Source organism: Podarcis cretensis (genome assembly GCF_951804945.1).
Source record: "Podarcis cretensis genome assembly, chromosome: 10".
NCBI lineage: Eukaryota > Metazoa > Chordata > Lepidosauria > Squamata > Lacertidae > Podarcis > Podarcis cretensis.
In genome coordinates this window covers 41,261,639-41,323,324 of record NC_137179.1, presented here as the reverse complement: position 1 = coordinate 41,323,324, position 61,686 = coordinate 41,261,639, and the positions used below count along the sequence as shown (strand labels likewise).

The following is a 61,686-nucleotide window of genomic DNA, read 5'->3' as shown; positions in this document are numbered from 1 at the left end:
GAGCTAAACAAACTATGGCATACTGAGAATGAAGAAGTTTGCTGGTGCATGCTGCCAACATTGCACACATCCTCTTTTTTTTGCTATGCTAGGAAGAAACAAACCAGGATATTGACTTAGTATAATGTGCTAACAAGGACTTATGGTTTGCTTCTCACCAAACAAACAATGACAACCAGCCAAGAACAAACCATTATGGGTTCCCACCCCTCTCGGCTTATTCTAATTATTTGTTTGAGGTTAATGAGAGGAGGGATGGGAGGGTGCAATCTGCACAGTATGCATCAGCTTACTTGCTCATTCCTGGCAAGCCATCATTTGTTAAACTACAATTTACCATTACAGGCCATAGTGCTGATACAATGGAACCTCAGTTTTAAAACGTAATCCATTCTGGAAGACCGTTCGACTTCTGAAACATTCAAAAACCGAAGGATGCATTTCCGGAAGCATTTACTTATGGAAAACTCAATACAGAAGTGGCATGCTCGACTTCTGAAAATTGTTCAGAAACTGAAACATTCGACTTCCAAGATGTTCGAAAACCGAGGTTCTACTGTAGCCCTTTGCATGTTCTACACACAAAAAGCACACCAAAAAAGTAATTCCATGTTCAATTATTTTTAAAAAAACATTCGGCAATTTGTAAAGTATCTGTGGGTAGCCTTGGGAGTAGAGTACAATTTTGCATTTAAGCAAAATGTATATGAGCATTTCACTTAAATGCACATCCTGGCCCGACATATTTGCTCTGAAATACCTGCCTACAATGCTGGTACAGAATTCTGTCAATGAAAAGTCAGGTTTAGCCAACCCCTGCTTCTCTGCTGAAAAGTCATATCAGGGAGGTGCAATCAGCAGTGGACAAATGATTGGCAGGAGGGTGTTTAACTCCCCCTCCCCTCCTTTCAGCCTGCATGGTTTGGGCTATATGTTTCCAAGTCCTGGGATAGACTGCTGTGTAGTAGTGCCCAATAAAATTCCCTTTGGGAGGACTTGATGGATATAAACATGTCAGAAAATGCCAGAAGCCAGATCCAGAAATGGTATAAATATGTATAGCCAATGAACACAAGGGCTGCCGCTTTCCCATTGTGAAGTTACTCTTTTTTTAAAAAAAAAAAGGCTATTTAAAAGCACACAGTGATTACGATTTTAAAATGTTTGTGTTAGTCAGATATTCCTCTTGTGCCCATTGCTCTCCGTCAATTGCTCCATAGACTAGATGAAACTGCAATTTTGTAATGGGTGAATTGATTTCTGGGTTAATAAAGCATTCTGGAATCAATTGGTCTGGAATGTCTTACATAAATATGAGAGAAAATCTGATTACACTGAAATAGTTGGCAAATGTCCTGTGATAATTTTAAGGTGAATACAGTATTTGGTTCTTTTTGACAGTTTAGTAAACAACAGCCTAGGTACTCAGTTATGTTAAAGCCTTTAAAAATAACAAGCTCATTATCCCTAGATATTATAGGAGATCACAAGCAAGCTGCACAGGAACAGTAAAAACCCTTCAATTCAGGAGAGAGACCTATGTGTCTAGTGATTGCTGGATCAGGATTTTGAAGCACAGATCAAAGTGCACTTCAGAATGTGCATCCAAGTGAATTGCTTTCAATGGGATACAAAAATTATTTTCAGCAATGTGATTTTGTGCTATATAGCAATGCTTCTTCTTCTTGGGGACTATCTAAAAATCCTGGGTTTTATGGACAGCTTGAGTGACACAAGGAACTGGAGAAATATGATGACCACTAGGTGGAGTTCTGCATGAGCTGGCTGTTACACAAGAGCTACTCACCATGTGGATGCTTCCAGAGTAGGCTATCACTGCACAATAATCACCAATAAAAGTATCTCCCCACCAAACTCAATGGGACAGTGTTCTGCTTCTTGAGCATGCAGTGAGACAACTATTATTTTCTGCATCATTATTTTCTGAAGTCATTCATGTCAAGACTGAGTTATAGACAGCAGTGGAGAAAGCCATGGAACAGAATTGTGCCAGGGAATCAGTGCTTAGGAACCAAGCAAGGAATTGGAGCTGAAGAATGTCAGAGCCAGAGCCATTGTTGGTCAGGCAAAGTCCCAGCCCAAACAGGAAGCTTTTACACTCCCTCCTATTTAGGAGGGTGCAATAGCCAATCTGGGTGGGTGGGATCAATCCAGAGACTCAGAATACTTTACTACCAAAGAAGATGCTCTAATATGTAGCTAGAGTTGGAAGGTCCCTCAAGGGCTACCGAGTCCACTGTCTTGCTGATGCAGAATATTTGCTGCTACAGTATCCCTGATGGGTGGCAAGTCAACCTTTGATTAAAAACTTCTAATGAAGAGCTTCTACCATCTGTGGCAGTCTGGTCCACTGCTGAACAGCCTGTGCCATCATGAAATTCTCCCTTATGTTTAATTAAAATTCCTTTTCTTGCAATTTGAATCTTGATTCAGGTCCTACCATATTGATTCAGGTCCTACCATCTAGGCACATTCCAGTTTTTATTGATAGCCTTCTTAAACTATAATGCCCAGAATTAGTGGTTCAGCATCTACTCCAGATAGGTTCTGGCAGTTCACACCACACTGGGCAGTTGAATACAGACAATGGTTCCCAGTTTAAGCCTTGCGGCTTCTGACAATTTAATTACACCCAGCCATTGGTCATATTAGCTGGAGTTGATGGGAGTTGTAATGCAAAACATTTGGAGGGAAGCAGGATGGTCACCTCTGGGCTAGGGAATTGTGTATACACACCCTCCATTCAGCTATGCTTCATTCTTTTTTTTAAAATATATTTTATTAAGGGTTTTCTTGTTTTACAGTGTAAGTGTAATGCCTCGTATTTTTTTTTTCCCGTGTAACATTTTTACAAATCCATTTCATTTGTTGAGGCATTAGGGGGAGAAGAAAAAAGAAAAGAAAAGAAAAAAGAAGAAAGGAGGGTGGAAGGAGGGGAGATGGATGGGGGTGGGGTGGGGTAGCGGTGTTTCTATTATGCTTAATGTATGTAGTTTGGTGTCAGCGTGCTTGTGTTGTTCACTTGTGTTCCTTTGGTGGTGAGAGAGGTTGGGGTTGGCCTAGGATGTGATTGTTTGTTTGTGATTGGCTGTGGTGATCTTTGTTTTCGTGTGTGAGTGAGGTGGGTGGGTGTTTTGGATCAAGTTAGCCATATTGATTTGTATGCTGTTGGTGGATTATTGTCATTGTCCTGTTGGGCTGTGTATGTGATAAAGGGGAGCCATACCGGGGTGAAGGTGTCTTCTTCTGTTTGTCCCCGTGTCAGTTTCAGTTTGTTAGTTAATTTTTCTAGTAGGGCTGTTTCCCATACTATTTGGTACCATTGGTCCATGCTTACTCCTGACAGGTCTCTCCAGTGTCTGGTTATGGTGTTTCTGGCTGCTGAAAGTAGGTGGGTTATGAGTTCTTTGTGGAGTAAATGGGCATTGTTGTCTTGGAAGATGTTTAGTAGGGCCAATTCTGGGGTGAAGTCTAATACTTGCTTTGTTATTTTACATATTTCTTGCATGGCTGTTGTCCAGAATAGTTGGATTTTGGGACACTCCCACCACATGTAGAGGTATGTGCCTGTGGAGGTGCACCCTCTCCAGCATTTTGGTGAGGTTCCTGGGTGTATTAGCGCTAGTTTCCTTGGTGTTAGGTACCACCTGTAGGTGAGTTTCAGTGTGAGTTCTTTTCTTTTCGTTGATATGGATTTAAAGGGGGGTTTAGACCACATTCTGGTCCATTGAGTGGGGTTAATCTCAAAGCCTATGTCATTCTCCCATTGTTTTTTGATTGCGTCTAGGGGATTTGCGGGATTTTGGAGTAGTATTTTGTATATTGCGGATACCGTCCCTTTACCATTTCCCTTTGTTGTTAGGAGGAGGTTTTCAAAGGTTGTCAGGGGCCTAGTTGCTGCTGATTTTACTGTTGGGTTGTTTAAGAGGGCATGTAGTTGGTGTTGTGTTAACCAGGGCATTTGGGTGTCTTCTAGTTTGTCTTGTATTTCTTGTGTTGACAAGGGTTTGTTATTTTTATAAAAGTCTATTAGGCGATATAAGCCTTTGGTTCGCCAGGCTTTTATCTGGAGGTTTTGTGCTGCATGGTGGAATAATGGGTGGTACGCCAGGGGGATTAGTGGGGATGGGGTTGGGGATAGTTTGCCTATTTGTGTTTTCCATGCTTTGAGCATGGTCTGTGTGTACCTGTTAAGTGTTGTGGGAATTTTCTTTAGTTTGTTTGGGAGGAGTGGGTATGTTGTGGTGCAGGTATTTTCAATTGTGTCCCTCTCTAGGTGTACCCATTGTTTTGTCTCATCTTCTAGTATGTATGGAATTATATGACGTATTTGGTTGGCAATGTAATATGCTTCTATGTTGGGGATTCCCCATCCTCCTTCTGAGGTGGGGAGGTGCAGGTATTTGGGGCTTATTCTTGGTTTTTTATGTGAGAAGATGAAAGAGTGTAGTTTTCTCTGCCAACTGCGGAGTTGGGTTGAGGGGATCCAGATTGGGAGGGTTTGGAATAGGTAGGTTAGTTTTGGGAGTGTGATCATTTTGATCATGGCTATTTTGTCTGAGAGAGTGAAATTCGTGTTATTCCATCTCTTTAGGTCTTTGTTAATTTGCCGCCACAGGGGCTTGTAGTTGTGGAGGTACAATTTGTTGAGGTTTCTGGTTATTTGTACCCCTAGGTATCTGAACTTGGTGTGGCAGAGTTTTATTTTGGTGACCTTCGTGAGCTCTTTTTGGGTGTGAGGAGGGGTGTTGAAGCACATAGCTTCTGACTTTGTAAAATTTACCTGTAGGCCCGACACCATTGCAAATTTGTTGAGTTCTCTGATTAGGGAGGTTGCTGTGCTTATGGGGTCTGGTGTTGTCACCATTAGGTCATCTGCAAAGAGCCCTAATTTATAGGTTCTGCCTTTTATTTCCACTCCCTTGATGTCTGTGGCTGCTCGGATGCGGATTGCTAAGGGTTCCAGAGCCAGGATAAATAAGAAGGGAGACAGTGGGCATCCTTGTTTCGTGCCTCTTTGGATAGCTATAGTATTAGAATCCATATTGTTAATTCTGCATTTTGCTGAGGCTTGGGAGTATATTTGTTTGAGGATTTGTAGGAAGTTGGGGCCAAATTTCATGTTAGTTAGTACTGCTAATATGTATTTCCACTCTAAGCAATCAAAGGCTTTGAGGATGTCTAGGGACATAATTGTCAATGGGAGTTTCGTTGCCTTGCTGTGTTCGATCAGGTTCAGTAGTTTCCTGATGGGGTCTGTTATATTGCGGCCAGGGACAAAGCCAGTCTGGTCTGGGGCTATTAACTTGTGTAGGAAGATTTTTAGGCGGTTGGCCAAGATTGATGTGAATATCTTGTAGTCTTGGTTTATTAATGAGATTGGGCGGTATGATTCTACTTTGAGGCTGTCTTTTAGTGGTTTTGGGATGGAGACTATTTTGGAGTGGATCCAGGTTTTGGGGATGGGGCCCCCTTTTATGATGTCGTTGAATAGGCGGGTCATGTAGGGCATCAAGGGTTCTTTGAATTTCCTATAGAATTCTGCTGTGAAGCCGTCTGGGCCTGGGGCTTTGTGTGGTTTCAGGTTTTTGAGGACCACATCTATTTCCTCTGGGGTGATAGGGCTGTCCATGAATTCCTGTTCCTCATCAGTTAGGGTAGGCATGGTCAGTCCTGCTAGAAATGTTCTGATTTCCTTCTCTGGTGGGTTATGGGAGGAGTATAGGTTGGAGTAGAATTCTGCAAATTCTGAGGTTATTTCTTCAGGGGAGGATGTTATGTTGCCGTCTTTTTTGGTGATGCAGTGTATTCTTGTTTTGAGTGCTTTTTTCCTACATCTATTTGCTAGTAATCTGGAGTTTTTCCCTCCATATTCATAGAAACGTTGTTTAGAATATAGAATGCTGATCAGTGTTTTGTTAATTTCTAGGGAGTCTAGTTCTCTCCTTTTTTGTTCTATAAGTTTGAGGAGTTTTTTAGATCCTGTTTGTTTGTAGCGTGTTGCGAGGGCTGTGATGTCTTGTTCTATTTTGCTAATTTTTGAGGAGGTTTGTTTTTTAAGGAATGTTTTCTCTTTTATGCAAGCTCCTCTGGTGACCGCTTTCATTGTGTCCCATAGGAGGGGGGTTGTTATATTGTCTACATCGTTTTCCTTGAAGTAGTTTTGGAGGGTTTTTGTGAGACTCTCTCTAATTTGTTTGTTTGTAGTTAGGATGGGACTGAAGGACCATGATGGGGTGGTTTGTGTTCCTTCTCCTATTTTAACGATGACTTCTACTGGGGCGTGATCTGTGATTTTAATGTTACCGATGTTTGTTGATTCCACTGAGGGGATCAGACCCTGTGTGAGTAGAATGCTGTCCAGTCTGGACACTGTATCATGACGTCCCGATTGGAATGTATGGCTGATGTCTCCCGGGTTTTGCTCACTCCAAATGTCGTAGAGACCCCTGTTTTTTAGCATTTTTAGTAACTTGTAAGAGTTCCTAGTTGTTGGGGGTTTCCTTCGGAGGAAGGTTGCCCATGGGGTTGTAGGGTGGATATCTTTCAGGGATATACCTTTCATATTTAGATTGAGGTCCCCTCCTAGGATTGCTTCCCCTTCAGAGAAGGAAAGGAATTTGTTTAGTGTCTTCTGGAAGAATTCTAATTGTTTCGCGTTTGGGGAATATATGGAGCCAATTGTCAGTTTGATTTTACCATCTAGTGTCCCTTTAGCGAAAATGAATCTGCCTTTTTTGTCCCTGAGGACTGTTGTGGCAGTGAAGTTCAGGTCTCTACTGAGTATTATGGCTACACTGCGAGCTTTCCCTGAGCCTCGTGCGACCCACTGCTGACTGAAGCGGGGGTCGCTCAGGAGTTTGCTGCCTTTGGGTGGGTTGTGTATTTCTTGTAGGAGGGTGATGTGTGGTTTCATGGTGTTTATGTATGAGGTGATGCGTTTTCTTTTGATGGGGTTTCCCAGCCCCCTCACGTTTAATGCAATTGCTTTTAGGTTAGCCATCTTGCTTATCTATTATGTGGGGCGATTCCCTGCCAACCCGTTCAGGTTGTCTTGTGTCTCTCTCTCTTCATGTTGTTTAAAGAACCAGTGGGGTTGCGCTGACCTAGGGTGTGGTGGGGGGGGCTGATGGGATTAGAGTAAGATTTGGGTTAAAGAGTAGGGGGTAAGTTGTAGAGAGTTTCCTATATGTAGTCATATAGGTGTTTGTTTGGGGTATTTTGGGCCATCTGGCATTTAGCCGGTTGGTCCTAGGTCTCAGCTGGTGTGGAAGGCCGTGTTCAAGGACAGGCCGTCCCCCCTGTTGTTTGCGAGAGGGGGAGATCAGTGAGACAGTGTGAAGTGACTTTGTAACGTCGCTGTCAAGTATAAGGTTCATGAGCAATGTTGCCAATGTTATGAGCAACATTGTTGGTGTGTTGGTGTGTGGGTGTGGGTGCTGGTACGCTCTGGTGCCACCATAGTGCTGGTTGGGTATCAGATTTTAGCCTGATTGTGGGTTGTGTTATTGAGGTTGGAGGAGTTGTTTTTCCTTAGTATGGAGTATGGGAATGTTGAAGGTGTGGGTGGTGGGGAATGTGGTTGAGGTCGTCTGGGCTGGTGTTGGGGTGGGGATTTCTGTGGGGGTGTGGGGCTGGGGGGATGTTGATGGTGTTAAGTAAATCTATGTTTTTGGGGGGGAGAGAGGGGGAACGGGGGGGGGGGAATCACCAGTCCTTCAGTTTGTGGCTTCATTCAGCTGCGGTTGTTGTTGTTGTAGGGTTGTCCATCTGCGATGAATTGGTTTGGTTAATCTTGGTCTGGTTTCTTGTGTCGTATGGCCGGCGGGGTGGTTCTGAGCATGATGCTTGTCTGTATTGGTTTGCGTTGTTGTGCCGCTTCTGTTGTTTCCTTTTCTTCTTCTCTACCGTCGTCCAGTTGTTTGCTATTGTTTCCTCGTGGTTGGGGCTGTCACTTGGTGGGTTTGTCGGTTGCCATTCCGGTGGGAGGTCGAGTTCAAGGTTCTTTAGTAGTTGTAGGGCCTCAGATATGTTGGTGGCCGTGTGTTGTGTTGTATTAGTTGTTACAATGAGGCGGAAGGGGAAGCCCCATCGGTATTTGATCCCGGCTTGTTGGAGACGCTGGGTGAATGGGCGCAGGCTTTTCCTCCGGTTTAGGGTATCCTGGGATAGGTCCTGTAGGGCCAGAATGGGGGTTTCTCCATATCGAAGGTTGGTTGAGTTTCTGAGGTTGTTCCATACCTCTTCCTTCTTTTTGTAGCGCGTGAAGCATATAGTGATGTCTCTTGGGGGGGGCGCTGGGTTTTGGCATGGGTTTTAGGGCTCTGTGAGCCCTCTCCAAGTCATCTGCCTCAAGTTTCAGGCCTGGGATTGTGTTTTTCAGCCAGCGTATAATTAGGTCTGCTGGGCTTTTCTCCTCTGTTTTTTCAGGAAAGTTGCGGAAGCGGATGTTACAGCGTCTATTGCGATCTTCAAGGTCGGCTTGCTTAATTTTCATCTCTCTGTGTTCTGCTTCCATTTGGTTTACCAGTTCGTCCAGTTTCTTGTTCACACGTGCGTTCTCCTCCCGGTATTGCTCTATTATTCTTTCTTGCATTTGGTTCTTGTTCTCTAGAGCTTCCACTTTGGAGGTTAGATTGTTGATTACTGCCTGCATGGGAGCCATTGTGGCCTTCAGTGTTTCTTCTAATCGTGCTTCTAATCTTGCTTCCATTTCCCTCAGATCTCGTTTCGTTACTGGGTGGTCGTCATCTTGAAGGGGAGTTACGGTATTGGCATTGTTTGCCATCTCCCTGGTTGGTGTCATCTCAATCTCCCTAATGGTTTTGGTTTGAGGTTGGCTTGGCATCCTCTTGGAGTAGGGCGTGTGGTGGTTAGGAGTTGTGGCAGTGGTGATTCCTGGGTATTGTTGGGTTGCTGGGCTGATCAGGCGTTGCCGGTGGCTTTTACAGAGCGTTTGGATTAGGTGGTCATTTGTGTCACTTCTAGCCTGTGTTTTAAGAACTTGTCTAGAGTTTCTGTGGTTGCCTCAGCGTTGCCGCCAAAGCGGGGGGGGGGCAGGTAAGTAGAGATGGGTAGACTAACGGACAGACAGTTCATATAAGGGGGAGGGGTTAGCAGGTAGAGATGCAAAAGATTAGAGGGGTGGGGCCAGGGAAAATATGTGTTTAGGAGGGGGTTGTATATACCCAAAAAGGGTATTGGGGTCCGGTTAAGGTGGAGGTTGGGGTTGGGGGTGCGCTCAGAAACAGAGACAGACAAATAGGCTATATGTAAAGGGTGGAGGGAGAAAAAGGAAGAAGAAAGAAAGAAGAAGGGGGGAGACGGGGGGGAGAGGGGAGATTGGAGTAAAAGAGAAGAGAGAGAGAGAGACAAAAAGAGAGTTGAAAGAGAGAGGAGAGATAGTACAGTAATATCGGCGGTATTAGATTGCCGCAGTAGTTTTAGCTATAGTATGAGGGGGGCAAAGTAGGATATGGTGATATGAATGTGTGTATGTGTTTCCTTTAGGGGAAGGGGGGGGATGGAGAGAGGGAGGAGGAAGAGAAAAGGAGAGGAGGAGGGGGAAGGGTGGGAAAAGGAGGGAGAAGAAAAGAGAGGGGGAGAGAAGGCAGGGGGAGGGAGGGTGAGCTGTGGCAATGGTATGGGGGGGAAGTCTTATTTTAAAAGAGGGGGTGGGGGGAAAGGGCTCCCCCCTCAAAAACAAGCTGACGAACAGGCTAAAAAGGGGGTGTTGATTTTAAAAGATAAAGGGGATAGAGAACAAAATTGGGGATGGAGAAAGGTGGGATAAAAGGAAAAAATAAAGGGGGTGAAGGGAGAGAGAGAGGAGAGAAAAAAGGGAGAGAAAAATAAATGGGGGGGGAGTATCAATAGCAATAGCAGTGATATGGAGGAAATTTTTGTTTGAAAAGAGAGTGGTGGTCGTGGATGGGGGTGAAAGATCCCCCCCTCAAGAACAAGCTAACAAATAGAATAGGAATAGAAATAGAAATAGAATAGAGGGGGGGATTGTGTTTTTTTTTAATATATATAAAAAAAGAAACCTATTTCCCCCTAATTATTATTATTATTTTCTGTTTGAAAAAAGTAAGGGTGGCTGCTGCAGCAGTGGCCCCTCTTTTAAAAAGAAAAATGATCAAAGTAGGTATATGGGGGGGGGGGGAATAAAAAAAAGGAGTTTTTTTTAAAACAAAAAAAAGGGAGAGGGGGAGGAAGGGGTTAAAAAAGGATATATTTTTTTATAAAAAAAGGGGGGGAAAGAGGGTAGTTTCTTCCTTTCTGCGATCTCATTTGTCATGCGGTTTTCCTCTGTTTTCCGGGGGGTAGGCTCCCGTCGGCTCAGCCACGTGTTTTTTCGGAGCCTGTTTTTTCGGAGCCGTGCTCACCTACCTCTCGGGGGGCAGCAGCGGTAAAGTTGGGGCTCTTTTTTCTTTCTTTCCTTTTCTCCTTCTTTCCCCCTTTTCTCTTCTTTTTCTCCCTCTCTGCGTTGGCTGCACTGTCCTCCTGGTTTTGGAGTTCCTCTTAGCTGTTGGGGGGGGTGGTCGGGTGCCTTTCCGGGTGCCTTTCCAGCTCAATCTCAGTCCTGGGGGGACTCCTTTGATGGACCCCCGGGCACCCCCAATTCCTCTCTGCTGGCAGTGCTGGCGGCAGCAGTCCTGGGAGTCCGGGAGTCGGCCAGACAGAGCCTTTTACTCTGGCTGGCTTCAGGAGCTCTTTTCTGCTGTTGCAGCCGCCATGCTGCCTCGCCGGAAGTCAGCTATGCTTCATTCTATTCTTCAGCACAGATTCCTCTACATGCTAGCAATAATGGATTTCCATGGTATCCTTCCCTGTTATTAACATGGTGCTCTGTGTGTCTGTCTGAGCAATGAACACCTCAGTGGCTTCCTATCACAAACACAATAGATGCCTTCAGTGTAATACTCCAAATACTTGCTTCCTGTCATTTAAAAATAACAGCTGCCTTTCAAGCTTGCTCCAAGAGCTCTAAAAGGTCACAGGGTGGTATTCTGCAATGTCTGGAATGAAAGCTGCTGGTCTTCTAAATCTGCCATGCTCCTTCAAAACTTTCCTCCCCAACCCCCATCCCACCCTGGCTTCTTTTCTTTTCTTTATGGATTTTTCTTGAGTTTTACTAGTTAAAATACATTTCTTAGCTATGTATATAGCACGACCATTGCACACCTATATTTGATGTAACATCAGTGCAAACAAGAAAAACATCATTAGCAAAAACTGAAGTGAAAAAGACTATTTTTTTTAAAAAAAACACACAATCAAGCAGTCACAGACCCATCCACAAATCTTGTACTGAGAGAGCAAAGTTTAATCTCTATCAAGAGCATTTCATTAAGCATAAAAACACACAATCAAATCTAATTAGAGCATAACCAATTATTCAGTTTTTATCTGGTTGTACTGGGCCTGGTTGCACACTGAACATCTGTAGCATAAAATGGAAAACTGGCACAAGCAATTTCATTGTTTAAAGGCTGACAACTCCATGGAAAATAGAGATGAAAAAAAACTCAAGTTGGGGAAGTGGCCAATATGTGACAAGTTAGCTCTCATTTATTCTGAAATCTTCCAGCATTTTCCGTTCTTGAGGAGAACAGTCAGTTATGAGCAATCTCTGTGGCCTTTCCTCCACCCCCAAGTTTGCAGAACCAGAAAACAATATTTAATATGCTTGCTCTGCCAAGCTTTCCATATGTGTAGCTATTTGATATGCAAATACGATGCCCATTATCAAGGGTCTGTGGAAATATGTTGCTGCCTGTTAAAGAACCACAACAGTACAAAGGAACTCAGTGGTGAGCCAAGAAAAGCTGAGTTGGGCAGAAAACAGCAATCCATGCCAATCACCTCTAATAACAAATCCGTGTCAAAATAACAGCACCTGCTATTATATCTTGCATTTAGGTGGACCTTTCATGATTGAAAAGTTGAATTGTTTGGGTTTTCTTTTCTTTTTCTTTTGCTTGAGCTGAATCAAAAGAACCCATGAACATATTTGGCAGAATCAAAAAGCATCTACTTTTGATATTTTTAAAAGAATTGCTTCAGCGATTTTTTAATCTGTTTAGGAAGCATTAGCCTCACTTGGCATCAACTTCATTCTGCCCCCTCCCTGAGGTGTCATCTAGTCAAAGCTGATTGGTTACCTAGAGTTGTGTTCAGTGGGAGGGACTTGAGTGATCAAGGTAAGGGGAGAGGAAGATTAGCTGCTGGTCCGGAATGGGGAGTGGAGACAGAAGAACTGTTGGAAGGGCAACAGCAGAGATCATTCCATGTGTAATGGAAGGGTTAATTCTGTTGGTATTACAGTCAGCTAGCTAAGAGCAGGGCAGATGGAGGTGTTGTTTAACAACCAGACTGAGTGGCATGAAGGACAGATTGTTAATCAACTCTGGGATCTGAAATCTGGCACCAGAGATAACCACAAAGGAACTTGTCTCTGCTTATTTCATGTATGCACCACACCCAAATGTGCCAGTGTGGTGTAGTGGTTAGAGACCAGGGTTTGAATCCCTACTCAGCCATGAGGCTCATTGGGTGACCTTGGGCCTCAGCCTAACTTACTTCACAGGGTTGCTGTGAGGAAAAAGAGGGGATGGGAGAACCATATACACCACTTTGAGCTCCTTGGAGGAAAAGACGGTAGATTAATGTAATAAATAAAATAGGGCTCATCTTCTTCCATGGACTTTGGACCCAATTGCTGCTTTTTATCCTCTTTAAGCATCCAGGACTTGGGACTGGTCCTGAGCCTTCCCCCCTTGCATTTTCATTTTGGTCTTGGTGAAAATAAAAAAAACCATTCTCTTCTCAAGTGCTGCACACACAGAAATAGTGGCTCAATTAAAATGCAAATGTATGAGAAACATGTGGTGGCTGGAGATTAAATAATAGGACGACTGTTGCCATAATTCCCTTAGCTATTATAAAGATCAATTGATGAAAGGGTTTTCCTTGCACTGGGAATAATGCAACATGCATCTTCAACCATGTTTATTATCAGGCCTCCTCAGGAATTATTAATATAGCTGCTTACTGCTACAGTTTTGGACAATAAATATTCATAAAAAATTAATTAAAGTCTATATCTTTTTCTTCAAGAATCTGTGTTTATGACAGGACACTTGGGAGTTGTTGCCTTGGATTCTGTTGCTCCTGTACTACAAGTGCAACAGGGATACATTTAGCTATTTTACATGTTGATTCTTTGGCAGTTGCTGAGGAAGTTGTTGACAATTGCAGCATAGATTCAAATGACTTTATTTGGTAGCACGTAACAGCAAGGACTGTTGTTATTCATTATGCAGCACAAGATTCCCAAACATTTAACTTTCTTAGAATGGAAAAATATTCCACAAGATCATTTTTTCTTCCCCCTGCTCTCATCTTGCAATTTGTATCTTGCAAATACAAGATGGTTCCATCTTTATTCTCTAATGCATGTAGCAGGGGACCTGCATGGTTAAGCTATGTGGGTTTTCAAAATGACCATTTCCTTGATGTGCTCAGTAGGAAGCAATAACTGCCTTCTTGCATCTCTTAATTCAACCTTAATTCAAAGCAGTCCGTGGCTTTGTTTACCTTTTTAAATGTCATTAATGATTGCCCTTCGGTTAAAGCTAAGACCTTTGTGGTAGCAGCAGTCACAGTAAGAAGGCATGCCTATAGACACTAAGGGAGGCATCCCCAACCTTTTGCCCTCCAGATGTTTTGGCCTACAACTCCCATGATCCCTAGCTAACAGGACCAGTGGTCAGGGATGATGGGAATTGTAGTCCAAAACATCTGGAGGGCAAAAGGTTGGGGATGCCTGCACTAAGGAATAAGTCCCAGGGACCTACTTTCAAGTAAGAGGCATAGGGTGCGTACACTTGATAAGAATTTGAATATACCGGGGTGATTCTGCAGTGACTTATTTCCTTGTATGCTCCAGCATTTCCTTGTATTTCCAGCATTTCCCTGGTGATGCTGAATATGCTAATAAGAACATAGGATAAGCCCTACTGCATCAAACCAAAAGTCCATGTCCTCATTTCTCATAGGGGCAGCCAAGCCTTATGAGGAACGGTTGAGGGAGATGGGTATGTTTAGCTTGGTTAAGAGGAGACAGAGAGGATATATGATATCCATCTTCAAATATCTATGCTTTAGTTTAGATTCCTGTGTTGCAGGATGTCCCTCAGAGTACCTTCCAACTCTATGATTCTAAGTCCTTCTAGGAATCTTACAAACAGTGCATTAAGGCAATAGCCCTCCTCCACTGTCACCTCCAGTAATTAGTTTTCTGTGGCATAAACCCTATGTAGTTTAGGTCCCCATATCTGAAACTACATCACTCCCATAACCAACCTGAGGTTATCTTCAGAGGCTCTCCTCCAGGCTGCCACACCAGGGGCTGGTAAGGGACAAGGACAAAGCCTTCTTAGTCACTGGCACCCAGTTCGCTTAATTCTCACCCAATGAAGGACCTCCTGGTATAGGTATTGTTATCTTTTCTGCAATGAAGCTGCACAATGGATAAATACTGCCTGCATTTTTGGACTTTCCTTTATGGCATGGCTGTGGAAGCTATCATGTTGAGAACCTGTGCATAAACATTCTCTGAAATGCCATCGATTGCTTTAGTTATCCTTTTCTGCACCTTTTCATTTGTACCATATTATTGTCCTCAGTAGTTGCATATTGCCATCAAACCAACCTTGAGAGTGGTATGAGAGAGAGAGATGGCGGAGGAGAGAATATAACACCATAGAAGACACTTGGTGGTATTCATTCAGAAGTTGAAAATGTGAAAAACACTACAGTACAAACTAGATCTCTAGATATTACCAGTACTGAAAGGAACAGTTGAAGTGAGAGTTTCCATTTGCAGGGAATCTTGAACTAGGGTATTTCAGCTGTAAAAAAAAGAAAAGAAAAGAAAATTGCCACAGGGACAATTGCTGCTTAAGCAGATATTTAGGACTGGAAGGCTAATGTTGTGGTTTAGAATAAAATTCGATTAACTACTGGCCTATCAATGCGTAGAATGATATCCAGCTAAAGCATATTCAGAAACGCACCACTAAAACCAATTAATTTAAGTCCATTCATTTCAATGAGTCTACTCTGAGTATGATTGTAATTGAGTATTGCCCATGAGAAATTGACATGTAAAGAAACAGAATCTAATCTAAGTTTCATTCTCAGTTGCAGATAGTATCAAATAAATAGAACACAACAGAAAGTAACAGCTCAGTGGCAAACAAATTCATTATCTTGAAAGAGCAGCCATGTTACAGAAGGATTAAACCATTTAAGTAGCCAAATGAAAAACAAATACAATTATGATTAACTTGGATCATTCCCCAACACTGAGTTCCCCTGAGTGTTTCGTAAATGTTTTTTTGCAATCTGAATATCTTAGCTGCATTAATTTTGTCTTGTCTACCTTTATTATTTCAGTTGCTTGCTGTTCTCAGTTTGATTCTGTTTGCATTGTTTCATCTCTGTCAACAGATTGCTATTTCATTTGGGTAGTTTGCATGTATTGAACGTTTGTCCTTCAGATTAAGCCCCAGCACAACTTGTGCTCTGTAAAGCGTCTCTCAGATGCCTATGGCATGGAAGTGATACTTATCATATAAATGGGTCTCTTTAGTTCTTTAGGATTTCTTTGTTGAAGGGGGAAAGCCAAATCTGGATGAAAGCATGCAGGGTAACCTTTTTCTTAACTTGTTGCAAAGAGCATAGAACCACAGAACTGTTATGGGTCACATGCCCATTTATTTATTTCTACATTTGCACCTAAGGATGCTCTGATAAAAAGGCTCATTGTTGAGAGAAAGCCTCTTCCAACTCTTGCCTTTTCGCTATATTGTAAGACTGTTAATAATCAAATTGCAATCTGCTTCAGGTGTTCCTTATCTGTGTAGCATAAGCACATAAGGGATGAGTGCACCAGTTCCACATCCCCTCATTTTTTGTCTAGTCATTGCCCACAATCATGTTTGTCCCCATGCCCCCCTCATGTGATTATATTGCATAAATAACAAACATTTGAGAAGGAGTTAGGAATGGAATTTCTTTCCTGCAAATTTTTCCACATCTTGTATGAAATGTGCATTTTTAAATGCTGTAGAACAGGGTTTCCAAAACTTGGGTCTCCAGATTTTTTTGGACTACTATCATCCCTAGCTGGCAGGACCAGTGATCAGGGATGATGTAAATTGTAGTTCAAAAAAAGTTGGAGACCCTAATTTGGGAAGCCCTGCTCTAGAACAAGGGAGACGGCCTTTTCAGTAGTTGGGCCTAGGCCAGGCATCCCCAAACTCAGTCCTCCAGGTGTTTTGGGACTACAATTCCCATCATGCCTGACCACTGGCCCTGTTAGCTAGGGATGATGGGAATTGTAGTCCTAAAACAGCTGGAGGGCCGAGTTTGGGGGTGCCTGGCCTAGGTTGTGGAACTCCCTCCCAAAGAAGGCTCATCTCCCCCACTTTTTTTACTGGTTTTCTGCTGAATAGCAAATACTTTTTCTTTTCAGGTGACCTATGTACTCTGACACATAAGCCTATGACAGAGCATTGCCTCTTCTCCTTTTGTAACCCATTGATTAAGGTTGGGAGAAGACAGAAGCTTCCACTTACTCATCCAGACTGTTTTAGCCACCAGCAACAAGTGGAATAGTAAATGCCTGTGTATGTACAGCAGATGCTCACTGTCAATAGTGTGCACAAGTTAGCAATTTCACACCTCAGAGAATCCCTGATGACCGACTACTACCACCCACCATAGCTGCAACCTTCAGAGCAAGGGACTTACTAGTGGAACTGTTTATGACATACAGTATCATTCATATAAATTACTGTGAACAGTATCATCAACAAAACCAATCACGTAAACTTAAGAACTTGGGAGGAGTTTTAACAATGGTTTTAGTACAGTGGTGTCCAAACTTTTTTCAAAGAGGGCCAGATTTGATGAAGTGAAGGGCCGTGAGGGCCGACCAAAGGGCCAACCTTTTCTTTAGGATTGAAGTTGTTGAAATAAACTGCCACAGGGGCCGGATTACACAGACCAGCGGGCCAGATTAGGCCCCCAAAACGTACATTGGACATGCCTGTTTTAGTGGCATGGACTCAGATTAATCAGACTTCTTCTTTACCATAGCTCAAGGAGAGACCACATGATTTGCAAGCAAAAGGTGCCTAAAAATAACCCAATCTGGAAGTTACCAGAGCATGGAGTACAGTGGCAAAGTCATTTATGGCCGGAGCTGGAGACAGGTACTCCTAGCCACTGAGGCCACCTGAGGCTTCAGTGACAGTGTAGAATGTAGGACCATCTTGAAGCTGTGGACCTGCTCTTTCCAGGGGAGTGCAGCACTGTCCAAAAATAGGCCATCTCGCCACCATGGGAACTCAGAACACATAACACCTCTGCCTTTTCAGGATTCAACTTTCTTTTATTGGCTACATCCAACCCATTTCAACCTCCAAGCACTGCCCTAACACCTCAATTGTCTCTGCCAATTCAGACGGAACCAAGAGACAGAGCTGGGTGTTATCTGCTTTTTGATGGCAGTTCTCCTGACAAAAACTCCCAGGGGCTTCATATAGATGTTCTTTATAATTTTTAGCAGTGCAGTTAAGTAACATTGACATTTAGGTATTCATCTGAACATAATCCAATTAATTTCAGTGGGCCTTCCTGCCAGGTAAGTGTTCTCAGGACTGTAGCTTTTATTGCAAATGATCCCGGCTGCTGAATTGTTTGGTGAAATTGATGACAGCAATTAGACCTCCCAATTTGTGCACTCTCACCCCTGTATTCAGTAGATAAGTTTCCAGAAGGAGAAGACAATCAACATTTTCATTAGCTTTATTTAAAACCAAGCCTGATTCCTTTCTTTACTTCTTAACATTATGACAAAGAGTAATAAGAATTTTTGCAGTCTGCAAAGTGTCTGCTTCCTGTAGCTAATTTTATGCTAGATGTCAAAGCCATTTGCAATGCACTTGCTGCTCTAACGGCAAGCTAGTTAGGTTCTTTAACCTTTCTTTAAAAGTAATTTTGCATTTCCCCCTCTAATTACATTTTCAGGCACAACTGTAAATTAAAGTTTGATGGCAAATGTCTTTATATGGGAGTAAATCTTTGGAGTCTTTCAGGAAAGGACACATTTTTAAGCCAATATGGAAGATTAGGATTGCAAAACTATACTCTGTGCAATTGGTAACTTTATTGTCATGATATTCTCAGTTCAGCAGCATTATCAGATCCAGGAATACAAATTTTGGAAAGATGTTGTTATTTCAAGAAAAATATAGGATTTTTTTTTGGGGGGGGGAGACCATAGAAATTCACTTATTTCTATTGTGATTTATTCAGCAATAGATTGTTCAAATCATCTATGGTTTTTCCCTTCACCACAAGCTGTCTTTCTTTGATAAAATAATTGTAAACCAAATGTAAAGCTATACAAGTTCAGTCCAATCCTTTCTCCAGCTTCAGTTGCTGTGGTGGGAACAGAGATTTGAACCACAAAGAACAAACAAGTAACAGGGCGATGGGTGGTAGCAGTCTTTCCCAACCTGTTGTCTTTCACATGTTTTGGACTACAGTTCCCGTCATCCTTGACTATTGGCCATACTGACTGGGACTGATGGGTGTTGTAGTCCAGAACCTCTGGAGAGCACCAGGTTAGGGAGACTCAGCCTGAGTGATCCAGCTTAGTTCTTTTTCCCCAAAAAAATGTTTTGTAAAGGAGCTGCTCATGAAATATTCATATCCATACTTGTTCTAGTTAATATGAGTTAAATAGGCTCCTGCTATTAAGCCTGCAACTCTCTGAAATAACGAAGAAACACGAGAGAAAGCCAGCCTGTCACGTATTTGCTACCCGGCATACATCAAAGCAGTGCCTATTTTCAAATGACTTCTTTCACATATTCCTCCCTCCTACTGAGTTCAAGATACATATCTTTTCCACCTTCTCAATGGAATCTCATATCTTAATTACAACCTGGTGGGAAAGTAAATTTCAAGAACCTACTCCTGATTTGTCGACTTCAGCTACATGACTACTTATATCTGGATTAGCTGAATGTGGCTGCCTTTCATCCACCTGTTTGAGAAAGTAATTTTAAGAATGGGCCCAAATCTGATACTGTGGGCTTTCAAACATAGCCCTTTTACTGCCCAAGGGACTAACAGGCTGCCAGGCTATGGGGTCAGTTGAGAATACAATTGATGACTGAAAGGGGGAGCTGTCCAGGGTCCTGAGAGTCTTGTACATAATCAAGTTCCAAGGAAGTTACTTAAGTCTATGAGTAATTGCTCCTGAAAATGATTTTTGCACTGCAGTAATTAAGTTTTACAGCCTGTCCTATTGTATAAATTTCTGAGTAAGTAATTTAATTTGAATTACAAATTTTGGTCTGCTGCTAAAGTAGAAAAGGGTACTCCAAATCTATAGCAGCCTCAGAATAATTCCAGTTTAACTGTTTTCACATTCTCACAGATGTAGGTAAGTAAGTAATTCAGTGAGTAGTAGATGTAAAAGTTTCTAGGGAGTTTAGCATAAGTGGTATAACACGGGGGGGGGGGGACACTCACATCTCTAATTTGGTATAGCAGTTATAGGTGGAGATACTGACATAAAGGACCAGCAGCCCTCAATAGTCTTGACGTACATAATGCAGCATCTTGTCTGCATTAAGTTAAGGGTTAAATGTTCTTAATAACTGTGGGAATGTTCAGGGAGGCAGGAGAGGATATATTGTTTAATTATATCCTTCCCAACTTGTGTTAATAAGTTCTACAATTTAGCAGAGTAACATTCCCCTTGTAAACTTACACAGCGGATAGGTTTGCCAGGCCTGCTTAAGCCTCTAAAATAAGTTTCCTGGTAATTCCCCTTTTATTCCCTCTTAGAAAAGAATAGACACAGTCTTGTATAAAAGTATAAAATAGTTTACTCACTCATTCTGTTCCCAGATGGATCCCAGAAGGCAGACTTAAGCTACAAAATATATATACCTGGAGTATATCCCAGAGGGCGATAGTTCCTTTGTCCTCTCTTGGAAGCCAAGAGAGCATCTCAGGCTGCTGCTTCTTCGATGGAAGCAAAATGGAGAAGAGAGAGATGTGGTGGCCAGCCCTGTGCTTTTGTTATCTGTACAGGTAAAGTGACGCCCACCTCTGGTCATATGTAGAGGAAGTTTGTCAAAGCCCAGGAGGAAACAGGAAGTTTATCTACTGGCTAGACAAACATCCCTCTTCATGTCTAAACATGTCCACTCTAGGAATGTTGTATTTGACTGCTCTGTGTTTCACACCCCACAGTAACTAATAACCATGGTAAGTAATAGCTAACAACCATTGGTAAGCATTAGAAAGAACTTTTTGGTGGTAAGAGCTGTTCAACATTGGAAGCAACTGCTTTGGATGGTGGTGGACTCTCCTTCACTAGAGGTTTTAAAACAGAGGTTGAATGGCCCTCTGCTAGGGATTCCTTAGCTATAATTCCTAGATTGCAGGGGGTTGGGCTAGACGACCCTTGGGGCAGCTTCCACCTTTACAATTCTATGATTCTGAGGATGTACTATCCTTAAGGATGTTCCTGGGGGGAAGTCAATATTCAGTGCCAGCTTTTGGAGGTCCCTTGCTCAAAATACTGTCAGTGGGTTCCATCCTTGAGTAGCCTGTCTCCTCTTCTGTCCCTGTTGCCCATTCATTTACTCTTTCTCTTTAGGCTCAGTCTGTGCAACCATACACAGGAAGGGTGCATGGGGAACAACGGGTGTTGCTCAATCTGCTCACTGCTTGCAGGTTCAAACGAAACAGGTAGACAGGCAATATTAGCAAAGAGAAGGGACAGCATAGACAGAAGTCTGGGGAGGTTGTCAGTGAGCCCCTCCTCTTCTAGTTTAAAAACTCCGAACTCTATTTCTTCCTCCTCCATAAGTTCCTTATTATTGTATAGTTTCTGCTTTGCATAATTCTGCTGCATATATTATATCCCAAGGGTGGAGAACGTCCCCTATTCACGTCTCATGATGGAGGCAATCTCCTCCCTACTTGAAATGTGTGTGGAATACTATGTGTACCTCAACTTGGCATGCTTAGTGCAGTGTATATGAGGCTCTGTTTTAAAGCAGCTGAAATAGTCATTACTATGGCAGAATGCTGCAAAGCTGGTTCTAGTCTCCTGGTGTGATTTTCTGCTGTGGGCATAATTTTAGCTTCTTTCTTGTCAGCTGTCTCTCCAGAATGCAAGACAGAAATCCAAATTTTGTGCAAATGTATAATTTGACTATATGAGTGAGGACTTACTTGCCATCTTATTGATTATCTAGCGTTGCTCTATTTTGAATGCTTTAATTCTAGCTCTTAAATAGTCCCCTGGTGTATTCATTTCTTCTGTCTGTTCTAGCTTGTGACTTGCTGGCAGATGAATTTAATTGGAGCCTTCTATTTTCTTAAGTGCTCCGAAGACAGGAATTTTGTCAAAATAAAGCTATGGAGGGTCCAAGAGAGCAGGAACAAAGAGTGGGGATAGAACATTAGTTTTCTTGCTAAATAGTCTGGGTAATTTTAGCAATGCTATATCAGGGCTGCAGCAAAAATTGATCAGGAAAGCCCTTTAAAACAGAATTTGACGGGGGCAGCCAATCAGGTTCCCCACCAGATGCTGTTGGACTACAACTCCCACTAGTCTCAGTCAGCATGCCCAATGGCTGGGAATGATGGGAGTTGTAGTCCCGTAACAGATACAGGTCTCTTAATCTAGATGGTGGGAATGAAGCACTTTCTGAACTGTGAACATTCACAGTTTCCTGTAAAATATCATGATATGATAGAGTAAGTTTCAGAATTTTTGAAATTTATGAAGACTAGAGATACCATATTAATAATTAATAAGATTTATTTTAAGAACATTTCTCGGTTACTCCTTCTGTGTTTCTACCACTTGTGTGGTTCACCTTAGCAAGTTATCCCCAGGCCCTTTTTGTTGTGTGATGAGTTTAGACAATAAGACCATATAAACGGAGGTGGCCCACTATTAGTCTTTGCTGTTATATGTCTGAGTTGATTATCTAACTTGGTTATGGACTCCAGCAATTACACAATTCTTGACTTCATTCTTTGTTTCTTTAAAGTGAGGAAAAAAATAGTAACATGCTTCACCTTCCTATGTTGTGAAAATGAATCAGGCTGCATATGCCCTATACATTAAAGCAATATCATCCCACTTCAGGCAGCTATGGCTTCTTGCAAAGAATCCTGGGATTTGCAGTTTGTTAAGGGTACTGGGAGTTGTTATGAGACCCCTATTCCCCTCACAAAACTACAATTCCCAGAGTTCCATATGAAGAGGGATTGCCTATTAGATCACTTTGAGAATGGTAACTCTTGTGGGGAGGGGGACAGGGGTCTCCTAACAACTCTCAGTACTTTTAACAAACTACAGTTCCCATATTCTTTGGGAGAAACCATGGTTGTTTAAAGTGGTGTGAATGTATAAATTTACAGTACAGATGGGGCCTTAGATCAATATAATAATTCACTTTCTATATTAAAATTTCTATATCGCTCATTTATAATGAAAACACAGTCATGCTTTTCATACATATTATGTCCCGATCATTACAATGAGCTCTTTTGTCTCATCCTCACTCCACCCAATCACTGATAAGACTGATTTTTTTTTTCATTGTTCCTTACAGTTCCTTGCCTTCTGAAGAAAGATCTCTCTCATTTCTTCCTTGTTTTGGGGGGGAGGGTAATGTTCCTTGATTCTCTCGCCCTTGGATTCTTTTATGCTACTTTGGGCACAATATTAATCATGCTAGCTACATTTATAAAACAGCCTAGCATTTTGTAGGCTTGCCAGCAATGTCATGGCTACCATGGTATTCTATGAACGCTAGAGCATACAAAGGTAAATGGGAATTGCAATGTGAATCACACTTAGCACTGCAGAATGAAGCTTGACAGGAAAACTACATCTGACCCCACTATATTATTACAGGGTCCTCCCTCTCCCCCTCCTGGTAAGCAAAAGTGACCCACCTGCTAGGAAGCTAGCATAGCAGTTCCACCTCACCCAGCAAGCCACTTCTGAATGCAATAATTTCACATGGCTGCAATAACCAGCAATATACTTGACCGACAGACAAATTTGAGTATGCCTCTATGCTACTTTCAGATCCACAACATTTACAAGGCAGTTTCTCCTTTAAAAAAAAGTATCCTGTCTTCATATATCACTTTCCCCTCCTGAACATGGATATTCATTTTCAGTTGCTTTGTTGATAACCAGTAATTTCCTCAAGATGCTCCCTTTCTCTCATTTGTGGATTTTTAATTGCTGGTGCATCTGCTCCCTTCAAAAGGAGCCCGTCTTGCCTTTGGGCTCCTCCTTTGTCTTTCCTGGGATATTTCATACATTACTTTCAAAAAATTCCAATTAGGGAGATATTTGATGGACAGCGTAAATGTTTTATCTGCGATAAGCCTTGCATGCAGTGGCTTCCAATGGGTCTAATTGCAGTGGCGAAATTGCACTAATGTATCTCACCTTTCAAATGAGACAATCTATGCCTGTTTCCAGAGATTATTTCAGATTTGGAAACACAGAGCATATCAAGCTGTCCTTACCCACACTTTGTGGTGCTGTCAAGGCAGGACTGTGAGGCAGAAGCCCAAGATCCCACTCAGCAAAACTAGCAAGAGAGCTTAAAAATGTGGGCTAGCTTACCACATTTTGAAGCGAATCTAGCGCGCACGACTGTCTAAAGATTCTCCCTCGCACGCACACCCCAATTAAGTATAGAGTCTGAAATTATGTAACTGCTCCACTGCTCCACTGTGCACACACTTACTTGTCACTGATAACTTTGCTACTTTGCACTCACCCTAAAAGCTTGGGGGCTGCCCTAAAATATACATTTCTCAGACTGTAAAGGGCTATTTCAGAAAGTAGCATGCAGATAGTCAACGGGAAAATGTAATTAGCCCAATTTAAAAACTGGAACTGCTAATCACATTAAAACCATCTGGGTAAAAAAATTAAATTAAAAATTAAATCACAGATTATTTTGATTTAACAAGAAAGCAGTGATGAATGGAGGGCGCCAAAGAAAAGAAAATGCCTGTTCCAATTTTAGAATACTGACATCAATGTCTTCCAGAGTCATCCCACACAATCTGTCAGCTGGCAGAGTCATACATTGGAGGATCAGAGTTGCGTAAGGTCACAGTTCTGCCTCCAGCCATTTAGTGTGCACACATCCCTCTGAGACAAACACTGTAAGCAGCTCTTTGCACAAGGGGTAAGGCAGCCGATCAATCATCTGAACCAATTATATCCCAGTCAGCATGTAATGGGGGTTTCCCTCCTCCTCTAGAGAGGTAGAGCCATGTTAGCCTTCTGAAGCCAAAACAACGAAGTCTTGCAGCACCTTAAAAAACTTAACACTTATTACAGCATAAGCTTCAATGGGCTAAAGCAGTAGTGGCTGGTGTGGTGGAACATCACTGCTCACCTGACCTCTAGTTGGATGCACCTCTGCATTATCCTCGACTGGGAAGTTTATAAGCATGTTCATGAAGATGGGGAAAGCCGTGGTGACCAGCAGGAGTGCCAGCTTGGCCCTGCGACCATGGGTCCCTGGGGCCAAGGGTGCTATGAAGCGTGCCTGACCCTGGCGCTGGAATTTGTGGGTGCCCGGCCCCTTCATGGGGAATTGTGAGTGCTCAGGCACCCAGGTTCCCAGGAGGCTGGCACCTATGGTGACCAGTGAAGTCAGATGGTAATAAAATGCAAAAACAGTGCTATGTGACAATACAGTTAAATGGCCTTTCACAACAGCAGTAGTATGGGATAACCCTATCATCCTAGCATTGTTATGTAGATAGACATCTGTAGCGTGGCAGGAAGCCACTGTCCCTCCTCATGCCTAGAAGGATGGAATCAAATCTCCTGGTATGTTTTTATTTAGTGTTTTCACACTGGAGTCTCTCCCTCTTGTAATTCTTCCACAGTACTTTCTGGAGTTTGTTTTCTGTGAGGAATTTCAGTAGTCAGAGTGGAGAACACCTTTACAATAGCAATGGCTTAAAACAGGGGTCAGCAAACTTTTTCAGCAGGGGGCCAGTCCACTGTCCCTCAAACCTTGTAGGGGGCCAGACTATATTTTTTGGGGGAAATGAACGAATTCCTATGCCCCACAAATAACCCAGAGATGCATTTTAAATAAAAACACACATTCTACTCATGTAAAAACACCAGGCAGGCCCCACAAATAACCCAGAGATGCATTTTAAATTAAAGGACACATTCTATTCATGAAAAAACACACTGATTCCTGGACGTTCTGCGGACTGGATTTAGAAGGCGATTGCACCAGATCTGGCCCCGGGCCTTAGTTTGCCTACTTATAGTTTAAAAGGCTTTGGATGAAATCTGTTCAGTGGTGCACTTAGGTAATTAGACTTAATAGCCTTATGCCCCTCCCTCAGCATTTAAATGGCAATGTGCATTTTTCTACTTACTTCAAAGTGTAGTACGTCAACCCTGCCCCGTCTAGCAGGTCCCAGCTCATCTTTGACAACATCTGCCCCAAAGTCCTGCCCCGAAAGCACCACTGAATCTGGGATAACTGTTCATTAACACCTCCCCATTTAACACCATTGCTTTATTGCTGCTTCTGCTCTGGTTTTCTTATTTAGGGTGATTTACTGTGTTTATTTGCTTGCTTTGCATCGTTGCTATGCCGGCCTTGTGGATCTTGATGGATGGAAAGATGGCGCAGAAATATTTTTAAACCCACCTGCCTCCAATACTGCCACTTTCACACTACCAGTTGAAATAAATGAGAGTTGTACTTGAGCTTTCATTTTATTTTAAGTAACAGAAGGTTGATGGCAGATTGGGCCCTGGGCTTAGCACAGTCTCAGGCTCCAGTCTATACACACTCATCTGAGAGTAAGTCTCAGTGAACTCAGTAGTGCTTACTTCTGAGTAGAAACATAGAAGACTGTGCTGCAAGTGATTTAAATGTGCTTCTTTAATGGGGGAATAGAAAGTGTATGTTTTGAGTGGTGTACAAAAGAGGAGGCAGAGGAAAATGCTCCCTAATAATGTGCCACGCACCTGAAAGCTTTTTTCAGAAAGGAGGCTGTTTAGCATAACTAAGGCACTTTGGAGTGAAGTGGCAGTCACACAGTTCATCTAAAAGGCTGCTATAAAACAGGAACCAAAGGTGTAATCCAAGGCTTCTACTGCCATAAGAGAAGAAAAGTGCAAATATTTTCTGTCCATTCCATTTTTAAAAAGTCATTGTTATTATGCAAACTTTCAAGAATTGGCCCACTTGCCAATATTCAACCTCTGTACCAAGTAAATCCTTCAGTGAAAAACCATCACCATAGCAAAGAGAGGCTGAATGGTGTAGGTAGAAATCCCCATTCAGCTTTGAAGTTTATGAGGAGACTGTGGCAGTCATTTACCTGTTTTCCACATCATGGTAAACTGAACGATAGCTACAGATCATGGTTAAGGAGGTGAGATGGCATGTTGAAGCATGGTTTAAACCTCTTTTTTGTTGGCCTGTCTTGGGAGTGACAATGGAAGAGTGTACCTTCAAGGGTGAAGTCAAACCACTGGAGAGTTACAGCAGCTGCTGTGGCTGTAGAGCCATGCAGTGGCCTAAAAGGTCTGTGGAAGAGCAAAGAGGGAGAGAGCTCCTCCTCAGAAGCCAGTGGATTTGAGCATTCAAGCTAAGCAATGGTTTGGCTTACTATTATGTGCTAACGCAGCCATAGACCCTCAGCTGAATTTACCTCACAGGGTTACGTGGAAGATACAGTAGAGAGGGGAGAACCAAGCACACCATCCTGAGGTCCTATGGGGAAAGTTGGAACATCAATGTAATAATAAATAAATAAGTAAAATTGGGCATTTGGCTTCTTCATAACCAATAACAGGATTTATATACTACTTATGTGCCATTTATATACAACTTAATCATCAAAACCTCTAAGCAGTTTACATAAAATACATTATGTATACATTAAAAATGCTGGGGGGGGGGAAATCAAATATTAAAAACACACTGACTTCAAATTTTCCAAAACATAAATGAGTTAAAATATGTAGTTACATATTAAAATACCTGTCAACTTCAAGGCTGTATCTAAAAAAGTTCTGAAACAATGCCTGTTCCAGTTTTAATAAATATCTGTCAGAGTTCAAAAAGCAATCTACCCCTAAACAGTAACACTGAAAAATGCTAGCAATATGAAAGCTCACAGCCACCAACTCTTTTCCTCAGTGACCAGGTACTAAAGGTAGCACTCTCAATGATTTGGCTTAGTGGAAAGAATATTAAGGTGTGGAGAAGTGCCAAACATCAATTCCACTTTCATTGAAACTTTCCGATCCTCCTGGCATTTTGAGTAACAAAATGTTACTGACGGGTTTAAGTGACCTGGCAGGGCAAGCAGAACCACATTGTGTTGGCCTCATTCAGTCTTCTTTGACAGACCCCAGAGAATTCCCCTCCTGAGCTGCATGAGCATTTGTTTTGTCAGTCACATTCACATATTGATAAAATAAAAACCATTGTATTTGTACCCATCTCTGGAATGAGTACTGTAACAGTTCAAAATAGAAACTTCAAAAATTCTTTAAAAGAATAAAGTCAGAATATAATTGTGTAAATGGTATCATTTATAAACAATAAGCCTGGCTCTGTCAATAATTTTTTTGTCCAAAAAATGATCACAAACTATTCCTCTTGGTAATAACCAGCATATGTTATTCATTCTTACTAGGTATCCCAAAACATTTACCATGTTTAGGGAAGTTTTTAATGACTGATGTTTTAATGTATTTTTAATCTTTTGTTGGAAGCTGCCCAGAGTAGCTGGGGAGACCCAGCCAGAATGATGGGGTAGAAATAAATTAGTAGTAGTAGTAATAGTAGTAGTAGTGTTGTCCATATCAGTTATTGAGTCTGTTATCTCTAGATATCCTTCAATTGTGCATCTAGTTAGGCATCATTGATTGGCACCTGGGTTTCAACATCCTTTTTCTTTCATTCCATGCTTTAGGACTAAGAGTAGCAGAAAGTTCCATCTCAGAATCAGGTGGAGAGACTTTCATACTTAGGTTCTGAGGCCTGGGATCAGCCTGATGCAGTTCTGGCAGCACCTAATCAGCCTGTTAGGACTCTCCATTTGACCTGCAAGGCTGTACTAGCCAAGCCACACCCACTTTCCCTATAGGTGATCGATGCAGCATTGGATACTCTATAAGTATCAATGCAGCATTGGAGAGCAGTGCATCAGCTCAATGGACGTGTTGCTGCCATGCAGAAGCTGTAGTCATATTGACTGGCACCTGGTTAAAGCATTTACAGTCGTACCTCTTGTTACATCAGTCTCTGGCTGTGTTTTTTTAGGATACAAACGCAGCAAACCCAGAAGCGAATGCACAGAAGTGATCTATCGCGCTGCGTGTGTGTGCAGAGATGGCTCTCTAGTTGCGGACTTTTTGGGGTGTGAATGGCACCCCGGAACGGATCAAGTCCGTAACTAGAGGTACCACTGTAAATGAGACATTTCTGGCCTTCCCCGGTTGATGGTGAAGAACTTGAACTCACAGCTCCAGTTCTGTGAAAAGCTGTAATGCATAATCATATTGGTACGTAAGTCACGGGTTATAGGATTCAGCACATTCATGAGGCTGGATGCATTGCTAATCTCAAAGTAATGCATTGATCCAACAAGCAACACGCCCCCTGCACCTTTCATTTGAAGGGAGGAGAAGAGTTCTGAGATGGGCAAGCAAACAGACATTCCTTTGAGTCAGCTGCCTCTGCAAAGCTCATTTGTCCTGGTGTCTCTCCAATGGAATGCAGCAATGGAAGCAGCAGCAGAGCTGGTCCAGCATCAGAATTACTTCCACATTCACAGGGAGGGGACAAAGGCTCCTGAGTGATAGGAGGGGCTTAGGTGGTGGTGGGTCAGGACTGCCTCCACCCAGAGCCCTCTGAATCAGCCCAATTTGGTTCAGGACACGGCTGAATCTGGTGCACAGCCCTACAGCACAGCTGAAAACTGTCAGCTCTCCAGTGTACTAGATGAGAAAGATTCTTCCAACAAATTGTACATATTGGTGACAGGTGCCAAAATAAACTTGTCTAGTGTTGTAGTTTTCAAAAAACTGCAAGTGACTCGAGCACAAAAATAGTCCTTCAAGTCAGCGAAAAGCCAAAAGAAAACAAACAACCCTTGCAGTTTCCTGCCAATGTCCCATTAATTCAAAATCGCTAGGTAGCTCAAGACTAACTTTTGAATGAAATTCTGCATCTGATGGGTAACTCTGCATGCCAAGAAGCATCACAAAATAAATTAACATGGTTAATTATGAAGTCTCCAGTAGGAGAATTAAAAAAGAAATGCTGACAAGCCGTTCAAGGCAGCAGTGCATCCAGATGCTCAGAAATGGCCTTCCAGTGGTGCACAGTGCATCTAGAAGAGGGTAAATGGTTACAACATTGTCTTAGGACAGGGGTAGGCAACCTAAGGCCCGTGGGCCAGATGCAGCCCAATCGCCTTCTCAATCCAGTCTGTGGACAGTCCAGGAATCAGCGTCTTTTTACATTAGTAGAATGTGTACTTTTATTTAAAATGCATCTCTGGGGTATTTGTGGGGCATAGGAATTTGTTCTTTTTCCCCCCAAAATATAGTCCAGCCCACCACATGGTCTGAGGGATGGTGGACTGGCCTACAGCTGAAAAAGGTTGCTGACCCCTGTCTTAAGTTGTGCCCAAGTCCAGCACTCTCAGCATATTTCAACAGTTCCACCCCTTAACTATCCTGAAACAAATCTTTCTGTGTTTCCAGTACAGAAACACAGAGGGTCCTGCTCTTGCCACTTACCATCTGGCCTGGGGCGGGGCCTGAAGCCTCATAAGGACTGCGTGCTGCTTGCTGCCTGCTGCCCAGGAGGACTCCCCTGAGTGAGTGCCTGAGGGTCCTGCTCCTTCCTGCCACTTACCACCTGGCCCAGGGCGGGGCCTGACAGGCCTCACTAGGACAGTTGTTACTGCAAGAGGGGCACAGAGTGGTTTTAAAATGTTTTTTAAAATTTTCTTTTGGTTTGGATTTTTTGTATGTGGGGGGTGGGGGTGGGATGGATGTTTTGTTGGGTTTGGGGAATTATTTTTTTATTTTGATGTTTTTGTAATTTTTACATTTTTGTTCTTGTATTGTTTTATTGGTTTTGTTTGTTTGTTTAAGGTGTTATTTTGTTCTTAGGGGGAGGGGTCAGGGCTGCCGGGGAGTGGGCCCCAGCCCACAAAATGGCTGGGGCATGTTCCACAGGGGGGGATGCACTGGGACAACCGATCTCAGTGATCACAGGTAGGAGGAGGAGTTACGCTAAGACTAGACCATGTCATTACAGAGGGGGCAGGTTTAGTCGTTATCTGAGGACTATTCCTGCCTCCGGGTCTGGTCCTAACCGGATGGATACTAGAATCAGCAAGGGATACCCACATGACCTGAAGGTGCTGCTGTGCAATGCCAGGTCAATGATTCATAAGACCACTGCCATCCATGACTTGATCATGGATGGAGGACTTGACCTGGCATGTGTAACGGAGACTTGGTTGGATGAAGCAGATGGGCCTGTCCTTGCCGCTGCTTGTCCACCAGGTTTCTCTTATGCACAGCAACCCAGGTCATGTGGGCGGGGAGGGGGGGTTGCAGTGATTTTTAGAAAGTCATTAGTTTGCACCAGGCGTCCTATTGGGAAGACCCAGTTTTCCGAGTGCATGTTCTGGAAGTTGGGCAATAGGGGCAGTACAGGATTCCTTTTGGTGTACCGACCTCCCCGTTGCACCAAGGATTCCCTGCCCAAGCTGCTTCAGGTCGTGGCGGATGTTCTCCTGGAGACACCCAGCTTGGTTGTCCTAGGGGATTTTAACATCCATGCCGACACGACCTTACAAGGGGCCGCTCGGGACTTCGTGGAAAGCATGGCCTCCATGGGGCTGTCCCTGAATAAGTCTGGCCCAACCCATAGCCGCGGACATCCCTTGGACCTGGTGTTTACCTCTATGGATGTTGGTGATCTGACACTAACTAAAAGCGAAACGAAAGAAGTGCCATGGTCAGATCACTTCCTGGTGCAACTGGACTTCTCTGCGACCCATCCCCTCTGCAGGGAGGTGGGACCAATTCGGATGGTCCGCCCCCGCCACTTAATGGATCCAAATGGTTTCCAGAGAGTGGTAGGGGATGCTTTATTCCATGTTGATGGCCTTTCAGCTGATTCCCTGGTGGCCCGCTGGAAGGTGGAGTTAACCAGGGCTATTGACTGTTTGGCTCCGAAGCGCCCTCTCCGATTGCATGGAGCCCGGACAGCCCCGTGGTTTTCCACGGATCTGAGGGCAATGAAACAATCGTTGAGACGGCTAGAGCGCCGGTGGCGGATAACTCATTCCGAATCTGACCGGACACAGGTTAGAGCTCAACGTCGAGCCTACCAAGTGGCGATAGCGACGGCGAAGAAGAATTTCTTCACTGCCTCTATTGCATCTGCAGAAAACAGCAGCAGGAGACTTTTTCAGGTGGTTCACAATTTAGCGGAACCACCTGCAACATCGGGGCCCAGTACGGGCCACATGTTCTCCTGCAATGATTTTGCAAAGTTTTTTGCAGATAAAATTGCTCAGATTCGGGAAGAAGTAGACTCCACTGTGGGAGCAGGATCGGGGCGGGAGAGTGCTAGAGTTCTGTCTGGTCAAGTTGAGTGGGATCAATTCCAATCTGTTACCTCCGAGGATGTGGACAGGCTGCTTGGACGAGTGAAACCTACCACCTGTCTCCTGGATCCTTGCCCATCCTGGCTTATAAAAGCTAGCCGGGAAGGACTGGGCGATGGGCTTTGTGGGGTGGTGAATGCTTCCCTCCATGAGGGAGCCTTCCCAGACCTGCTGAAAGAGGCGGTTATTAAACCGCTTCTTAAAAAACCATCTCTAGATGCGGCCACGATGGCCAACTATCGCCCAGTCTCAAATCTTCCATTCTTGGGCAAGGTGATTGAGCGAGCGGTTGCCGAACAACTCCAGGCATGCCTGGAAGAAGCGGACCATTTGGATCCCTTCCAATCGGGATTCAGGCCTCATCATGGGACTGAAACTGCCTTGGTCGCACTGGTTGATGATCTCCGGCGGGCTAGGGACAAAGGTGAGAGCTGTTTCCTAGTTCTGCTGGATCTCTCAGCGGCGTTTGATACCATCGACCATAACATCCTTCTGGACCGTCTTGAGGGGCTGGGAGCTGGGGGCACTGTCATACAGTGGTTCCGCTCCTTCCTCCTGGGCCGTGTTCAGAAAGTGGTGGTGGGGGATGAGTGTTCAGACCCCTGGGCTCTCACTTGTGGGGTGCCTCAGGGTTCTGTCCTCTCCCCCATGCTTTTCAACATTTACATGCAGCCGCTGGGAGAGATCATCAGGAGGTTTGGGCTGGGTGTTCATCAGTATGCAGATGATACCCAGCTCTACCTCTCTTTTAAATCAGAACCAGTGAGGGCAGTGAAGGTCCTGTGTGAGTGTCTGGAGGCGGTTGGAGGGTGGATGGCGGCTAACAGATTGAGGTTGAATCCTGACAAGACAGAAGTACTGTTTTTGGGGGACAGGAGGCAGGCAGGTGTGGAGGATTCCCTGGTCCTGAATGGGGTAACTGTGCCCCTGAAGGACCAGGTGCGCAGCCTGGGAGTCATTTTGGACTCACAGCTGTCCATGGAGGCACAGATCAAATCTGTGTCCAGGGCAGCTGTTTACCAGCTCCATCTGGTACGTAGGCTGAGACCCTATCTGCCTGTGGACTGTCTCGCCAGAGTGGTGCATGCTCTGGTTATCTCCCGCTTGGATTACTGCAATGCACTCTACGTGGGGCTACCTTTGAAGGTGACTCGGAAACTACAACTAATCCAGAATGCGGCAGCTAGACTGGTGACTGGGAGCGGCCGCCGAGACCATATAACACCGGTCTTGAAAGACCTACATTGGCTCCCAGTATGTTTCCGAGCACAATTCAAAGTGTTGGTGCTGACCTTTAAAGCCCTAAACGGCCTCGGTCCAGTATATCTGAAGGAGCGTCTCCACTCCCATCATTCTGCCTGGACGCTGAGGTCCAGCGCCGAGGGCCTTCTGGCGGTTCCCTCATTGCAAGAAGCAAAGCTACAGGGAACCAGGCAGAGGGCCTTCTCGGTAGTGGCGCCCGCCCTGTGGAACGCCCTTCCAGCAGATGTCAAAGCGATAAACAACTACCTGACATTCAGAAGACATCTTAAGGCAGCCCTGTTCAGGGAAGTTTTTAACGTGTGATATTTTACTGTATTTTTTGTTTTTATGGAAGCCGCCCAGAGTGGCTGGGGAGGCCCAGCCAGATGGGCGGGGTATAAATAAATTATTATTATTATTATTATTATTATTATTATTATTATACAGAATGTGTGTTTCTCTCCCATAATCTTAACCCTGGTGTTTTTCACTTTAAAACACACCATGCTGAGACACCCTAAAACAGGGGTTGGCAACACAGTGCCCATGGGCACCAGCGTGCCCACCAGTACCTCCTATGACATCCACAAAAGTCTCAGTAATTATCCCCTCAAAAATCCACAGTGCATGAGAGACTGTTTACTCTTCTTGCTCAGTTCCTATTTGCATTGGCTCCTGCTCTCCTGACATACCCTCATGGCAGTCATTTTGCATTATGCCACATGCCCAGTGTCAGCCATTTTGTGACTGGTTTCCACAGCACTTTCTCAAAATTCCAAACATGCTTACTGGCCCAGAAAAGTTGATAAGCCCTGTTCTATATCACATCCCCCGACAATATGATCAATTCCCAATACACTGTGGTTACCAACTCACTGAGAGATGATTACAAAGTGCCTTGCCCTTCTGCTCCTCAGGGACTCACTGGACCAGTCCTCTAATAGTGGACCAGGACCACCAGTTGCCTTCCATCTTAAATGAGGATGGAACTGTTCAATGAGACCTGATGGGCTGGGAGAGACAGGATGTGTTAATGTCTCTCAGCAGTCTCCACATAAGGTGGGAAAGTCCTAAGATATAAGCCTGTTTCTTTGATGTCAGGCCCACAAAAATGTTACACTCTTTTTCTAGGTTCCCTTTGGTTTCTAAGCATATAGCAGTTATGTTAACCTCATATTTTTTGAAAACCATTCCACCCGGAGCATACATGAAATATAATTCCTCTGAATGAGCCTGAAATGAATTTTTCATAGAGGAACCACCTTTAGTCTCATCCTTGTCACATCTCTCAGGCTCCAGTTCTATGCCCTGCATATGGATGGGGAGAAATGACTTTGACTGACATTTTAATGCAAACCTACCTAATTCACACTGTCCAAACCAAAATGAAAACTACAGCTTTCTTGAGAAATTCTCACTTCTCTGAATTTTGTTATTTATCGCCCACCAAAATAATGGATACAAAAATTTGTGCACAGCAAAATGCACATATTAGTGAAAACAATTCAGTTAGGAAAATTGCATGCAATAATGTGTATAAGCATTCCATGCAAACATGCATATGTTAGGAGAAATGTGTGTGGGAAAGTGTGCACATTTTCTTGCAGGGTTTAGAAAAATCTGAACACTGATGTGGAAATAGGACAGACTGAAGAAACTTAAATCAACAAATTCATCCACCCCTAGTCATGCAGTTGAGGTCAGACAGGGCCACTCCCTACTGAATGTCCAGCCTATTTTGTTGTTGTTTAGTTGTGTCCAACTCTTTGTGACCCCATGGACCAGAGCATGTCAAGCACTCTTGTCTTCCACTGCCTCCCGCAGTTTGGTCAAACTCATGCTGGGAGCTTCGAGAACACTATCCAACCATCTTGTCCTCTGTCATCCCCTTCTCCTTGTGCCCTCCATCTTTCCCAACATCAGGGTCTTTTCCAGGGAGCCTTCTCTTCTCATGAGGTGGCCAAAGTATTGGAGTCTCAGCTTCACGATCTGTCCTTCCAGTGAGCACTCAGGGCTGATTTCCTTAAGAATGAAGATCTTTTCATCCCAGCAGGCATTCACTATGCTACTACAACTCTTGTGTAGTGTCAGCTACACATGCTCCTTCATCTGAGTGAAATTCCAGAAAAATTGTGATTCCGGAATAGAGGCACATCTTAAGCCAGCAGAGCTGCTGTTGACACTTAACCCTGGACATTTGTTTGCTGACACGGTGACTCAGAAGATTGGGCCATTGAGATAAAAGGGATATGAAATTGCTTTATTTCTGTTGGAGCAAATTGATGTGCAACCCAGTACCATAGCATTACATTTGTTCACTTGCTGCCATCCCACTGGTGTTAAAGCTGCTGGCTTTCAGGTAGTTTGTGGATCACAGTTTAATCTCTCTTGCTTGAGTTAAAGCAACTCTGCCCATGATGAGTTCCTTTAATAATTCCAGCTTGCTTCAAAGCAAGGAGCTGTTTAACCTGGCTTTCATAATGCTTTTGACTCTAAAAATACGGCTGGTTTGTGAAAAACCGAAACTATTAACAAAGGGTAGGTGGGGGAAATATGAATGCAAAGAAGTTTAAAGACAGTATAAACAATGAAGTGCCATCAGCATGAAATCAGGCAAAGCATGATAATATTTTATAACCCTCTAAAAACCATTGCCAAACATTTTGAAAGCATTACATAATATCAGTGTTTTGGGTGTGGGTTAATCATGTTGAGCTCAGAAAGAGGAGAGAGCATAAATATTAGATGGCACAGCACACTTTGAAGGATGTGATGCCTCTAAAACATTTTGAGATCCTGCAACGAAAAAGGTGAGTAAAGATCTCAAACTCTATTAATGAATTATTCAAGATGCAGAACTTGGTTTTGGGAAATGTGACATTTCTGTAAGCAGTCTTATCTTCATTCCAGTGCCACCCCAAACAATAATCATCCCCGGCTATCTCAATGTATAAAGTGCTTTACAATTCTAATCTCCTTTTATCATCACAACTCTGTAGAGCAGATAAAGCTATTTGCCTGCAGTTGTGAGTTTCACTGCTGAGCTTCCAGGCCATTGAGTATCAATAGCAAGCAATGCAGTGGCTGAGTACCTGAACTGCAACAAGGACTCTCATTGCCCACTGTGGAGCATTTTGCATACGGAGATCCTCAAAAATATAAAGAAGGATATAAACAGCTGCCATATGCCTGGTAACAATGGTTCTCTCTCCTGCCCTGTACTGAAGGGCAGCAGGTCTCTAGACTTTTGATCTGAAGTCTTTTATGTGCTTTGTTAACAAAGGTTCTCTAGAGATGGCAGCACTTGAACCCTAGACTTTTTGCATAAAGGTAGCAATGTAAACAAGGAGATGAAGATGTAGTTCAAAAGACAGAATTCACAATTTCCTGCATGCAAGCCCATTCCTTTAGTATCTACACCACATGATCAGTCCTCACAACTTTAAGCTTTATATATTAATTTTATATATTAATTTAGATATTAATTTTAATATATATATAATATATTAATAATTTATATATTTATTTTCAGAATAAATTATTATTATTATTATTATTATTATTATTATTATTATTATTATTACTATTATTAGAGTTTGGATTTGATATCCCGCTTTATCACTACCCGAAGGAGTCTCAAAGCAGCTAACATTCTCCTTTCCCTTCCTCCCCCACAACAAACATTCTGTGAGGTGAGTGGGGCTGAGAGACTTCAGAGAAGTGTGACTAGCCCAAGGTCACACAGCAGCTGCATGTGGAGGAGCGGGGACGCGAACCCGGTTCCCCAGATTAAGAGTCTATCACTCTTAACCACTACACCACACTGGCTCCCTATTATTATTATTATTATTATTATTATTATTATTATTATTATTGACAAACTAGAACATCTGCAGAGAAGGGCGGCCAAGATACTTGAGGATCTGGAAACCAAGCCATATGAGGAATGGTTGAGAGAGTTGGGCATGTTTAGCCTGGTTAAGAGGAGATATGAAAGCCATCTTCAAATATGGTTGTCACGTGGAAAATGGAGGAAGCTTCTTTTCTCTGGCTCTGGAAGGTAGGATCTGAACCAATGGATTTAAGTTACAAGAAAGGTAGATTCTAACTAAATATCAGGAAGAATCTTTGGATGCTAAGAGCTGTTCAACAGTGAAATGGACTCCCTCGGAAGTTGGTGGACTCTCCTTTACAGCAGGTTTTTAAGCAGAGGTTGGATGGCCATCTGTCATGCATACTTTAGTCGAGATTCCTGCACTGCAGAGGGTTGTCCTGGATGACCCTCAGGATCCCTTCCAATTCTACATTTCTATTATTCTGCTTTTCAGGTCTGCTTTGATAGACATTGTCCATTCACTCTAAAATTATGCATAGGATGTTGTATTTAATGGAACAGACCACTCAGTCACTAAATTGACTGAATCCTGTTGGGTTAAAAAGGGAGCACCTTTCCCCTTCTATACAGCTTGTCATCTCTTTTCCAGCAGATGAGAGCATATCTTCAACAAACAGGATTGGGGATGAGTAATTGAATTCCCTTTCATTTATTCTGCTCACTCTTTCAGAAATGATATTATGTGACACGGAAAGCTACATTCAACCCCATATTTTGTTAAAATAAAAGACAACTTCCCAGAAGAATGACACATTTCTGCAAGTGGATAGATTGAAATGCACAGCTGATAAGAAACTGGATTCCATTTTTCCTCTCCAAAAGCCTTATGCACTCTAACATCAAAGTGCCTTCTTAAGGACTCTTTTCTGGCAGTTCATTAGAGTTGATGCCAGGGCAGCAAATCACTGTCAGTTGTCCTTTAGACTTCTTACAGATCACCCAGTGTAATAATGCAGAGACTTAGTAAGGCACCCAGGAACATTAAATAAAATAAAGATTATGGAGATCACAAAGGGCATTCTGTGTTGATATTTTGTCCTCAGATGTTCATTCCTTCCTGGGTGAAAACAGAATGCTCAGTGTTTGGATGAGGGGAAGGAAAACTGGGGATTAGAGTGGCCTGGCTGGAATCCTGAACAAAGGTCCTACTTGTAACTTGTAAGTTGCTCTGGTTTAAATGCACACAAAAAAGGCAGGGTATCCAGGCATCCTTACTTCATTTCCCCCAGCTAGTGAGAGCTGTCTTAGGATGCAGTCCAACAGACATGTATAGACTTGACCTTCACAAAAAGTGTATGTGGCTGGACAAGAAGGCAGTGGTGATCATTGCCCAAATACTGGGACCACCAGTTTTGTAAAATGTGTCATGGAAATGATGAAGCTTAAAAAAACACTAGTAGAGAGCTTGGAGGGAAGTATAAATAAATACTTTTGAAATTAATGGGTCCTTCTTTCCCTTTATTATTTCATAGTTAGCCACCTTATACATCAAGTAGCAGAAAAACACACAAAGAGGAATAGAAATAAAGAAAATAGGGAAAATATTGCATACAATCCTTTGGCCTGGAGCAACTATCGAAACATACTTTCAGTGTTACAATAAATCAGCAGGAAGAAGAGGTTTTTTGTTTTGCTTTTAAGAATGCTTGTGGGCACTTTAACTTTCATCCTAGGCATTCATGTACAATCTGTGTGTTACTATCATTTTTGTGTTCAATGAAAAATAAAGGCAGGGGGCTTAAGTCGTTTGGCAAATTATCTGAGCATACTTCAGGTGCAAGCTTCTCTCTTCACCAGCTCTCCCGCCCAAGCTTCTCTCTTCACCAGCTCTCCCGCCCAACAAGCTAAAGGTCACTGAATGCAGGAGAAACCAATCAAAATGGTGGCAAATCAGACCAGTTCAAAATGGCAAAAATCAAGCAGCATTTCATTTGACCAAAAAATGCTTTTCACAATTCTGTGAAATAGTGCGGGTGTGTGTGTGTGTCATCTTGCTACTGACATGAAGTAAAGAAAGTGAGAAAGATTTCTGAAAGGGGGGGACTTTAGCTACTTTCTACAAGAACACATGTACACAGGTTTCTTGTTGTTAACATGAGTGGATTTTGATTCATGATTATTCATAAGCATCAGCTATGAACTGCATAAGTTGTCCTTTACCTGGTGGTGCATCTGGAATGAGGGAGAAAATAGCAGCAATGGGGCCCAGTTACGTGTTGTGAAGGTTTCGGGTTTCACTGCGGGAAGAAGCAGCATGCAATGGTTGTCAACCTATCTCTGGAGATATAAAATCCAGCTGTCACCCAGGTCTATCTCCACCTTTGGTGAAACACACAGGTCCCTTGGTACATGGAGAGCATGGTTGAGTCCTTAGAGATAATGTACTAAAAAATGGGGGGAAGGTGTTATACTGTGGTTTTACATAAGCAATATATGATGGGCAAGAAGCATTATCATGACAATGACATGCTTAAAGTTATTTTTCAAAGGTTACCAGGGCTCGAATTCCATGGCTCAAATTTTTGAAGCTTGTGTGAATCAGCATATGATGAAATGAGTCATGCTCATTCAGTGCTCATTGTCCCAAAGGGTACATAAAAGCAGCCATCAATATACTGTTCAAGGTTTTTCTGCCACTCAACATGACGGTTTGTGCTTTGGTTTGAGGAGATGGGTACTAAAAGGGACTTGTTGAAGATATGGCATTCCTGTATGCACAGGAATGCTTGTATTTCTAGTTTGGCTTACTGTAGATAAGAGCACAGGTTTTCATGTAGTTCTAAAGCATTACGTCTTAGGAAGGAGGAAAATGCAAAATTCTACATCCTGGAGGGCATTTCCATTTCAGAAAGCCTATCCCCGTTTCTGTCTTCAAGGTAAAGGATCTGCAGCTCAGTGGTAGAACCTTGCTTTGAATGCAGAAGGTCCCAGGTGCAATTCTCGGCATCTCCATGTAAAGCTGAGGGATAACACTGTTTGAAATCCTGGAGAGCTGCTGCAGTCAGTGTAGACAATACTGAAGAAGGGGCAATGATCTCATTCAGTAGCAGGCAGCTTCCTATGCTCCTCTGAAAGGTAAACAGACTCTTCTGATCTGAAATAAAATCTAAGTGCCATGACCTAAAGCAGGATTAACCCTGCCACGGCATCTTTCAGAGTCATGAAATGTTAGCATTTAATTTCCAGCATCCAGGTTGTTTACCCATTACCCATGGCCATATGAAATCTATACCTTCAAATAAGCATGAACATAGATTCTGAACCTTTCCCTGTCTAATTTACTTACCCACTTTGCATGCAAAGGTTGTGCTGTAAATTCCAGGACAGCGTGGGATTTTAAATGACTTCATTACAATGCTCAAAGGCAATGTTTTATTCCTTTAGCCCTAGATTTTATTTGTGTTCGCCACCAAGGATAAAACGGGAGGTGGTACTGTATGCCAACAAGTCACTCTTCCTCCAGCACCTTTTAAAGGTCCAATTCTCAACCGTTATTTGGTGTTTATCTCCTGGATTTGGAACCCATAGTTTCCACCCATCCCACCAGCTTGGGGTAGTTTACAATGTGAGACCCCCTACTAAAAATATGTGAATAAAATGCAAGCTAAATAAAGCATGTACTTGTTTCTTCATACTTACCAAATCTTCCTGATCCAATGATCCTCTCTAATTGACTCTACTACCACCAAGGATGATCTTCATTGGCAAGAGGAAAGGATGCACAGACACCCCTTAACCTGCCATGTTTCTGAGGATTTTTTGTTGGGGTGGGGAGGAGTCTAAGTCTCTCTCTCTGTGTGGTTATGTATATGTGATAGTTTCAAATCAACATGTTTCAGGAGCAGCCAGTGTGGAAGGTTATTGTTGCACACCTTGCATATTATGCCAGAAAGACTGGGGTGCCCAGGCCAATTACAGAAACTTTTAGCTCTTGTCTAGAAGTTCTGGGAGTCTCCTGGACAGCTCCTCTGCTCTTCAGCACTTGACCCACTGACTTGTGTGAATCTTGCTGAAACTGCTGGACAGCTCCCCTGGCTCATCTGGAAATATGGGTAGGACAGACTGGAAGAGAAGTCTAATGATATTTACTTAGGATCAAATTTGGGGTACACAATAGACCCTTAGCATATAGAATGTAGTATATAGAATGTAGTTGGAGTCATGCCCCAAACTAGAAGTCGGGGAATACTTGAGGACAGAGTTTGTGAGCAAAGAAAACGCAAATACACTGAAATGGATTTAAGTCTGCAGTTTTGCTAGGATGTTTTCTGGGCAGTAAGAGGGATGCATTTTAGAACACGAGGGCTTGTGTATTTGTTTCTGCTCTATCACAGCCCCTTACTACTCAAGTTGCATATGTGCAGATTAACTGGCTTGTTCCAATTCTTCCTATGACAAAAGAAATTTCTTTCTCTGTAATGGCTGCCCAGAAATTCCAACAATTCAGTGAATCAGAGAAAATGAAACAATGTCTATTAGTGTATTTAAAAAGAAGATAGTGGAATTGATGTTTTGAAACTCAGTACATTAAACTGAAACTCTTTCTGGATAATATAAGCATAGAAAAGCAAATGCATACAGTAAATGCATATTATTGTTCTGAATAATATAACATTCCACTCAAATATATTACAGTGGATTGCCCTAGCACATGAGAATAGGAAAAGTCACTACAGGATTCCAATCAGTAGAGAGAAAAGCTGTCTGGCAAAATCAGTCGGCCAGCTACTACAGCATCTCCGTTCTATTTATAGAAAGCCTTTCAAAGCAAGCTCTGCTGCTGTCTGTATCATGTAGCAAAATTACAACTGCAGGACAAGCATTTTGTAGTATCTTTGGCACTTGGCAGGAAGTAAGAATTGGTTCCCAGCCAAGGAGACAAAAAAAATTTTTTTTTGATATGGCTGATTATGATTGAGGGGATGAGTGGAATTATGCAAAGGTAGTCACTGGAGTAGCTTCCGAATGAACATTAGGCAAAGGCTTTTGATGATCCCAAGAATGTGCTTAGCTGCTGGGCTGGAATTGATGCAGACTTCATGAGAAAGATATGGGATAAGTGCACCGTCAGGCCTCTATAATTCGCGACCCATCAAGCTGGCCCACTATATTTTGTGGCCTCTTCAAAGCTTAACAGTCCAGAGCAAAAGCAGAGAGATTTATTGAGTATCTCCTGAGCAACCCTTTCCTGCTTTGTGGCTTCATTCTGTAGGCTTCACATATATTCTCAGCAGGAAAAATGCTCACAGAACACTTGCGCTGGGCAAGGAATTGATGCTATTTTAAAATGTATGGGGATGCTATTCTCCTGCAGTCGATTGGATGTTTGGCCTTTTAGAAACGAAAAGAGGGCAGGTATATTGTCAGCATCTCTCCCTAAATAGAAATGCAATGCTTAGCCCTGCGACTACTTCTTGCCACAGCTGGACTCCATATCCTTCATCAGAACTGTATTGAATACCAATTTTCTGTATTGAATGTCTAAATATAGACAGCCTGTGTGTGCTGAGAAAAATTTGGAGTGGTGAACTTTGCATGTTTGGATGAATGCACATAGAATCCTCTACATCAGGGTGAAGTGCCTCCAGCCCAGAGGCTCAGAGGTTAGGCAGCACAACAATTTTCAGCAAACCACATCCACCTGACATGTGATATCTGGCACAGAAAAATTCAAGCTGTGGCTGCAAAGGAAGAATCGGGAATGCACTCCTGATTCATCCTTTGAAGTCAAAATTTGAATTTGCAAATAGCTTGATTTTTTTTTTAAAAAAAAAATGGCGAATTCAAGTTAGAGATGCAGAAGCAGAATCTTCATCTGCAGCCGTGGGTGGTACTGAACAGCCATGCCTCCCCCCGGTCAAAGTGGCCTATCAAAGGTCAAGCCCTCTCCTTGATCACTTTTAGATCAGAGTTGCTGATCACATCACAAATCCCAAGCACATTCAGCCAGATGTACAAAGATTTGTGCTCATGGTACAAAGGGTTAAGGCAGGGGTCAGCAAACTTTTTCAGCAGGGGGCTGGTCCACTGGTCCTCAGACCTTGCGGGGTGCCTGACTATTTTTTTGGGGGGATGAACGAATTCCTATGCCCCACAAATAACCCAGAGATGCATTTTAAATAAAAGCACACATTCTACTCATGTAAAAACACACTGATTCCCGGACCGTCCGCGGGCTGGATTTAGAAGGCGATTGGGCTGGATCTGGCCCCAGGTTTGCTTACCCATGGGTTAAGGCTTCAGCCAGCAGGGACAGGGGTGTAGGGAGTGTGGCTCTCCTAGTCAATAATAGCAAAGAGGATGAAAGTTAAGAGACACTTGCCATTAACCAAAATGACAATTGTATCGGCTGAAAGCATCAGGAATGAAACCAATGGGTTTATGTATGTGGCACTTCATTAGAAATGTGCTGTGTGAGTGGTACAGGATTTCTAGTGGAGGACTGCTGAACAATCTAAAATGTATTTTCAATAAATCTCAGAAAAGTGGTACCCAGAGATAATTTGAAGTTGGGTAAGAGGGATTGAGAGATGAAAGCTTTTTGGGGGGAGTGGAATTAAAAACCCTGTAGAAATCACAATGTTTCAAAGAGAGCTTCCCCTGACATGTTAATGCCTTTCCCAGAGTGGCTGGGGAAATCCAGCCAGATTTTTTATTTTTTTTTTTTTTGGGGGGGGGGTTAAATAATAAATTATAATTTTATATTACATTATATATTATATTATAATTATAATATAATACCTATGAGTGACGCAGGTTACAATTTATGTTAATGACTGCAAGTACAGAATATTTTCAAAGTTATTCTAGGTTGATGAATGTGGAATCCAACGATTAGGACTGGGTGATAACTGGTCTTCAACTTCACAATATATCACCAGCTAAACATCACGATATACCAATTTATCACAATGTCTGAAATAAGGATGGTTCATTGGCTGGCTTCATGGTTTTTCCCACATTGTGATTTTTTCATAATAGTGCACACACACACATCCATCATGATTCACAATATATTGCCAGGTCAAAAATTATGAAACCAATATCATAATAGGGACATCAAACTGGTTTTGGAAGGGGCATTATATTGAGTGTGTGTATGGTAAAGAAGGAGCCTGCCATCAGAGATGGATTTAGGGAGCATGACTGGTTCAGTTGCACTGGGTGTGGGGCCTGGGAGGACTGGGAGAGGGGCTGCTGCAACTGTCATGTAAAATGGAAGACAAGAGGTGGGGGCACTGAATTTTGGTGTTGCATAGAACGTTGCTGAAATTTAAGACCCCCAAGGTCTGCCTCTGCTGCCTTGCCATACAAATGGCATTTCCCCTGTAGATCTGTTAATTTAATTTTCGTAACTGCAAAGAACTGCTGTCTATTTGGTGTCAGGCTACATCGGCCCAAGGGCTATATTCCCTTCTAGACATCATCCTGGAGGCCAAATGCCAGTGGTGGGTGGGAGCAGAGGCAAAAGTGGGTGGAGCAACGGATATAAATGTTGTCTTTGTAGAATAGGCTAGTTCCTACTCACTCATCCCTCTCTATCCTTTATTCAGGAAAGCAAGATGCATTATCAAAGTTCAGTTATGTGTTTTAGCCAGGCAAAAGCACTCAAAGAGAGTGCCCAGTAGGGTTGATGAGTGGTATGCCCTGGGGAGAAGGAGTGTGGCCTGAGGAGGAATCTCAAAAGGCCATACAGAGAGGCCTGGAGATCTGCATTTACGCACCAGGCCTGAGGTTTCCCATTGCTGGGCTACAGCATCTAAGCATCCACACTTAACTGGATGACTTCAGTGGAACTCAGAGCAGGATTTCACAACCAGTATTAGACTCTTTAAATGGCTTACACATGCCCCCCCCAAATTTGGCTAAAGCCAAGAACGTGTTGACTTGACCGATCAAACAGAATGATGTGATATGAGTTATATAGAGCAAGTTATACATACGTAATTGGGTGGTTACAATGGACTCAGATGTGATTTAGTGGAGAGATGACAGGCAATGCTGTAATAATTGAGTAATATAGATGTGTCTATAGGCTAAGGACATGATTTGACAGTAGTCCTTTGCTTAAACGGAAGATAGTGGTGTATGTCAAAAGAGTTCAAGAGAAAGATCTTTACATAGTTTATGCTGTGTAGTAACCGTGCCAATATCTGCAGTGTGAGATCAGAGCATTGCCATGGCAACAGTTGTAACACACAAAAAACAGGTACATAAATTATGGATGCATCCAAGTAGCTAATCATTTGAACCGTCTTATGCTCAAATGTAATGATTTCTAAAATACATAATTCTAGGAATTAAAGAGAGCACACCACAGCTTTATTTATATTTATTTACTACTTCAGTGGGGTTATAGTTTGCTTTGTTCTATTTTGAAATATGTTTTTGCTTTGTATAGCTTTCTCCTGAGCCCAATAAACAAATCCGCCACCCTTATCGCTTCCACCCCTTTTAAGCTCTGTAGGGGATCAGTCATTTTTCTCTGAAGGATTTCAGGGTTGCTTGTGCTGCCAAATGGGACATGACAGAGACAATATCTTCTGAATCATATTATAAAAATTGTCATCTTGACACTGTCAGGGTCTAAGGGGAAATGACATAAATTTTACTCATAGAGCAGGAAATTCTAATCAAAAGTGATTCTGCTCTTAAAATATTGGCAGCACTGTTCAAATAACTTAGAAGGTCACTTGTTATCCTGTCAAGTAAATACATGGAAATATACACCTCTAATGATGAGGTATGCTATAAACATAGACAAGTGTCCTTTCTTACTTTGGAGAGTATTTAAATGCACTGCATGGTTCCCTGAACTTGGAATGACAGGCGTTCTGAACATGGCTCACAGCCAGAACGGGGAACCTGTGGCCCTGTAGATGTTGTTAGACTCATAACTCCTCTCAGCCCCAGGAAGCATGATCAATGGTCAACACCGATGGGAGTAGTCTGACTTAAATCAATATTCAAGGTGCAAGAAATATGGATGAACATGCTTATCACTATTGCCCTCTGCATGTTCCTGGGCAATGATCTGCACTGGAGAAGCCTGTTCTACACATGGAGGCTTCCTTACATTTTGGAACCTTGGATCTCTAGATTCCAAAATATGTGAGAGTCTCCACATATCGAGGTGGTTTCCTTGCTACAAAGCTTGTGCTCCTGCACATACTTTCCACTCCTTGTCCGTTCTGGGTGAAGTAGAAAATGAAACTACATGATCTCATCTGGGACCCCTGAAAGGAGAACTCAGAAAGACCTCCCTACTTTTAGGGAAAGGGGTGATAAGAAAAACTACCCATCTTCTTGGGCAGAGACAAGACCGGTTGCTTGGGGAATCCATTGAGTCATTTACTTCTGTGGGTCAGTTGTAAATGAATAAATGTGGATCTAATTCAGCCCACTTACCTCTTTATTTCCAGCTTCAGGGTCAATGCAGGAATGGCCTCCACTGCTGTTTTCCAAATGCTCCCTTCTCACAATCTTTCCTCATAGCAAAGCAATAGACAAAAACAGAAGCACAGCTGTCCTTGTAGCCTATGCAACAATGCTTCTCTGTGTGCATCACCCAATTTACAACTTTTAAACAGGATGCACATCTAGATATTAATTCCCATCCATTTATTCATACATAGAAATATGCATCTTTTTGAAAGCAGCGCAAAGAAAACACATTTGCACTCCAGAGGGCCTACAGATGTGCATCTGATTTACACCTCTAATCTAGAAATTTGTATATTTATCTCCTTAATGTGTGGCAAAGAAGCACAGGACCTTCTTCCCCCCACTATTTTTTTTTAATCCCACACAACAAATATAACAAAAGAAGATCATTACGTACAACCCATAACATTTCCCCCCACAGGCCTTCATTTGTCGCAGCTTGTTGTGTAGCTTGCTGTCTTTTTATTGGTTAGAAGTTTAGACTACCTGTTATATTGGTTCTATAGAGTTCTGAAACAGCAAATCTGGTAGTTGAAGGACAAGAAAATCTCTCTCACTCTCTCTCTATTGTGTGGTTTTTAATACTTCAATCGTTGTCATGGCACTGCAGATGCATTAATGTTGAATCTGGTCATACAATGTCTCTTAGAGTCCTTTTATAACCATTATGATACTTGACTTCAATTGGCACTTTCATGACTAAGGAAGAATATCTTGATATTTCTTTGTCTTGGGAAATGTTGGCTTCATTGTATTAAAATTACAGGCTTGGGGTCTTGCGGTGGAGAAGCGATAGTGCTTCCATCCTACACAAAGAAAGATCTGTGTTCTCAAAATCTTGTGACTTGCTTGAAATGTAGTAATTTGTATCCCAACAACTCATTTGGTATTCTCATACCCTATTCCCCCAAACAAAGTTCCTCTTTCTCTGTAAGCTCAGTTTATCTTTCGACTATTCAAATGAAATTGAGCTTTGCTTACAAATGAGAACTTTTTAAATACCTTCCTCTAATCTAATGGTGGTAACCTTTTCAGTTCTAACATTGCCGTTGTTACACAAGACACCTTCACGGGTGCTCATCTATACTGTATTGTGATTGTGGTGGTGAAACCTCTGGCACTCACTGGCTGAATGTGTGTTATAATTCAGAATGTTCATTTGTTCATGGAACAAAGCAGGTTACAGACTGGCTTCTGTGAGGAATGGAAAAGTTATCAGCATGGCTGGGATAAGAGCACAGGGGATAGCTGAAGAAGAGGCAAAGAAATGAAGGAAAGCTAATAGATTGGGAGCTCAGAGGCATGGTGTAAGTTGGGAATATGTGCAAAATTACACTAACTGCTTTGTTTGTGTCTTTAGTTACCCTTCGCCTGTGTCTGATTTCTGTTCAGAGTTGAGATGCTAGCTGTAGTGGGCATTTTGAAACCGCTCAAGGCTACAGGCCTCTGGCACGACTCACCCACCCACACCCACCCTTTCTCCAATGAATGTGGGTATGTGCATTGGCAGGTATAAAGCCAAGGCAGGATTCAGCAGTGATGTGCGAGGGTGTTGGTGATGATGTTAGAGCTCTCTTCAAACTTGGATCTCTTGATATACAGGTTGCTGTACTTATTGGAGGTTGCCGCCCACACACTTCTATTGTGCTTGCTGCTGGTGTGGTGGCTTCTCTGTAAAACCTCTTTAAACAGCTTGCAGCAGAGTTTCTTCCTGGCGGCAGACGACAAGAGACTACGAGACTTGTGCAAAATACTCAGTCAAGAGTTACTTTATTTCTTGGCTGGTTCACAAGCGACTATATACAAAACTATTTATATACAGTACATACAGTATAAACTCACAGCATGTGGGTACTCTTTCCTCATGCAGTCAAATGCAACCTGCAACTTCCTCTTTTTTATTTTCGTCCCAAGCTATAACCAATCAGCCTGGATTGTCACTCCTAACTATTAAAGAAAACTTCTTTAGAAGAAGAAGAAGAGTTTGGACTTGATATTCCGACTTTCACTCCCCTTAAGGAGTCTCAGAGTGGCTAACATTCTCTTTTCCCATCCTCCCCCACGACAAACACTCTGTGAGGTGAGTGAGGCTGAGAGACTTCAGAGAAGTGTGACTGGCCCAAGGTCACCCAGCAGCTGCATGTGGAGGAGCGGGGAAGCGAACCCGGTTCACCAGATTACGAGTCCACCGCTCTTAACCACTACACCACACTGGCTCTCTTTAAAGCTACAAACACCTTTTTCTGTTTCTTTGAAGAATGACTTCCTAACAGTACTTAGTAGTATAGTTTATGATGCAGCAGCATATCTTGACTTTATGTACATCATGTGTTCGAATTGTCTTGTGTCTTGAAGCAATAAAACACTTTACACTTAACTGTGTGGGCAAGGAGTATTCTTCAGTATCTACTCTGGAAAGGCTGACAATGAGAAAGGAGAAGATTCTGAAACTTTGCTTGACTGTTCTGCTGGTGATGCGCAACTCTGCTAATCATACTAGTATAGGTGTGGTATCAAAACACAGTCAATGGAGGATTAAGGAAGGGTGCAGAGTAGGCAATGAACCGAGTTTGGGCATTAAAATGTAGGGGTGCTTTAGGACACGATCTCTATGAATTCCAGTGTGAACTGGTTAGATCTATGCCTCCTGCACTAAAATGCAGATTGGAAGGTAGTTATCCTTCAGATTTTGCACTTCTCCAAATTTTGCAGCAAAGTTCCTGGCTCAAAAAAGTATACCAAAATGCATTTCAGATGTGTCTTTTAGAATGTCATCTATTTTAGAAATATATACACTGGAATAAAAGATGTATTTAAATACATATTTGGGGATGAAATACATTTTTACATACAAATGTTCATGCAGAGCCGCCCCTCTTAATCAGAGATTAATGCAGAAGTGGGACAGTACAGAACTATGAATGAACATATGGAAAACTGGCATGGACTGGGAATGGGATGTAATTAATTGAATGCAAACAGTGCTCTGAAAAACAGGCCTCTTTTAACCGACTCCTATACTGTACTCTGGGACTGTAACTCAGCGTCTTTGCAGTTCCCCTTAGCTAGCTGCTTAATCTATTACCTCACTAATGCAAAGGTGGAAATAAAATGAATTTGGCTCACCTAAACAGCCTTGCATCCTAATTAGAAGGAATGATAAGCTGATGAGTTTGCATGTTCTCTGGTCCTATTATGGTTTTCTTTGAGGGCCATATCATATTCCAAGGGGTGTTGAGTTTGCAGCTCTGCATTGATACACTTAAAAGTTCCTCTGGTAGCCCTTTTTTTAAGTATACATTTTGGAGAAACAGTGTGATGCTAGTTTCCCACTGCATCTGGGAAGAGGATGCTGGACTAGAGGGTCCATTGGCTTCATCTTCTTATATTCTTATGTTGCTTGTTTCAACAATTGATCTACCACTTAAGATGCAAGTTTCATGAGGTATACAGTAAGATTACAAAACACACACACACACACACACACACACACAGTGGATAAAATCAATTAAAATAAATCATAACAGAAAACCTACTTCACTTTAAATGTCCATTGAGGTGGCCTGTCTGATCTTAGCCAAGAGGAAGTTCCACAGAATCAGACCCACAATACTGAATGTCCATCTCCTGGTGGATACAAGCCATTCATCTGAGTCAGATGGGTCCAAGAATAGAGACTCTAGCCAAGATCCCATGATTGGGCATGGATTTAAGGAGTTTCTACATGCTAAGACCCTTAGACCAAGCTGAAATCTGCCTCTTGTTAGGAGATATACCCCTAGAGGATTAGTTCATAGTATATCCCTATGGGTTTAATACCCTGCTCATTCTCCTTATCTCCTAATGCTTCTTCTTATGCCCTCAAGTTCCTTTCTCTTGATGCTTATCAAAGCCCCTTTTCACATTCATATCTCAGATTTGCATTTCAAATAAGAAACCCAAGGAATGAAGTAGCACATCAAAATGCAGCAGAGACTAAAAAGCACACAACTCATTTTATGAATGTTAACTAAAGCCTCTAGGTTCTTCCTGTGGCTAATATCACTTGTGTAACAATTCTGCAGACACTATAGCTCAGTCAAAGAACCAGTTGCTGGGGCACAGCAACAGGAGAGCACTCCTGCCCTCCTTTCCTGCTTGTTGGCATCTGATTGGATACTGTCGGAAACGGGATGCTAGACTAGGTAGACCTTTGGTGTGATCCATCAGACATGACATGATGTTCGATCAGTGATCCAATTCAGAATTACTTCTGACAGGCAACAGCTCTCCATAGTCTGAGGCAGGTTCGCTCCCCGCCCCCAGATGTTACCTGAAGTCCTTTGTGTAGAAATGCCACGTTTGATACTTGCAAAGAATTTGCTCTACCACTGCACTGATCCTCCTCTCCATGTGGGAAACCATGACAAATGCTCTCTTCTCCTGCAGTTTCATGGTGCTGCAAGGCCAAGGAAAGAGGCTATTCCTACCACCTACCAGCAACAAAAGTATCACACTTCACCCACAGCCTTTCATAAAACCTCACTATCCTTTGCAAACCTGCATCATCATCATCATCACCACCTGAGGCACTTCTCCGCGAGCCCCCTTCATGAGAGGTCCAGAGGATGACAACATGAGAATGGGCCTCTTCTGTGGTGGTCCCTCATTTGTGGAATGCTCTCTCCGGGACATTGATTACATATCTTCATTACATATCTTTAGGCACCAGGTGAAAATATTCTTATTCTCCTAGACCATTAAACAATCTATGGCCGTTTAACATGTGTGGGAGGAGGGGTATTGTTTTGTATTATGTATTTTGTGCTTTTAAATTGCCCTGTGATCTTTGGATGAAGGGAGGTAGAATTAAATAAATAAATAAATAAATAATCCGTGTATGCTCAGTGGTGAAAGTCTGCTTGCTCCTACCTTTGCCTCTACTTTTGAAACATGCGGTAGTGCAGTCACACTAGACACAGAATTGTGCATGGATGTAGCACCTTTACAAAGGCTCATAACATGGAGAGATTGCATTTTTACCTCTTCACAACACTTCTCTAATAAACAGGTGGAGTCCTGAAATCATTTTAGAAGTCACTAAGCAATGCATTTAAAAATCAAAACAGTTTCAAACGATTATGAAAAACTCAGAAAAATAGCCCACATTAAACATAAGGATTAAATCGTGACTGTTTTGCAGCTTTCCCCAAAGGTCACTTGATGCTTACAGGGTGGGGGTTTTTTGGTACACATGGCTCAGGGTGGGAAAACACTTAAAATGTGAAATGAAGAAATGACTAATCTACAAATACTAAAGGCAGATTGCCCAGATTCAGGGGAACCCTGCAGGTATGTCAGAAAGAATCATGACCTCACTTGTGGAGGGAAATGGATGTATACGCTACTTAATTATAGCACTCATAGTGAGTGGGACCTTAGGTTTATTTTCATTCCTTCAAATGTTTATTATTTTGAAATGTGATCCGAGTATTTAAGTGTTGCAGGAATCCAATGTGCTTGAGAGTTAAAGCACTATCTGGATTCTATAACAGCCATAAGTAAAAATCTCTTAGGATCTGGTGGATCATCCATGGTTCAGAAAGGCCGTGTTTGCGTTTTCTCTTTCTCTCTCTCTCTCTCTGAGATACATTGCAAGCTAAAAAAACTGTATCGCAAAGAACTTCATTTGGTCTTCATTTCATGCCTACAAACAGATATTTGTCATGCAAGAAACTTAATTAGTACTGTTCTCAGAAGTCTTCTGCACTTTTCTTTGCCTCTTACATAAAGCCAATAGGGCAAATCTATCCCTGACTGATTTCCATAATGGGTGTGGTGTTTGTTTTTTTTGTTTTTTTTTGGGGGGGGGTAACCATACTCTATTCTCTACATCTAATAGACATATTTTCTTCTTCCAGCCATTGTGAAATCCTGCAGCAGTTTAACTCCTACTTACTATTTTAAGGTTCAGAATATCTTGCAACCTTTTTTTTAACGCGTCAATTAATAAGGAGACCTTCTGTTTCTACGACAGTTTCTCGGGTGTCAAGTGGACTTGAGTCCTATTATAAAGTCATAGGCAATATCCAAAGAAGGAAAGAATCACAGGGTATTAAAAATTACTTACAATATACGACTGGTGATAAAAATCGCATACAGCCTCCTACCTACGCCTTTTAGCTAGAGATGCTTGAACTTGGGACCTTGTGCATGCAAAACACCTGTTTTCTCTACCACTGAGCTATGGCCCATCCCATGGGATAGGAAGAAACCAGTTCACACTTTTCGCTGGGAACTAACAGAGAATTTTCAGCCTCCTGATAAAACCACCATGCCCAGGATTTTCTGGGGGAAGCTGTGCCAATTAAACTGGCTTAAAAAACAAAATAGGGGCACAATGACATCCTAGAGTAAAGCCAACCCATGCCCAGCAGACATACCCCTGACTTGAGGCTTCAGTCAAGGCCAGGCATAGGCCAAGTCGGCCCTCCAGATGTTTTGGGACTACAACTCCTATCATCCCTGACCACTGGTCCTGTTAGCTAGGGATGATGGGAGTCGTAGTCCCAAAACATCAGGAGGGCCATGTTTGCCTATGCCTGGTCAAGGCCTCTCAGGCAAAGACACCCGGAGGACCTGCCAAGCTGACATGCAAATACAGTGGTACCTTGGGTTACAGACGCTTCAGGTTACAGACGCTTCAGGTTACAGACTCCACTAACCCAGAAATAGTACCTTGGGTTAAGAATTTTGCTTCAGGATGAAAACAGAAATTGGGTGGTGACAGTGGGAGGCCCCATTAGCTAAAGTGGTACCTCAGGTTAAGAACAGTTTCATGTTAAGAACGGACCTCCAGAACGAATTAAGTTCTTAACCCGAGGTACCACTGTATATTCCGCAAGTCAAAGAAAACAAGTCCAGAAATTACAAGCTCATTAAAAGCAAAGGGAAAGTGCAGCATCTTAGTTCATCAAGCACTTTTGCCATCTGATCCCGGCAACCATACTGTGGAAAGCAGTAATAAAAGAAAGACACATGCAGGTCTGCATCAACCCAAAGGAAATTGTCCCTGCCTAATGAGGGTTGATTTGGCTTTATGTGCCTCATCACAATAACAGTCACCAAATACACCAAGGCAGCTGCTAGTGTCAAAGCTGAGGTTGGATGGTTACAAGAGAATATGAAGCATCATTTGCTTTCCCTGAGCAAATGAGAACGCCATATATTATATACCAACATTGTAGGCAGCGGATGTTCTTCCTTCGCTTAGTGGTTTTTAATTCTCAGGGAGTGTTTACATGAAAGATAAGCGTACATTGCTTGATTTATTTGTCTGTAGGAGTATTCAAGAGGTGATGCACAGTTACTTCTGTACAGTGTAGGAGTCAATGATCCTGCTCTCCCCACCCCCTTGGAAGATAATGTTTTCTGACACAATGTGAACACATCCCAGATTCTTAGCTGCACTTCCTAGAGTGGAAGCCACTATATTCTGTGCTGTAGATCCAAACGCCTGGGTTAGAGGGCTATATGGCTACAACGTTCTGGTGAATTTACTCTTTGGAAATAAGACTGTTTCTTTGCCTTAAAAACTAAATTGCTCCTCACTTTCAAACATCTCTCAGAACCACTGATGACACCCACATTACAAAACTCTCCCACGTGACTTCACCACCACAGAAAGGATATGAGTGGCTTCTTGTTTAGAAGGCCCCATGCGCTGTGATTCAATCTCTCCAAAATGTGAAGCTCACAGATCAAACATAAGGTGATATTATGGCAGTGAACAAAGCTGTACTGTAATTTTTGAATAAATGTTTTTTTAATTAAAAACAAGGTAAGATGTTCTAGTATCCCGGTGCATTTCAGTTGGTTATCAGTGAGAAGAGCACAATAATTCAAGAGTGTTAAGGAGTTGGAATCCATAAACTATTTGGAAATGTTTGATTCTGGCTGTCTTTGAGTGGGACCCAGCCTAAATGAAACACTTTCAGGTACCATTGATTTAAATGAGCGATGGGGAAATAAATGCTTTCCTGTGATTGGATTACATCCTTAAGGCATTTGTGCAACTGAATTGTGTCTGGTTATGTGAACATGGCCAGAGATGTGATCATGGGAGAAGCACGTGGATACAGAAAGTTGCACTTTTCTGATCAATGAAGATCTGCAAGGGCCATAATGTCTAGGGCTACTGAGGGGCGGAGTCCAACAAGAGTTGGAGGGTTTCTCATTCTTGATATAAAACAATTAACAGAATTAATTCATTGCGACAGGACATCATAATTGTATTCAATACTGTTCCCCAAGGTCATGTTCTATGGGAAGCTGGCTTCCAGCACCAGGCCAGTTGGCAGGCCAACACTGTGTTACAAAGATGTGTTACAAACACTGTGTTACAAAGACAATGACATGAAGGCTGGCAACATGAACCCCACCATGTGGGAATTCCTTGCAGATGACCCCAGTGCCTGGAGACAGGCAGTCAAGTCATGTATCCATAGCAGTGACCAGAGCAGAAATGGCCGCTAGGAGGAGCACAGAGAGAAGAAACACCATAGTGCATTTGCAGCAGCACAACTAGATGCCTTCACATGCCCCAGCTGCAACAAAACATGTCTCTCCCACATCTATATCTATAGCCACAGCAGGCGCTGCAACCGTCCAACAGTTTGACCTCACCCCAAAGGCACACTCCTCCATTGTCTCTCAAGACAGATGGATGCCAGCATCTAATGCTGTGCCACCAGAGTACTGTTGGTGCAATGAGGCTGTCATTCACTCTGCTTACCCTGCGCAAACCCCAAAAATTTGCTGTGGAGAGCACCCCAACCCTCCAAAAGGTTGGGAGACTGGAAGAAAAAGGAGAAAAAGGGAAAGTTCCATTGCACACAGAGAAATCCCTTGCACCAATAGAGCTACAGTGGTGGATGCAGCCCATTAGTAGCTTTTTGAAAAACGATGAGACAAATTCACAGGGATGTTGTTTACCAGCAACTATTAACTAAGGTGGCTCAAAGTGGAACATCCATGTGCAGAAGCAGTCCCCCTAAAGCCTAGGGGGACCAGAGGGGAAATGGTTCTCCCCATAATGTCCTTTTTATGAGCATTCTGAGATGCACTATTGTTGAAGGTCGAGCAGTGAACCAAATGTATCTTTGATCTGATCCAACAAGGCAATTCTTACATTTTTATGTTCTCCAAATGAATGAGCAGCTAGTTCATGTGGCATGCCTCCAACAAAACAAAACAAACAAACAAACAGGGAGGGAGGGAGGGAGGGAGGGAGGGAGGGAGGGAGGGAGGGAGGAAGCTACCTGGGAGTAAAAGTAGTTACAGAATGCATTGCAGTCATCAAAAATCCTCATTCTTCTCTTCATCTGAAAACATGAGCAGAAATGCTTATCTTTCTTGCAAATCAGACATACCGGTAAATAAGACGGAAAAATTGCTCTTAGAGCACACCGGGGAGTTTAAAAAGGAAGCACGTGAACCTGCTTGGAAAACAGGATGGGAAAGCATCAACACAAAACAAGATGAATCTTTTCCCATGTTGCTACTGCTAGAGACTGAGCATGGGAGTCCCAGTACAACTTGTAAGGGATGAAAATCAGGAGGAAAAATGCCGCACACCAGTCCACATTTGTTGTGGCCTAATTCTTATGTAAAGACTGAAATCAGTTTCTTTCTCATTTTTTGGACTTTCTAGTTTTTAGACTCTTATAGCAATTTAAGCATGCCATTTCAGAAAAGAAAAGGTCAAGACACTTGCCTAGTCTGATTAACTCAGAAATCAAAATCCCTATCACAGGGTGGGGAACCTGTGGTCCCTTTCCATCAATATTGCCAGTGGTCAGGAAGGGTTGGTGTTCCTTGTCAAAGTCGACAACTTCCTTGATAACTTCCTCGTCAAGGTTGCCTGGAAATAACTAAGAACTCCATCCAAGCTTGAATTAATCACGAGGATAAATTTATATGAGGGACAATGTGCTATAAATGTGCTCAAGCATTCCGGAACAAATTCCATTTCAAAAGAAAGTGTGCCATACACACAAACCTTAAAATCAACCCCCTTGTAGCCACTTCTCAGGAGCATCTGAGGAACGACTCCTTGTTTATCTCTTTTTCTGGAGAAGTCTGCATTGATTATGACAATGATATGACATTGTGTGAGCAGAGAAAACCTCTCATGACCTTTTGGAGCAGGCTCCCTTTGCTTTGTTAACATTCATCATATTACAGATGTCTGACTTTGCGAATCCATATTGGACGACATCTGCCTACAAAACCCCAGGAAACCTGTTGTTTGCAACACTGCGGGGAAGTATCAGTACACCACCTCCTCATAAATATTTTTGAGCTCGCATGAGTCACAGGAGAAGCGAGCTCGTTTTTTTAAATAGCTCCAACGCTGTGGCAACTCTCCTCCATTCATGCACGCTATAACTAGCGGCCTCCAAGGTTATTACTATTTCCATTAAGTTAGATATCCATGTGGAACTAAATTACCTGAGATACCTGTAGATACAGGATGGAAAGCAGGAGAAAGATGAAACTCCCCAAGGGCACATAGAAATAAAGAAGTTATTGTCCAAGGTGGTTTGAATTAAAATTCTTCTTCAGGAGAAATGCAAAAAAGAGCAATGAACACTGGGATGCCACAAAAGGTGCTTTAAACCAGCACAGGCTTCTGTCAATGGAAGGAGTAGGGAGATCATTTTTTGCAAATTCCCCTTTTCACCTGCAGCCATTCCCCCCCCCCCCCGGTGCCTCCCATGCTATTCCAAAGGGGGCCCCCAACCCTCTGGAGCAGATGTTGAGAGGGGTGCGAGCAGGGCTTTTTTTAGCCAGAATCCGCCAGAACTCAGTTCTTGCACCTAGTGGGCTCCATGCCATTCTGAGAGAATGAGAGAGGTGTTTATGGTGAGTTCCGGCACCTCTTTTTCTAGAAATATAGTTCTGGGTATGTGGGAAAGGGAGCACCAAGGAGGATTTCCTTCCTCGCTTTCCCGTACTGACTCCTCCACTGGATTAAAGAGCCTCCTGGTGAATGGAAGGAAGCACAATTGAATAAGACCTTTGTACACAGTATAATACCGTACTTTGTGCAGAGTATTTATACCTCACAATATAAGGGTAAAGTGAATGTCAATAAAAAAAGATAGAAGATGATAAAGCTCTTACATAACAATTGTAACACAGATGTTAAAAACATATAAATGCTCCTCAATACAAATAGGAGTGGAACAAAATGAAGGTCAGAACTGCCAGATGCCAAAAGCCTTGAAAAGCAGCCCCCAATGTTCTCTAGGGAGTTTTGTCAGCAAATGGATTTGAGGTCCAGCTGCAAGTACCACCTTTAGGCATCAAGCAGCGTACACATCACACTTGCACAGAACTGCAAAGGAAAAATCAATCATTTAATTACATTTCCAGGTCTCTACCAAATGGGGAAAGTGTGTAATCACGAAAAATGGATGTAAATCTGAGAGAAATCAAAAAGTGTTAGGGGGAGAAACCAAAACAGTTATCAGACACACCTGTAAAAGCTAACGATCCCCGCACCAGCAGAAAAATAACTATCCAGAAAAAGGGAATGAGAAAATCAATAACAATAAATAACAGAAGCAATGCAAATCTTCTTACTGTAGGTACTAAGCTATGTACAGTAAGTATACAGTCCTTTTTTGCAGCAGGAATGTAGCCTATTTTACAAAAGAAAGAGCCATGCAGATTGCTTTGCCCACCTTTTGCCTCTTATCCCTTGCCTAACGCTGGCATATTATTATTATTATTATTATTATTATTATTATTATTATTATTAGACTCTGGAAGGTGACACATAAGGATATGCAGTCCTTGAGTTGCAAAGGATTCCAGTATTAGATAAATATGTTGATAAATGAAACATTGTGGCCCGATGCATGTGAATAAACAGGTTTTCTTTTGATGGTAGGGTCTTCATAATTGACATTATTATTATTATTATACATTTTAAAATGTCATGCTGACCTAAAATGTTTTAGTTTTAGATGTGATTGTAAGAAAACCATGCTCAGACGTTCACTTCTAAACTGGAAATCTTTTGGACGGTGATTTTTTTTTTTTTTAAGGGATAATTAGATGCCTTCTTCCCTATCCATGAAATCTTCTTTTGTCACCAAGCATTGCATTATGTCACATTTTGTTATATGGCACCACATCATAAGGCTTTGCATTCCTTTGTTGTAACATGTGTCAAAAATAGCAAGGGTACTTTTTAAAAGACCATTATGTCTGCCTTCCAAAGTTTGGGCAACTGTGGAGTAAGCACACATGCACAAAAGAATAATTAACCATTTGAATTGTAATAGTAAAACATAAAATGTATAAATATATTATAGTGGATACAACATTTTGGTAAATACTAAAACTTAAAATTGTTAACTATTCCCAATTAATTCCTGTGGAAGTTAGCATTCACTAATTTCTTATTTCTTCAGTTGGACATGCATGATTGAAAGCTGGCACTCTTATTTAGGTAAAATTGTCCAGCGTTCACTAGTGTATCTCCGAATTTTTCAACATTCAAATGGTCTGGGATTGTCAATATTCATATTCACCACATTTTAGACATTCCCTGTTGACAGATAATATAACTGGTGTTCTTTTTCTCCTGATCTCCATCATGCAGCAGTATATGTTGACATTTACCACAATAGCCTTGTGACTCAAAGATTTATGACATTCTCAGAATCTCACATTCTAAAAAAGTATCTACATAGATAGTCTCCCTCTCCTTTTAAACATTGCTTGAAATCCACTCACCCTATAAGACATAGGGCAGTATTGAGTCCTACTCACAGCAGACCCATTAAAATTAATGGACATGACTAATTTGGTTTCAGTGGGCCTACTCTGAGTAGGACTTGGTTTAATATCACTTTTTGGGTTTAAACCACTAGTCTTCATCCCCCACAGAAATTCCACCTAAATACGTATTGTTTGCACACAATCCCCCACAATTTTACCCCTTTTCCCATCTCCCACCTCCCACCAGCAGATCTGCCTCAGTATCCTAAAGATTGAGAAGATGAATAAAAAGAACAGTAAACAACTTCTATTGAATAATGAAACTTTTTTAATACTTTTATAATTTTGAGGATCAGCCTGTTACATTTTTAGCAGGTAATAAAGTGTTGTAATATTTGTAGGGCAGCATAAACAATCTCATGCATCATGAGAAGAAATTGGTTCAGTCCACATTTTAATGAAAACTTAACTGATTCATAGTTCCCAAAACAATATGCAAACAAAAATGCAGTTGCCCTTCTGAATTAACACTTATTGGAAATTTGCAATGCAGTTCTCCAGCTGAAAAAAAAGTTTATAAGAGTGCATTTTTGAGGGCAGTGTGTGTATAACAATGCATATATTGATGAAAGTGACACATAAAACCACATACCATTAGGTAAAACCACTTGTAAAAATATGTATATTAGGCAAAACTGCATACAAAAATATGCATCTCAGGAGAAAAGCAATGTGAAATGCTGATGAATTTTCATGAGGTCTGAAAAAAAGATCTCAAGGTGATGTGGAAATGTGACAAACTGAATACTGAAAAATGAGAAAATAAGAGAAACCAAAATTGACATTTCTGTCCATTCCTAATCATTACCATGCTGTCCCAAACATTAAATCCTTCCTGGCATGCTATTCCTTTGCTTCATGCTTGTCTGCCTTCTTCTCCTAAAGTGGTTATTATTATTATTTTTCCTGAAGTGTGGCTGGAAGGATATTGTGTCCTTGAAAATCCTGCCAGCTGGTTGGGGTCTTTCTTTCTCTTTCTTTCTTTCTTTCTTTCTTTCTTTCTTTCCTTCCTTCCTTCCTTCCATCCTTCCTTCCTTCCTTCCTTCCTTCCGATGTTTTTAGCCGTGTGACACATTGTGCCTGCTTAAGTCACTGCACAATCTGACAGATGTGACTAGGCAGAGCTATCATAGCAATGACTAGCTAGCCTGGGAATATAAAGAGCAAACAACAATGCCACTTCTGGCTGAAACTCAATAGAGCTGGACTGCAGAGTTGAAAATTATAAAGACCTCAAGCCATCTCCTTCAGGCCATCATTGTCTCATTAAGCTTATGCTAGTTTCTTTCGTGCAGCAGGTTACATGAAATGGGAGAGGATGTTGGGAATTCCATTCCTCCCTTGCTGCAGATGTGTGGGGAACATTGGGGAACATTGCTAGGATTTTTGCCTCACAAATTCTGGATTTCCCTTGCCTGAACCTCCTCACTGCCCACGGAGGGCAGCAAAGAGCTACCACCAATAACTTGTGATCTAGCCAGAAACCAGCAGAGAAAGGGTCTTGATCCCATGGCTGCTACTGTGCTTGGTTTTCTATGAATGGGGAAGTTATAGAAACAGAATCATAATTCCCTGTCCAATGAGATATCCATACAATTCACTTTGAAATGTGTGTAAGAGTAGAGACAATAAATTTTTGGACTAATCCACCTCCCATCATGTATCTACTGATCCATTGTTGTCGTATTAAATTGGGTTCAGTAATTCATTTTAAAAGAGAGAGGCCATTCTCCTGAAACCACTTAGTCCTGACTTGTGGCACTGAAATGAAAATAATCACTGAACATTGCTAAATGGGACCTATCAGGATTCAGTGATTTAAAGATTCTGTCCATGTCTGAAATTAAGGTGGTTGCGTGTCTGTCTTTATAGCGAAGCTGAACATTCATATGACATCTTGACATACCAGTTTCCCATATCAACTATCTTTTTCTCCTAATATTAGTTCCTTCTTCTTCCACCATCATCTAACAATGATGTTAAGTAGTTGCATTCTATCCATATAAAGTCAAGAATAAATTATTCACACATCAGGAATGAATTCTTCACAAATTTGTGGATGGAATAATTCAGCCACCCTGGTAAATTGCTCAAAGAGCAGAGTATGAGAGGAATTCAATGTTATGCTCTTCAGATCATTCAGCTAGCACAAGCATTTCTGTTTGTCAAATGAAATGGTACCCCTGCTCCTCCCCACATGCACTGTTCTGGGAATTCTTTCAAATTTGGGGGAGGGGGGAGGAGACTGGGGAAAACCCCATTGTGCTAGTGGAAGTCCTGGAGCATGATGGATTAGCTAAATCCATCCCTACAAATCTTAATAAACAAATTAATAAACCATACTAGATAGGAATTTTATGGAGACAAATTGTGATAGTGTCACAATAATATGCTCACTCTGT

At 42.3% G+C, this 61,686-nt stretch overlaps 1 long non-coding RNA gene across 1 annotated transcript; it reads right to left on the bottom strand.

Annotated features, from left to right (window-relative positions):
• Positions 1-14,860: 14,860 nt before the first annotated feature.
• On the bottom strand, positions 14,861-45,077 carry LOC307224822. Its single transcript, XR_013842769.1, has 3 exons — positions 44,950-45,077; positions 39,167-39,243; positions 14,861-14,939 (listed from the first exon to the last, which is right to left on the bottom strand). It is a non-coding gene; the product is annotated as an uncharacterized lncRNA (long non-coding RNA).
• Between the last annotated feature and the right edge of the window lie 16,609 nt (positions 45,078-61,686).